We start from the raw sequence: 72,089 nt of genomic DNA, 5'->3' as shown, positions 1-72,089 counted from the left end.
TTGACCGCATGTTGTAGCATTTTTTTGTCTTGACAAATCATCCCTTTATGCAATTGAGTATTGTCAACGTCCACAGGGCTACAATTGGGTTATGTTCTCGAATGCTATCCAGTACATTCATATCCAAATCGTTGAATGTATCTGAAAGTAATTCATGTTCACAACCATCGAAATCAAACTCTTCAAATTCATCATCAGTTTCAGTTCTGAAGTCTCTATACAGATTGTTAGCTGCCATATCTTCATTATCACATGGCGATGCAACTAACTCCAGATCAGGATCAATACATTCAGTTGGATCTTCAAACTAGCTAAATGATGTATTCAAGTTTATATCCACCTCTATCCTATTTACATTTACATACAAATGCACTAAATTCGGCAGTGGCATTGCGATTGAGAACATCAAGTTCATAGCTTGTGTATTCGAAATAGGGAATGACATAAACCTTATTGATCCTGATGGTTTTAGGTTAGGATGTCTATATATTATTTTTATCTGATTTGTTCCCATATCTACACTAAGTGATATCCCTAACCATTTCAATGAATTGTTCAAATACAATTCCATTGTTCTAAAACTTCCACTTGGTGGTTGGTCATAGTCAACTCCATCAATACCATAAATCATATTACCATTTGTAAACAATAAAAATCCCAAGGCAATCTTGCCCGTCATTTTCTAAAAAAAAAAAAAACCTCAACTTTTTGTATTATACTTTTTATAAGAAGTATATTAAAAAATATTAAACTTTTTTTTTTAAAATCACAATAATTTAGTATTATATTCTTTATAAGAAGTATATTAAAAAATCACAATAATTTTGTATTATACTTTTTATAAGAAGTATATTAAAAAATCACAATAATTTGTATTATACTTTTTATAAGAAGATATATTAAAAAAAATCATAATACAATTTTGTATTAAACTAAAAATATTAAAATTTAATTATAAACATCAACTTTATTAACATAACAATAAATTAAACTTTTATAACTATTATTTAAACATAACAACAAATTAAAAATTTCAAATTACAATGAGGTAAACTTTTTTAAAACTATTTTTTTTTCAAATTTAATACTAAATAAAAAATTAAATTAAATTAAATTTTCAAACTATTTTAAACTATAATTTTCAAAGTTAATACTAAGAAATCAAATATCATAAGAAATATATTTAAAAAAAGTCACAATATATTTTGTATTAAACTAAAAATACTAAAGCGTTTAAACTATAACATCAACTTTTTTAAACATAACAATAAACTAAACATTTTAACACTATAAACATCAAAATTAATACTAAAGAAATCAAATATCATAAGAATAAACTAAACTTTTAAACTATACTAAACTTGTTAACTCTATCACAATAATTTTGTATATAAACTATAAATATCAACTTTTTAAACATAACAATAAACTAAACTTTTAAACTATACTAAAACTTGTTAACTATCACAATAATTATTGTTATTAAACTATAAATATCAACTTTTTAAACAATAACAATAACTAAACTTTTTAAACTATACTAAACTTGTTAACTAAAAAACAATACTAAAATATAGAATATCATTAAAAAAACGACAAATAAATAAAATTACTTATTGATCTTCAATTAAAAAATAATATTAGAAAATTAACATTATCATGGTAGACCTCAATATAAGGAATAAAAATGATATATTTGGCATAAAAAAATATTAAAAACAAAAAACTACTAATAAATAAAAGTTAAAGTTCAACTCACAAATTCGATGGTAGTTCTTTTTTTCCTTCAAAGTGACAACGTTTACCATTTTTTCCAGTTATTTGTTATCTGGCAACAATTACAAAAAATTAAAAAAAATAGAATCTATAAGAAAATAATAATATAAGAACAAAAATAAAATTTATAATTATTCTTAAAAAATAAAAATTTAGTAGAGTAACGAACCAGTATAGTTCGTGATCAAGGGAGAAGTGTGGGAACAATTTGTATCAAATGAAATAGAAGAAGAGAAATGGAAATGGAAAGCATTGAGTTATAAAATGGGAGGAGAGGGATTAATAGAAGAAGAGAAATGGAAATGGAAAGCAGTGAGTTAAAAAATGGGAGGAGAGGGATTTAGTATCCGTGAGGAGGAAGAAGGTAGAGATTTCGAAAATGAGATAGCAAAGGCAAAGACGAAAATGTGATCTGAGAATGGTCGAGGCTTGTTTAAAAACACATAGGTCGAGTGTTGAACACTCGACCAACGGGAGTTGAAATTAAAAGCAATGGTTGGGGAGGCACGGTAGCATGGCAGACTTATTAAAGCTGCCCAGATTCGGTCAGCAGTGCAGGTTGGCAGCGGCAGATGGGATGGGACGACTCAGCTTGTCGAGGGTGAACTTTCAACTTATGTAGGTTGAATATTTAACACTCGACAAGTCTCCAAGCAAAGCGTCGTCGAATTCTCAACCCTCGACATCTAGCCTCGAACAGACAAAACTACCCCAAATCTCTAATTAGTTTTAAAACAACCATATTTTTCTAAAAAGTTTTCAAATCTACTATATTCAAATAAAAGATCCGATTTCTGCATATAAACTTTTTCCAATTAGTGATAGAGAATTCAGTATAAGTGTAATGCAAGTAACCAATAATGATATAAAAACTTGGGCACATTTATTGCTGATTTTTAGTGTTTGATGGTGTGATTTTTTATTTTTTTTTTCTTTTAGCTTGTGTTGGGTCATTTCACAGGTCAGATAAACCATTTATTACTTTGTTTTTTTCGGGAAAAATCTCGTTCCAGTCCGAGTAAGACTGATGCTTTCTCATTATTAAATTTACTTGAATCTCATTTCATTGTTCGTAACCATTTCTAAATTTTTGTAGGATGGCGGTGGATGGTATGTCAAAAGAATAAAAATAAACTACTAAATTGATGAAAGGACTTTTTAATGAGCCATGGACTATTCATCTAAATATATAGGCCTAATTGGGCCACGTGTCAACAGAAGATAGAAGAACAAATAACGGAAAAATATTATAAAGAATAACAACCTACACTTAGGAAAAAAAACAAAATAAAATTACAGAAGATAATAAGTCTATTATCCCCCCGCAAGCAAACAAGGGGAGGGAACCACCGTGGCTTGATCTTTAGGCAATTAAATCGTGGAGAAGGAAAAGCTTTTGTCATAATGCCTGTAAGTTGATCCTCTGAAGGTACAAACCGAATACAAAGTTGATTGTGAGCAACCTTCTCTCTTATAAAATTATGATCTAGTTCAATATGTTTGGTGTGACTATGAAAGATCGGATTTGCAGCCATGTAAGTACACTTAAGTTGTCATAAAGCAACAAAGGAGGAGCACAACCACGAAGTGCCAATTTCAGATAAGATTGACTAAATCCACATTAACTCAGCAGCTGCATTGGACATACCACGGTACTCAGATTTGGCACTAGAACGGGACACCACTCTCTATTTAGAGGCACTCCAAGAGATTAGGCTGGAACCGAGGAAGACACAAAAATCACTAATGCTCCATCGATCATCAGGACAGTTGGTCCAATCAGAATCTGTATAACAAGTAAGGGCAAAGGATGTGCATCTAGAGGTCGATATACCATGACTAATGGTGCCTTTTAAATACCTTAAGAGTCTTTTAGCAGCCTGAAAATGAGTAGAGGTTGAAGCATGGAGAAACTGCCACAGTTTGTTGATCGAAAAACAAATGTAAGGTCGAGTGAAAGTACAATATTGTAGAGCTCCCACCAAGTTTCTATAATATGAGGGATTAGCCAAGGGTTTACCATCTTTAATGGACAGTTGAGTATCGTGAGCGATAGGAGAAGGACAAAGCTTCCAGTCTTTGAGATGAAATCGTGTGAAAAGTTCTCCAATATATTTTGCTTGACTTAAGTGTAATACATCCTTGTCACGAGTAATCTGAATCCCAAGAAAAAAGGACAGTGGACCAAGATCTTTAAGGGCAAAGTGCTGATTCAAAGCTTGAATAAAATGATGTATAGCAAAAAGACTACTTCTTGTAACAATAAGGTCATCAATGTAGATGAGTAAGATGATTAAATGAGATGTAGTTCGACAAATGAACCTTGAAGAGTCCGGCTTAGCACCCACAAAACCCCACTGCATAAGACATGAGCTGAGTTTGGAAAACCAAACTCTTGGACTTTGCTTGAGGCCATTGATAACTTGTAGAAATACAAGTTATTTATACTGTTTTATTTAGATATTGTGGCTAAAAGGAAAAAAATTTGCGTCGATAGTATAGAAATTGGCTAAGAAATGCGAGAATTATAAATTGTCGTCAATACACCCACTAACATCATTGCGATGGTAGAATAGAATGTTTCAGTTCTGTTTTGTAGGAAATCAGTCACCGCATGCGTTCATGACACAAAGATGAAATGAACAACGCATTTACGTTGCATTGCGCTCATCAATCAAGAACGAAGAGATGATCGACACAATGACAGCGCATGCGACAATTGGTCAAGAGCTTAGCGATCAATGCAATTTCAACCGCATGTGGTAATAAAAAACAACACCGCATGCGGTGATAGATCGAAGATGTAATGAGCAATGCATTTGCAGAGGATTCTGACGCGTGTACAGCTTTCAGTTGTACATTTCTGACGGGATTGATTACGTAACAGAAGGAATTTTCATTCCGCCATTTCAGAAACTACCTTAACCATACAGTGGAGACCACAATGCAAAGAGTCAAGCTTCGCCTATAAATAGCTTCTGCAAATTCACTGAAAGATATACATGAATACATAGAAATGTGTATATACTGATTCTGAGAGAGAGATTGGTCTGAAGCGACTGTCCAGAGTAGATCCGGGAAGAACCACGAGATAAGGCCAAGAGGTGAGTCTCCGGGCAAAGAATCTTTCCGATCCCCGTAGCTGAAGCTCTGTGCGAAGGTCACTTCTACCGGGAAAGCAAGCCTGAGAGGAAAGCTTTCCTCTCCACCACTTTTACACGCCAACAAGCACAATCTCCAATCAGATTTGTGTCAAGTCGTTGACACTCTTTTTGTATTTGTTTCTAATCTCTATTTCATCACTTGTATTCATCTTCTTTACTCTTTCATTCACACCATGTATCGAACGTTTAATCTTAGTATTAAATGTTATGATCATTACCATTATCATCTCTATGTCTATTTCCGTTCATCCATAATCTATTTTCTCCATGATGTTTTCCTAAGTTTAGCTAAAGCATGCTCGATGACATCTTCACCTGTGAGAGCAGAAGTGAAGATGTGATTCCGCCTATCGAGAGAAAGTTGGAAGAATGCGTTAACTAAAGTGCGAAGTACTTCTAGAGATGGAAGTAACCTTGCATTCATCACGTTCATCCCTGTTTCACCATAGAGATATGGGAACACGGCCGATCACCAAGAGGTGTACGCCAAGGGAAAGCGGAACCTTAGTTGCATCTTTAATGCAATTAACAAACTTGCGATGTTTTAACTAATTATTCTTTCTCTTTTCGATTCATCCATAAAGACTTGCCATCGCATACCACGATCCTTTGTATAACTTCACAGTCAGTCTCGACCTCAGCATCATGTATCATGTATCTTGTATCTTATATCATATTAGTTTAGGATTTTACTTATTAACGCAATTTTTTTTTATCAATGCAATTTTATTTCATTGCACTTTATATTCCTGTATAAACCAAATTCTTTATTCATTGTAAAAACTGGTCGCATGTATCACAAAAGTAATGCATTAACGAAAACAATCCTTGTGTTCGACCTCGGATTATTCTGAGAAACTTGCGTTGGAATTGTACTTGGTTTCAGTGCAAAGAAACTTGTGACACACATTACTCTATCGCTTACTACAAGCATATCATTAACAACGCAAATATTTAGATGTAGTATCGCATAAAGTCTCTTTAACGCATATACTTGTTCATTCATTCATATTCATATTTGTCCACATGTTTAAAGAAAAAGATTAAAGATATAAAAATACCGTGACAAGTTTATGGCGCCGTTGCCGAGCATTGGTAATGATTAGTGTTGAGTACTTTTGTGGTATTTTGTAGGACAGATCTCTTTGTACTGTCTGTTTAACGCGAAGAACAGGCTGACAGTTTATGAGTACTAGAACCGATCCAGAATTTGAAGCTGACTCAGAGATCGAGCGTACTTTTCGCGCAAGGGCACACCAGAACAGAGCAAGGCGTAGAAGAGTCAATATGCCAGAAAATAACAATAATAACGAGGCATCCGAAGTAAATCAAGGGATAAATTGGCCAGCGTAAGATCCCGTTTTTCTTGTTGTTGACCGCAATATGCCAATGAGAAACTATGCGGTGCCCAATCTCTATGACTTCTCGCCTGGAATTTACGTCTAATAGTTGAGGAGAATGCACGTTTCGGGATTAAACCGGTCATGCTCCAAATGATACAAAATACGGGGCAATTCAGAGGTCTACAAGTTGAGGACCCGCATGCCCATCTGACCAGTTTTGTCGAGATGTGCAGTACCTTCTCCATCCCTGGCGTAACCCCAGAAGGTATCAGACTTTACCTCTTCCTATACACCTTGAAGAATGAGGCTAAGAGCTGGGCTCATTCATTGGAGCCAAATGAAATAACTTCCTGGGACCAGTTGGTGGAACAGTTTATGAAGAAGTTCTTCCCTTCAGCAGTCAACGCAAGAAGACGAAAGGATGTGCTGAACTTTGAGCAAATGGAAAATGAGACCCTAAGCACCGCCTGGGTGCGATTCAGAAGATTGGTGAAGAATTATCTGCATATCGGGATACCTAATTGCGTTCTAATGGAAAAGTTTTACAATGGCCTGAACAGATCAACGCAAGCTGTTGCTGATGCCTCCGTAGCAGGAGGATTTATGGATAAAACATATACAGAAGCCAAGGTCATCCTTGACTGCATCTCGCGGAATATGGATGACTGGGTAGATAACGAGTACGGGGGAAGAGGCTCCGAGAGAAGAAGAAACAATAATGTCATTGTACCTGCGGATACAATGACGACTTTGGGCGTACAAATGGCCGCGATAACCTCTCTTCTACAATCGATGACGCTTAATCAAGGTGCCCTCTCCCAAGGATCAGTGCAACCCAATGCGCCGGTACAAGTGGCTGCAATAAGTTGCGTCCAATGTGGAAGGGGCTATGCGGTAGAAATGTGCCCATCAAACTCGTAACAAGTGTGTGCTATCCAGAACAATCCGTACAACAACACTTATAATCCCGGTTGAAATAATCACCCTAACTTCGGCTGGGGAAGAAATCACAACCAAGATGGGCCGAGTAACCATCAGAACAGCAACTCCGGGAATCGAGGATACCCTCCACCTTTTCACCAAAACCAGAATCAGGGTCATCAGAGACAACCAAAAAACCAACCATCCTCCTCAAACACCTCTGGAAATTGATTGGAGTCCCCACTTAAGCAATATATTGAGAAAAACGATGCTGTTATGCAGTTGTAGGCGTCTTCAATCAGAAACTTGGAGATCCAAGTTGGGCAATTGGCAGCCGAACTACGCAATAGAACACCTGGAATGCTGCCAAGTAATTTCGAAGCCCTAGGATCTCATGGGAAGGAGCAATGTCCTTGACGAAATTGTGCAAGCAAGCTTGACCACCTGCAGAGGTGTGGATTGCGTTCATCATGGAAAAATTGTCTTTCGGTCCATATCTTTAAATTCTATGTTTAAGTGCTTTCTTAATTACCTTCTTTATTGCTTCCTGAAACTTGCTTTTATTGCTTTATGAAATTACTCATTTAATTCACTTGCGTTAATTTTCATGCTCTGTTTAATTTCCTTACTTTTTTTTGTGTTAAATGCGTTATTCTTAAATTTTGGTGAATGATTGTGTAAGAAAAAATGATTACCGCAAAGTATTTGTGACTTGCGTTGATGAAAATAATAATAATAATAAAAAAAATAATCAATATCCGGTATGCATTGTGATGATGGGTACATCTTGTGCTGACAAGATACACTTTGCGTTCATCCTACTCAAATGCATTGCGCTGAGGGGTGTGTTGCGCTCGTATGTGTTTTTCGTCCGTCCTTAGCAAAAATGCACTATGTTGAGGTAGTGTTGCGCCATTAGAAATACAGTGCACCCGTCCTCCAGAAATGTATTGAGTTAAGGGGTGTGTTGCATTGATACATGCGTTGTTGCCTGTCCTCGGCAAAGATGCATTTGCGTTAATGGATGCATTGCGTTAATTCTTAACCTTGCACCCATCCGAATAAAACATAAAAGGCCAATTCTTTTTGCAAATAGAGTAGTCCAATCGTTTAGGCTTCCCAGGAAATGATGATTTAACAAATGAAAGGACGTACTTCTCTACTGATTCATAAATGTGGGGAGCACGGCGGCAAGTTTTTTGAGTACCTCGAGGCCTGCCACCGCAGAATTTACGTTGGGCCTATCAAGACCCAACCTATAAATTCCCACTTCCTTCGTCTGAGAGAGCCTATTTGAGTCTTTTGCAGATAGAAACCTTAGCAGAGCTTTAGCATACCCAGACTTTCAAACTTTCTTCCTTAAACCCTAAGAGTTTCCCAGTTTTTTCACTTAACCATGGCAGACCAGTCTTCCTATCCATCTTCTTTACCCTCATCACCCTCACAAGCCCAAATCACTACAAGAGAGGCGACAATCCTTGCAGCAAATCGTCGTCTCGCCGCCTAGCCACAACCCATCCCTCGAGTCGCCGAAAAACTTCGGTGAAAGCCTTTAACAGTCAGACCATTCCAGATTAGAAGGGGGCAGAGCTCGGAGAGTGCCCCACTCCCAACATTGTCTTTTGAAAGTGAAAAGAAGAGAAGGGATGATAGAGAGGTGTTTGGGAGCATACTCAGTAACATGGAGAAGGAAGGAGGATTGCTAGAAGCTGGGGTTGTGAACCAGCCACTACCTTCGTAGGAGGATATGAAGGAAGCATCGAGAAGGAGCGCTCTGGCAATCTCGAATACTAAGGAAACTGCTCACGCAGAATCCTATGAGGGACCCTCCAGAGTTGCTTTGGAGGAAGTAGTGGTGGAGAAGCAGCCAGAAATGGCTGAGGAGAAGAAGAAGAAGAAGAAGATCAAGGAGAAGAGGGCTGAAGAAGATGAGGAAACCCATCCAATCTAGAAGAAAGAGAAGAACGAGTGAGAAGAGGGAACACAGACGGGAGGAGAAGCGCCTGAAGAAGGAGGAAGAGAGGAGAAAGATGGCTAAGAGCCCAAAAATCGATGGAGAATCCACCTCCGCAAGGGTGGATAAGGAGGAGTCAGCGCAACTGAGAGAATCAGCACAACTTGAGGAGGAAATAACGCAAGTAAGAATGGTTACGACTGATGATGGAGAAGATTCGGACATCACCCCCTTATACGGCGTCGCAAGGAGAATGCGCCGCAAGGGTCAACAATCGACCCACAAATTTCGCAAAGTGCATTAGAGGAAAAGAAGAGGAGAAGAAGAGAGGAGGAAGAGAAGCAAGAGAAGATGTTGTGGGCACAACAGATCATCGCAAAAGGCGATTTTAAAAGGAACTTACATGATGAAGAAGTGTGCCGCAACAACGCACGACAGAAGAGGAAAGAATAAGGCTCGAGGAAGAACACATTTTGCTGGCCTCAGAGCAATTTAAAAGAGAATTTGAAAGAGAGTTGAGAGAAGAGGAAGAAGAAGAAAGGAAGAAGAAGGAAGAGAAGGAGAAGAGGCGCCGAGCAAATGTTCAGCGCATAATAAAGAAGAAGGGCAAAGAAATTACGGAGTGGGAGAAGGAAGAACAATGCAAGGAAAGGGAAAGGAAACAAAAACAAAAATTCCGCCTTGCGTTGACAAAAAAGAAGGGCAAAGTAGTAGCAGAAAGTAGTGAGTCTGCGTTGGCCAAAGGACGTCCATCAAAGAAGAAAGAAAATGACGATATGCTGATGGAGATGGGATTCTTCCTTGCGCAAATGCCACTACCGGACTTGATCACGAGTGTTGTATTGGAACATGGATGAGAAACAAGTTTCCAGTGCCCATCCATCGTCATCCCAACGGTAGTGCGAGACTTCTACAATGGACGACTTCATGGCATTAAAGATGCATGGAAAATGCGCTGAAGATATCAACGCAACATGGAACTCAGTGGTCGGTCTCCTTAAAAGGCATCAGAACCCTTGCGTCCAAGACACTGCTTCCAGAGGCGCGGTTTTGGGTATATTTGGTGAAACGACGACTCATCCCAACTTCTCATGACAAAACAGACTCGAGGGATAGAGTCATGGCCGCATATTGCATCGCACGTGGCATTCCAATCAATGTGGGTTAGTTGATCGCAAGACAGCTTCGAGGTTTGGTGGGGCATATAAGAGGTCAATATTTCTTCCCTTGGACAGTTTCAAGCTTATGCCTATCATTGGGTGTAGGTATTGAGGAAGAACCAATGNATATAAGAGGTCAATATTTCTTCCCTTGGACAGTTTCAAGCTTATGCCTATCATTGGGTGTAGGTATTGAGGAAGAACCAATGCCAGAAGTTCATGGCCCCATAAACATCAAGATTTTAAGAATGCTTCTAAAAAATTCCCCCCATTGCCCCGAACTCCCATTGAAGAGGCCCACAAAAATGACAAAGGAAAGGAAAAAGTCCAAGAATCATCACCGCAAGATCAAGAAACCTTTGACCCTTTACCTTTGGTGATTTTCCCTCCAAGCCTTCCTGTAGAACCTCCTTCCCCACTTCCCGAACATTTTACCAACCTTCTCCTTGCTCCTGATTCACCAAACGCATATCTAGTGGCTCCATCATCCCCTTCATCATCACCACAATTTTCCCTTCCACCGTCGCATGTTGATGACCCACGCGATTTGGATGAAGGCACTTCTGCCCAACCCCAAAACGATGATGGCGAAGCATCGCAGGCACAACCCACCATTGCCTCCTTAGCTGCTAACCTTGCTGATATGCGTTCTCTTCTCTTCCATCAAAATGACTTTTTCTGCCAGCGCATAACAGAGGTATACGAGCGACAAGTAGAATTACAATGCAGTGTTGCTACGACAAGGCAGGTGTTAATCAATACTCAATGCAACATCTATACGATACACCTGAACCAAAGGTAAGTGGCGGAGCGCAACCATGAATACTTCAACTTTTTGACAACATATCTACATGGTCCCATGGTTCCTCCGCATCTCCAGCAACATCTGCACTTCGAAGAAGCTCCTCGTGTACCTTATCAAAATCCTCCACCTGAACCTCCTCCTCAATAACTCTACAATTTTTTTATTGCTATCATTCTTTTATTTTTATTTCATTCATTATTATTTCTATGTATAGAAGCTAATTCTTTGATTCTTTGTACATGCTCCAATTTTGTATTGCGTTATTTGTAATTCTTTGTATACTTAGTTAATTTTTTATACAACTAAGTAGTAATTCTTTCCGTATGTGTTAGCCTCTTATTTATCATCCTTTGTCATTTATTGCGATGTTCTTTATCTTTTCTTTTGCGTTATTCATTGCGCTGCCATGATGACCAATATGCATACCATTAGTAACACTTCCCACACTTTGTATTTTCTGACTAACACTTAATAATTCGTAGCAATAGCACTGCTTTACCTTTTATCCTTCAAAATTTTGCTCAAACCTTCTTTTCAAAATTTTGACTAAGTGTTTATTTATTTTGTCCAAAAAAATGCAATGAAGACCTTGCGCATTTCTAAATTTGGGGGTGGGGAAGGTCTGAGCAGATGCGATCAAGTGGATGCAGCGTAAAGGAAATCCAAAAACAATACGCAAATCAGACCAGATGCGATGCGATCAAGTGGATGTAACCATGATCAATAGTCTCTAATAAATGATGCAAATTAGACCACCGCATACGGACGCACCAAGTTGTTTTTACAAGAAGAGGTAAACATTCTTTTTAAAACAAGAAGGAAATTTTTTAATAGAGATTTTTTGTATAAAAGAATAAAGTAGGGCATGTTTATGAATTATCAAGGATAGAAGAAATTGCGTTGTTAAGTAATGTTGCCTAGGTGGAGCATTCGGAGCAACCAATCGACGCAAAAAGTTAGGATAGAAATTGAACAATATTGCCTTAGTTGAAGATATGCTTGAGGACAAGCATATATCTAAATTTGGGGGTGTGATAACTTGTAGAAATACAAGTTATTTATATTGTTTGATTTAGATATTGCGGCTAAAAGGAAGAAAATTTGCATCGATAGTATAGAAATTAGCTAAGAAATGCAAGAATTATAAATTGTCGTCAATACACCCACTAACATCATTGCGATGGTAGAATAGAATGTTTCAATTATGTTTTGCAGGAAATCAGTCACCGCATGCGTTCATGGCTCAAAGATGAAATGAATAACGCATCTACGTCGCATTGCGCCCATCAATCAAGAACGAAGAGATGATCAACGCAATGACGGTGCATGCGACAATCGATCAAGAGCTTAGCGATCAACGCAATTTCAACTGCATGCGGTGATAAAAAAAACAACACCGCATGCGGCGATAGATCGAAGATGTAAAGAGCAATGCATTTGCGGAGGATTCTGACGCGTGTACAACTTTCAGTTGTGCATTTCTGACGTGATTGATTACGTAACAGAAGGAATTTTCATTCCCCCATTTCAGGAACTACCTTAACCATACAGTGAGGACCATAATGCAAAGAGTCAAGCTTCACCTATAAATAGTTTCTGCAAATTCACTGAAAGATATACTTGAATACATAGAAACGTGTATATACTGATTCTGAGAGAGAGACTAGTCTGAAGCGACTGTCCAGAGTAGAAGTAGATCCGGGAAGAACCACGAGACAAGGCTGAGAGGTGAGTCTCCAGGAAAAGAATCCTTCCGATCCCCATAGCTGAAGCTCTGTGCGAAGGTCAAATCTACCGGGAAAGCAAGCATGAGAAGAAAACTTTCCTCTCCACCACTTCTATACGTCGGCAAGCACGGTCTCCGTTCAGATTTGTGTCAAGATGTTGACACTCTTTCTGTATTTTTTTCTAATCTCTATTTCATCACTTGTATTCATCTTCTTTACTCTTTCATTCACACCATGTATCGAACGCTTAATCTTAGTATTAAATGTTATGATCATTACTATTATCATCTCTATGTCTATTTCCATTCATCCATAATCTATTTTCTCCATGATGTTTTCCTAATTCCCTGGGTAATTAGCAAGAATTAAGCAAGTAAATTAATTTGTGTTAAGGAAATAATTAAGTTTAGCTAAAGCATGCTCGATGGCATCTTCACCTGTGAGAGCAGAAGTGAAGATGTGATTCCGCCTATCGAGAGAAGGTTAGAAGAATGCGTTAACTAAAGCGAGAAGTACTTCCAGAGATGCTGAGGTCGAGACTGACTGTGAAGTTATACAAAGGATCGTAGTATGCGATGACAAGTCTTTATGAATGAATCAGAAAGAGAAAGAGTAATTAGTAAAAACATCGCAAGTTTGTTAATTGCGTTAAAGATGCAACTAAGGTTCCGCTTTCCCTTGGCGTATACAAGATACAAGATACATGATATATGATGCTGAGGTCGAGACTGACTGTGAAGTTATACAAAGGATCGTAGTATGCGATGACAAGTCTTTATGAATGAATCAGAAAGAGAAAGAGTAATTAGTAAAAACATCGCAAGTTTGTTAATTGCGTTAAAGATGCAACTAAGGGTTGTGGGCTTGACAACCGGCTGCATGTTTTAAAATAATCAACTCCATAGTCTTGGTTAAACCCTTGAGCAACTAACCTTGCCTTGTATCTTTCAATTTCACCACTTTGCTTAAGTTTCAAACGAAAACCCATTTGCACCATTACCTTTCGATCAGAAGGAGATGGAATAAGAGTCTAAGTTTTGGTGCACAGGAGAGCCTCATATTCTTTAACCATGGCCTTTTTCCATTGGGGATGCAAGAGAACATCTTTATAAGAGTGTGGTTTAGTTGTATCTAAATCAGAGACCATTGTCTTAAATACCCATGCCTTAGGTTTAAAAATGCCATCTTTGGACCTGGTGATCATGGGATGAGTATTCTGGACTGGGGGAGCAGAGGAGGAAGGGATAAATTTAGGGAATAAGGTGGACAGAGGAGAAGTGGATGGGAGAGAGGAAGGCATTAAGGGCGAGGACGAAGGTTGAGAGGGAGGTGAAGAAGTGAAAGCTATTGGAAGAAAGGAAGACATTGGAGCCGAGGATAAAGATTGAGAAGAAGAATATGGAGAGGAGGAAGTGGTTGGTATAATGGGTAAAGTATGAGGTGAAGAAGAAGAAGGAATCGTGTTAGAGGTGGAAATAGGAGGCAACGTATTGGGTTCAACAATGTTAGCAGGATTATGGGAAGAGTTTATCTCAATAGGAGGCAAGACAAGAAGCGAAATGGGAATAGGAATAACCAGAGGATGAAAAGAAGAATTATGAGTGACAAATACAACAGAGGAAGTGGAGGAAGAAGCAAAAGGAAAGGTAGATTCATTGAAAATAACATGTCTGGAAATATATATACGACCACTTGAAAGATCTAAGCATAAATAGCTTTGTAAGATAAGGCGTACCCAAGAAAGATACATTTACGAGACCGAAATTGAAGGTTTTTTTTTTTTTTTTTATCATTGCAGGGACGTAAAAAAGGGAAACAAGTACATTCAAAAGATTTCAAGAGTTTATAGTCTGAAATTTTATTGAACAAGACAGTATAAAGACTATTGTTGGTAAGAAGGGGTGTGGGGGTTCTATTAATTAGATTTTAGGGACATGGGAATGGGCTAATAAAGAAAGTCCAACTTCAACAACATGTCTATTTTTCGTTCAATAGTCCCATTTTGCTAGGGAGTATAAGGGCAAAAAATTCTATGAAGTATACCAGATTGTTTTAAGACAGAAGACAAGACATAGAATTCACCACCACAATCGGTTTGAATGGATTTAATCTTAGTACAGAATTGTGTTTCAACCATGGCTTTGACTTGGATGAAGGTAGGGAGAACTTCACTCTTAGTTTTAAGAGAATACAATCATGTGAATCTAGAAAAAGCACCAATAAACAAAACAAAGTAACGAACATTGTTTATTGCTAATTCAGGGGAAGATCCCCAAACATCTGAGTAGACAAGTTCAAAAGAAGAGTGAATTATAGAAGAAGAAGTATCAAAAGGTCGATGGTGGCTCTTGGCCATTTGAGAAGATTCACAAAAATGACTAAAGTTTTTATCAGAATATTTGAGATTACACTGAGATAAAACCATTTTGACTATATTAAAAGCAAGGTAGCCAAGGCGATGATGCCACAGAGACAAATCATGGACTGTAGAGGGAAGAGCCATGGGAGAATTAGAAAGATGAACACCATATGACTATTTGGAAGGCAGGCGCAACTTGTAAAGACCACCATCAAGCTTGCCTTGGAGTAAAGTTCTCTTAGATAGGCGAGCAATACTAATGAGATTATGAGACAAAGAAGGAGCATGAAGGACAGGATGCAAAAAGATAGACTGATTTGATATAACAGAAGATAAAGTAGTATTGCCAACCTGAGATATAGAAAGGGACATACCATTGCCAATAACAACCTGTTCAGCACCATAGTAAGGAGAGGTTTGCTGCATATTATTTATGTCAGGAGTCATATGATGAGTAGCTCCAGAGTCAAGAAACCAACCTTCATCGGGATGTGGAAGTTGAGGAAGGGATTGACTATCGGGCTGAGAAATTGGACATTGATTAGAATACAAAGAAGACGAGTGATTTGGAGAATTGGGTTGAGTGAAATGAGCTTGGGGGTAGGTGTGGAGGCACGGAAGGAGGGGTTATGAAGTTGATAGTAGGTAAGGGTTGTGTGACCAATTTTTGAACAAATTTGACATTGAGGTTTAGGTTGACGATTAAACTAGGGGTATTGAGAATGAGAAGGGGGGAAATGACGAGGGGGAGGGGGCCCAAAAATACCAGAACCAGTAGGAGTAGCATTATAAAAGGGCATAACACCATAGTAGAAGAAGAAGACGACTTACCAGCCAGTGGCCATTTTGGGTGACGAGAGTTGTTTGAGAGAGACATGTTTGCAATATTTGCCTGAATCAAATTTATCTGATCAACGGAAGATTGCTTTTCCAACCGCGCCTCATAAGGCAACAGAAGACTACGAACATCTGCAATAGATGGTTATGAATAGAAGTAACAAAAGGATTATACTCAGTATCCAATGCTTCAAGGATATAACCCAGATGATCACGATAGGAGCGGGTTCTTCAATGGCCAAGAATTTATCTACCACATCTTTTATTTGAAAGAGATATTGCGAGACAGAGAGTCCATCTTTCTTAATTTTTTGTAGTTGAGATCGCAAACCCATAATCCTAGTAGTAGAGAAGGACTCATACACGGTACGAAGGGACTCCCATATTTCAAAAGCAGTGTTGAAACCAACTATTTCTCCCAGCTTATCCTCATTGAGAGAAGAATAAAACCAACTTATTATAGTTCTATTACATTTCTGCCAAAAGGTAAAATAAGGGTTTGTTTGGGTCTGCTGAGGATCTAAGTATTTAGGAGGTGAAGGGAAGGTGCCATCAATGAAGCTTTCAAGGCCATGACCGATAATAAGATTGAGGAGTTGACTTTTCCAGAGAAGGTAATTATTGTCTAAAAGTTTAATGGTAAGAGATTGGGTAACATTTAAAAAGGCGATGGAGTGTGTTGAGGCTGATTAATGAACGGAAAATGAGTGGGCATTGACATGTGCATAAGAGCAGCTGGCTGTGTGGGTACCCCATTGAAGAAGGGTGGTGGTGGATAGGGTAAGCTAGATTGATTGGAGAAAAATGGGGATTGTTGTGAAAAGGGAATATGAGGAGTGGGATTTTAGACAAGTATGCGATGTGTACCTGGAAATTGAAAGGGTACAGTAGTTAGAACACTTTGAGGAGGCGGAGCATTTGTATTTTCTGGAAGTGGAATAAAAGGCGTTGTTGATATAGACGTTGTAGGAACTTCAATTTGATATTCTTCAGATGTGCTAGTACTTGACGCCATTACCAAATGAGGAAGAAGAAAGGAGCCTAGGGCTTTGATACCATGAAAAGAATAAAAATAAACTACTAAATTGATTAAAGGACTCTATAATGAGCCATGGACTATTCATTTGAATATATAGGCCTAATTGGGCCACGTGTCAATGGAATATAGGAGAAGAAATAACAGAAAAATATTTTGAAGAGTAACAACCTACACTCAACAGAAAAAACAAAATAAAATTACAGAAGATAATAAGTCTATTAGTATGTTATGTTAGGATATTGACGACCGTTTTGGATTGTTGGAATCCTTGACCGAGATTCAGAAAATTGATTGTGAAGGTGCTTCTTTGCAAGGCTATGGATGGGTAGTTAGTTTGTAGTTTTTGCATTATTTCGGGTGAATAGTGTCGGTTATTGACTGAATGTTGAAAAGACCAAATCATTACTTATTGGTTACTTCGACTTCATTTCAGTGGCTTGCTCTTGATATAGACCAAATGAGGCTTTTTGTTGAAACCACTTGAAATCAGGTATGCTTGATATGAAGTACTTGCAATATTCTTTTGCAATATTTAGTTTTCAGTATCTATTCCATGGTGTTCTTCAATGGAGTAATTTTCTAGAATAACAACTTGTTCCTGTTTCTTGCTTCCCCTTCCTTCAACATTAGGAGGTTTGTTTTATGGTAGACAATGAATGATCACGTTCATTGTTGTTGAGTGTTTTCTATCCCTCAGGACCTTGAGTTCGTTCTATCATTCCATACCATGAATATGTTGGACTGTCACATTTTTATATATATGTATGTATATATATTCGTGGGTGTCCAGGCCAACTTACGCACATCTCGACTAATCTCACGGAAAACCCTACAACATTTGGGTGTCAAGAAAACTCGTAGGATATTAAACCCCATGTAGGTGGCTAAGATTGAACCTATGACCTCTTAGCCCTTTATCAAGGGGATTGTTGGGAATATCCTAAACTCACAGTTCGTAATGTTGTTAACATATTCTATTTATCAATAAAAATGTTGTTGAGTTTTATTCAATAAATTACTATTGATATTGCATCCTTTTATGAAAATCCAATAAACGAATCCATGGCTATAACATGAATACTTTAACTTTATGTGGTGACATAAAAATGGAACAAGTTTTAGTATATAGCAAAAATGGTCTATAAGTAAACGGATGAGATTAGGTACCTTATCCTAGTGGCACTATTAGATGTGACTCATTTTGTATACTGATACAAATGATGTGATCCAAAAATCATTCATGTAGAGATATGTGAGTGGAAGCATTCTATTCAATGAGTTTGCATAAGGCCAGACCTCGAAATAGTCATTTTTCTTTATAACAACCGTTTACTGTTAAAACTGACTATGTCAAACTCAATGACTTAGAGTAACTCGATCTTAATCCTGAGCTAACTATAAACTCCTGTTTATTCGGGATTATCCTTTGATTTGCATAGGTGAGAGTAGTCCAACACTGCTCAATAAGCTCCCATTTTAGGGATAAGACCGGATAGATAGTCGGGGACATAGGTTTGCAATATGGAATTTACTCTTACTCGATTTAGGGTTAGCATATGGGTTGTTCTCTTAAGTGCTAATGCCTTGTCTTGAACGATGGGGCCCCGCCCTCTCATGAAAGAGAGGGTTATGATTTATAAGTTGGACTATAAATCAACTGTTCAATGGAGGATTAGTGGGAGCCTAAGGAGAAAGATGTATTTACAGGGGTAAAACGGTAATCTTTGACCCAGCTGTATGAATGATTGACTTACCGATTATGGTTAAAATGGATAGAAATATATCTATAGTGAGGAGAGTTCAACTATCGAGCTATAGTGGAATGTCTTGGTAGTTAACGAATAGTGATTAATTCGGTTTAAAGAGTATAACCAATTAATTACAAATCGTTGGAACTCATGATCTGTAGGTCCATAAGGTCCCTCTACTAGCTCATAATTTAGATTAGTAAACTGGGTAATCTTGGTGAGATTTGAAATTAGGGTTTAGAATTTGAAATGTTCAAATTCAATTAGAGTTTCTATTTATTGTATTCGATACAATTGAAATGTTTAATTTTATCGAAATTAAATGAAATTGGAGAATCGATTAATGTTTAAAATATGATTTAAATATTAATTGTAAAAATTAATTTCATTATAATGAAATTGGTCTTTTATTAATTTCATATTAGATATTAAATTAACAAAATTAATTAATTAGTTTTATTTAAAATTTAATTAATTGAATTAATTTATATATATAACTAATAAATCAAATAAAATTGTTTTATTTGGAAATTAGTTTTAGAAATCATTTTTGAAAACTAAATTTGAAAATTCAAAGTGGAGATTTCCAAAATCTCCATTATGGTGCAAGGCACCTTATTCATCTAATTTCATTTTCTCCATGAAGTAGGAGTTGGCCTTTATACAAGCTTTGAATTTGCATGATGAAAGCTCTATAAATTAAAGTGCTAGGCTGAATATGATTTTAAGCTTTCAAGAACTCTGCAGAAACCAAAACCCTATTCATATCTTCATAATATTCAGCTCAATTTAGTGTATCCACCACATAATCCTTGCAAGAGAATAGTAGAGAAGATCTTCGTAGTGGTCTACTTGTAGATTGAAGCACTTTTACGTGGAATTCAACTGGTGTTGAAGAGAATTCATTAAAGGTATTGTGTTCAACAAACCCTCTTCTATAATAGTTACTTTGAAGCATGTTTTAAACTCAAATTAAGTATAATTAGAGTATTTATTGATTCTGATTTTCTCTGCCGCAAGTTAATATACTCTATCAATTTGGTATCAGAGTATGATTTAAGCACTCAATTGTTGTTAATTTAAGTTTGGTGGTGTTCTTCATAAACTGTATAAAAATGATGAACGGATATAGTTTTTCAGTGTTTTGGCATTTGAATCTTTTCAATTATGTTGTTACTCTTGTAATTGGCTCTTGTTTGATGAGCCTAAATGTGTGTTTTAGTGTCTGTAATTCGTTTGGATTCATTAAAGTTGCAATTAGGATGTAATTGAAGAAAGAAGTGAAGAAGGTCGAAGTAGCAAGAATTGGAAAATCAAATTTCTGCTAGATACTCGATGCTCGATGGAATACTCGACGACATACTCGATGGTATTTCATGAAATACTCGATGCACGATGCCAATACTCAATGGTACTTAATGTGTTTACTCGATGATATTTCATGAAATACTCGATGCACGATGCTGATACTCGATGGGTTTTGCTCGATTCAAGGTGGTTTGAGCGGTCCATGAGGTTTTTGAAGCCGGTTTCGTTGTTTAATGTAATAGTTAGGCCTTTGTTTGCTTGGTAATGCCAAAACCAAAAACCATATCAGTTTTGTGTTTAATTATTTATGCATCTGATGTATGTTATAATTAAATAAATCTTGTATATGCATAAAGTATGCCATGTAAAATTAAAAAAACCCACCATAGGAAGTATGTTACATGCATTAAAGTATGTCATAAAATTGTTATAATGTATAATATGCACCTAGGGTTTCAATTGTTTTAATATAAAGGTTATGTTAAAAGTTGAATGTCTTTGATGTATGTTATGGATGTTTAGCATGTTTATTTTTGTAAGTTGTTATAAAATTGAATTAGACATTAAAATCCATAACAAAGATTAAAAAAAAAAATGCTCACTTAGGTTAACAACTTGTTTTAATAGTTAAAATAGGTCGTTATCTTATAAAATTTTGTTACAAACTCAATCAGTTCACAATCCTATCTAAGGCTAGGGGTATTTAAGTTGACCGTTTACGTAACACCTCTTACTTGGGGATTATGATTGAAATAACGAGAATTGATAACCAGTTTTATGAGCTTGTGTAAGTGGTGTGAGGTTTAAAATTAGTTTTAACCTAGACATCGTAGGTTTAAATCCAAATGTAAACGTTATACTTGGATAATAAACACATAAACTTAGGTTGTTTAAAATTAGCCGTAACAAACCTGAGTTAAAGAATACCCAATCATTTAGAACACTTCAGTGGGAGATTAACAATATATATGATATATCATTTTTAGCTTTCACGTCCTTAAGAGTTTACACCGTGAGATCTATGCTCGGCTTTGTGTCGATTTTACCTTGATTGCTCTATTCGGAAAGTGTTTTCATGGGTCAATAACAAGGTGAATGAGGGAAGTAGTTCATAGTAAGTGGGTGAAGAAAATGTGTCAACGTATCCTACAATCTCCTCCATTAGTTTGAACCGTGAGATTTCTATGTTGCGACTACTGTCGTTTTTAGGCAGCACTAGCTGGTTGTTAACAACGGCGATCCCTTCGAAGGGTTGTAACATACGATTTAGAACAACTCAAGCTTTAGAAATGAATAGGGTCTTATAGTTCCGTCTTGCACATTGTCTTCCAATTCGGGGGCATGTTCATACCGTTCTATAATATCTGAAAATGGCGGGTCACACTTACAAAATTACTAAGTGTTAGTAAGTTCTTGACCGAAAAACGGTAGCTAAATAACTGTCGGAATATGAGTTATTCTGGAGACAGTATTTAGTCAAGAATGTCTTGCTTTAGTGAAGGAATATTTGACTGCCTCAAGTAACATTTATTCTAGCTCACTATAGTATCGTTGCAAATAAATAAAGATCTATGGGTACTTTATTAGTTTTTACTAAAATTGGATTTAGATGCACTTTATTAAATAGAATTTGTTTAATTTTTTCAGCATGTCAAACTCAATAATACAACTTTTAGCTTATGACAAATTTAACGGAGAGGGCTATTCCAACTAGAATTCAAATTTAAACACAATATTAGTAGTTGATGCTTTGAGATTTGTGTTGACGAAGGAATGTACTCCTATTCCAAGTTCAATAGCAAATTGAAACGTTCGGGATGCTTATGATAGGTGGGTAAGGGCGAATGAAAAGGTTAGGGCCTATATCTTAGCGAGCATATTCAATGTGCTCAACAAGAAACATGAACCCACATGCCCACGACCCATGAAATTATGGCTTCATTACAAGATATGTTTGGGCAACCGTCATCTTCTATTCGAAATGAGGCTATAAAGTATGTTTATAATTCGCGAATGAAAGATGGAACCAATGTCAGGGAACATGTTCTAGACATGATGGTACATTTTAATGTCGTTAAAGCTCACGAGGCTACCATAGACGAAACTAGTCAAGTTAGTATGATATTAGAGTCTCTTTCGAAGAGCTACCTAAACTTCTGTACTAATGCCGTAATGAATAAAATAAGTTACAATTTGACTACTTTATTAAACGAACTACAGCAGACTTACCAGTCAATGATGAAATTGAAAGAGAGTGAAGCAAATGTAGTTTCACGACAAAAGAAATTTTTGAAGGGTTCTTCGTCAGGAACGAAACCCGCTGACAGAAAGAAGTCCCTTCTTCATTTAAAGACAAAAGTGTACAGACGAAGAAAAAGGGAAAAGGGAATAAATAACTCACTGGAAAGAAGAACAAGGCTCCCAAAGGAAAATGTTTCCATTATGGAGAAGACATGCACTGAAAATGGAACTGCCGAAGTATTTAGTTGAGAAGAAAGCAAAAAAGGCAAATCAAGGTAAATCAAATTTACTTGTAATTGAAACATGTTTAGTGGAAAATTCTCACTTAACTTGGATATTAGATTCAGGAGTCGCTAACCATGTTTGCACTTTTCTATAAGAAACTAGTTCTTGGAAACAACTCTCGGAGTACAAAATGACTTTCAAGGTGGGAACATGGGAAGTCATTTCAGCAGTAGTGGGAGATGTCAAGTTGTTTTTTTGGAGATTCTTTTGTCGTGTTAAGAAATGTATATTATGTACCAAAGATGAAAAGAAACTTAATTTCCATTTCATGTCTACTTGAAAATATGTGTAAAGTATCTTTTGAAGTTAATGAACTGTTCGTTTTCTTCAAGAGGTGTTCATATTTGTTCTACTGGACTTGAAAATAATTTGTATGTGTTAAAATCAACTGAAGAAAAAGTCATTTTAAATATAGAGATGTTTACAATGGCAGAATCTCAAAACAAAAAATGGAAAATTTCTTCTAACGCCTATCTTTGGTATCTCAGACTTGGTCACATAAATCTTAATAGAATTGAGAGATTAATTAAAAACGGTCATCTAATCAGTTAGAAGACAGTTTTTTACCTCCTTGTGAGTCATGTCTTAAAGGAAAAAAGACTAAAAGATCTTTTACTGGAAAAAGTCTTCGTGCCAAAGAACCCTCGAACTTATACGTTCAAACCTTTGAGGTCCAATGAATGTAAGAGCACGAGGTGGATATGAATATTTTGTCAGTTTTATTGATGACTATTCTAGATATGGCTATATTTACTTAATAGTCACAAGTTTGAAACTTTTGAAAAGTTCAGGGAATTCAAGATCGAAACAGAAAACTTATTAGGTAAAAGAATTAAAACACTTCGATCAAATCGAGGTGGTGAGTATATAAATTTACAATTCCAGAACTATTTGGTAGATCATGGAATTCAATCCCAACTCAAAGCACCTGGAACATCACAATAAAACGGTGTTGCAGAAAGGAGAAACCGAACCTTGTTAGACATGGTTCGATCAATGATGAGTTTTGCTCAGTTACCTCAATCATTTTGGGGGTATGTAGTACAGACTACGATATATATTCTGACATGGTTCCCTAAAAAAATGTTTCTGTGTTTCCCTCAAAAAGTATTTCTGTGGAAAGGACGTAAAGGTAGTTTATATTACTTTCAGGTTTGGGGATGTCTGACACACATGTTAGTACAAAACCCTAAGAAATTGGAACAACATTCAAAGTTATGCCTCTTTGTTGGATACCCAAAAGAAACAAAAAGAGGATTGTTCTATGGTCCCCAAGAAGAAAAAGTATTTGTTTCGAAAAACGCTACATTCTTGGAAGAAGATCATATTAGAAGTCATCGACCTCACAGTAAACTAATATTGAAATAAATGACCAAAGATACTACAGATAAATCAACAAAAATTATTGATAAAGCTGGTCTATCAACAACGGTTGTTGCCCCATCACATTCTTCTCAGAGTTGAGAATATCTCGATGTAGTGGGAGGATTGTTCATCAACCTGAACGCTACATGAGTTTAACAGAAACTCAAGATATCATACTTGATGATGGTCTAGAGGATCCATTGATCTTTAAACAGGCAATGAAAGATGTTGATAAGGAACAATGGATAAAAGCCATGGACGTAGAAATGGAGTCCATGTACTTCAATTCTGTCTGAGATATTGTAGATCAACCACATAAGGTTAAGCTTATAGGTTGTAAATAGATCTACAAGAGGAAAAGAGACCAAACTGGCAAGGTGCAAACCTATAAAGCCAGACTCATGGCAAAAGGTTTTTTGCCAAAAGGATGAGGTTGACTATGAAGAAACCTTCTCTCCTATTGCCATGATAAAATCAATAATAATACTCTTATCCATTGCCGCATATTATGACTATGAAATATGGCAAATGGATGCCAAGACAACTTTTTTGAATGACCATCTTGATGGAAGTATTTTTATGTCTCAACCAGAAGGGTTCATAAAACAGAGTCAAGAACAAAAGGTTTATAAGCTTAAGAGATTCATTTATGGGTTGAAGCATGCTTCTGGATCCTGGAATATAAGATTTGACACTACGATCAAATCTTATGGATTTGAACAGAATGTTGACGAACCTTGTGTATACAATAAAATAGTCAACAAAACTGTAGCATTCTTGATACTTTATGTTGATGATATATTGCTCATTGGGAATGACACAAATTACCTTGCTGACGTAAAGAGATGGTTAACATCACAATTCCAATGAAAAATTTAGGAAATGCTCAATATGTTCTTGGGATTCAGATTTTTCAAAATCGAAAGAATAAAACCTTAACATTATCTCAGACATTTTATATCTTATTTTATATTGACAAAATGTTGTCAAGATATAACATGCAAAATTCCAAAAAATGGTATGTTACCTTTTAGACATGGAATCCATCTGTCAAAGAAATAGTGTCCTAAGACACCTTAAGAAATTGAGGGAATGAAAAGAATTCCATATGCATCAACAGTTGGGAGTCTGATGTACGCTATGTTGTGTATACGCCCTAACATATGCTTTTTAGTTGGAATTGTCAACAGGTTCCAATCTAACCTAGGACACAATCATTGGACGGCTGTAAAAAAAACATCCTCAAATATCTCAAGAGAACGAGGAACTATACGTTTGTGTATGAATCTAAGGATTTGATCCTTACAAGATACACTGATTCTGATTTTCAGACTGACGTAAATTCTAGGAAATCTACTTCAGGATCAGTTTTCACTCTTAACAAAGGAGCTATAGTATGGAGAAACATTAAACAAAGTTGTATAGCTTACTCCACGATGGAAGCAGAATATGTAGCTGCATGCCAAGCAGCTAAAGAAGCAGTGTGGCTACGCAAGTTTCTGACAGATTTGGAAGTAGTTCCGAATATGCACCTACCCATTGCTCTATATTGTGACAATAGTGGTGCAGTTGCTAATTCCAATTAACCTATAAGTCATAAACGTGGAAAACATATCGAAAGAAAGTACCATCTTATCAGAGAGATTGTACACCAAGGAGACGTAATAGTCATGCAAATAGCCTCAAAAGATAACCTTGCTGATCCGTTTACAAAAGTCCTCTCTGCTAAAGTGTTCAAGGGTCACCTGGTTAGACTAGGACTACGAGCAACATAATCTAAGGCAAGTGGGAGAATGTCAAAGGGTATTTTAGATGCCCTAGTTTATTGTATTTTTCTCTCTTTATTTCTCAACATTGTAAACATTATATATTTATATGTTTATCTTACTAGAGCGTTAGTCCAATTGGGAGATTGTTGAGAATGTCCTAACTCACAGTTTCTAAATATTGTTAACATATTCTATTTATCAATAAAAATGTTATTGAGTTTTTTATTCAATAAATTACTATTGATATTGCATCCTTTTATGAAAATCCTATAAACGAATCCATGGCTATAACATGAATACTTTAACTTTATCTGGTGACATAAAAATTGTGTGGTAACATAAAAATGGATCAAGTTTTAGTATGTAGCCAAAATGGTCTATACGTATATGGATGCGATTGGGTACCTCATTCTGGTGACACTATTGGATGCGACTCATTTTGTATACTGATACAAATGATGTGAACCAAAAATCATTCATGTAGAGACATGTGAGTGAGGCATTCTGTGCAATGAGTTTGCATAATGCCAGACCTCGAAATAATCACTTTTCTTTATAACAACCATTTACTGTTAAAACTAACTATCTCAAACTCAATGACCTAGGGTAACTCGATCTTAATCCTGAGCTAACTATAAACTTCTGTTTATTCGGGATTATCCTTTGAACTATATAGGTGAGAGTAGTCCAATAACATTTCTCAATAAGCCTCCTATGTTGGGGATAAGATCGGATAGATAGCTGGATACATAGCTTTGCAATATGGAATTCACTCCTACCTGATTTAGGGTTAGCAGATGGGTTGTTCTCTTAAGTGCTGATGTCTTGTCTTGAACAACATGGTCCCGCCCTCTCATGGAAGAGAGGGTTATGATTTATATAAGTTGGACTATAAATCAATTGTTCAATGGACGATCAGTGGGAGCTTAAGTAGCAAGATGTATTTACAAAGGTAAAACGATAATCTTTGACCTAGCTGTAAATACGGACGACCTGCGAAAGATTGATTACCGATTATGGTTAAAATGGACAGAAATATATCTACAGTGATGAGAATGCAACTATCGAGCTATAGTAGAATGTCTTGATAGTTAACGAATAGTGATTAGTTCAGTTTAAAGAGTTTAACCAATCAATTACAAATCGTTGGAGCTCATGATTTGTAGGTCCATAAGGTCTCTCTATTAGCTCGTAATTTGGATTAGTAAACTGAGTAATCTTGATGAGATTTGAAATTAGGGTTTAGAATTTGAAATGTTCAAATTCAATTAGGGTTTCTATTTATTGTATTCGATACAATTGAAATGTTTAATTTTATCAAAATTAAACGAAATTGGAGAATCGATTAATGTTTAAAATAGATTTAAACATTAATTGTATAAAATTAATTTCATTATAATGGAATTGGTCTTTTATTATTTTAATATCATATATTAAATTAACAAAATTAATTAAAAGATTTAATTAATTAGTTTTATTTAAAAATTAACTAACTGAATAATTTTTACACACACATATATATAACTAATAAATCAAATAAATTTGTTTTATTTGGAAATTAGTTTTAGAAATCATTTTTGAAAACTAAATTTGAAAGCAAAACCAAATTTGAAAATTCAAAGTGGATATTTCCAAAATTTCCACTATGGTGCAAGGCATTTTATTCATCTAATTCCATTTTCTCCATGAAGTAGGAGCTGGCCTTTATGCAAGTTTTGAATTTGCATGATGAAAGCTCTATAAATTAAAGTGCTAGGCTGAATATGATTTTAAGCTTTCAAGAACTTCTTCAAGAACTCTGCAAAAACCAAAACCCTCTTCATATCTTCATAATATCCAGCTCAATTTAGTGTTTCCACCACACAATCCTTGCAAGAGAATAGTAGAGAAGATCTTCGTGGTGGTCTACTTGTAGATTGAAACACTTTTACGTGGAATTCAGTTGGTGTTGAAGAGGATTCATCAAAGGTATTGTGTTCAACAAACCCTCTTCTGTAATAATTACTTTGAAACATGTTTTAAACCCAAATTAAGTATAATTAGAGTGCTTATTAATTTTGATTTTCTCCGCTGCATGTTAATGTACACTATCAGGGATGCTTTTTTTATTTACCACTAGGCCAACCTATGATGATTTGGTCTGTCACACTCCTTGTATAATATCCATAGTAACCCTCATTAACAGAGCCTTTTCCCCAAAGCATTGTCCATATATAGTTCTCCATTTAACACAAATCAAGTCGCATCAAGACATGGTAGTGATTCCTGGTACAGCCTCTTCCATCTACTACCAAATGTTGTGATCACTCCCTTGGAAGAACGAAATTGATTTATTTGTTAGATAACATGGGGTTGCATCTATACAGGGGTGCACCTCCTGATCCGAGTTTTGCTTTGTTGGTATCTTGTTGTACTTTGAGCATTAGCCTCATTTCATTACCTTAATGAAGAGACTTGTTTCTTGTTTAAAAAAAACATGGGGTTGCATCTCAAAGTCAATTGATAATGAAAGCAGTAATCTATGTAACCTATAAACTTTATGAGGTCTCTTGATTTCCAATTTGAGATTCTCAATGTCCTTTCAAGTTAATGCCTGTTTGGGTACACCATTGGATTGGATCCCATTTTTCTTTTTCTTTTTCTTTTTCTTTTTCTTTTTAACCAAATGACCATTTAGATTTCATGTGCACTCATAATATTATATTAGATAACATAAGGTTTCATCTCAAAATCAATTGGCAATAAAAAGAGTAGTTCATGTATCCTATAAACTCGTGCGGTCCCTTAATTTTTCCAGTGCGAGATTCTTGGCATGATGTAAGGTGACTTCTTACCGTATGAATTTATTGAATGAAAGCTGGGAAAATTAAAAGGATATTGTCCTTTTAGAAACTATTTAGGAAAATATTGTCGTTTTCAAACTATTTGTAAAAATATTGTTGTTTTTTTTTTAAATAAGTCGAGGGTTGAAAATTCGACCTAAGGTTTGTGATGTTGGAGTGTTGTGAATGTTCTTTCTGACTAATTTTATTTGTGATGAACACCAGTCATTTATTAACTATTCTAATTCTTTTAATGCAGAGCATTTATCTGTCTATCCAGCAGAACATGTCATTTATGGAAACTATGTACACAAGATATGGGACGAGGATTTGGTCAAGCATATTATTGGTTTCTTTACACCCGAAAACATGAGGGTTGATATAGTATCAAAAGATTTCGGTCAGTTGGGAGGTATGTCAAGTTAGTTTTTTTACAAGGTACACCCATTTTGGTTTCAGAAGTAACTAAATAATAAGGAAAAACTGTGATGTGGCCACCTTGACACTACAATACAGATTATGCATCTGGTTGGGGTTTTATCTTTGAGGAAAATTATTGCAGTTTAGACGATGGCTGGAATAAAGTGAGTGTCAATGTTTCCATTGGTTTTCAACACTGAGGAATTACACTCATCTGTGCAATATTTTTGGTATAAATATAATTAATTTTTTATTTTTTCTAAAACAATGAAAATTTCTGCCAATTTATTAAGCTTATAAGTAACATATTCAATGTCCACTTGCTAAATTTCTCTCTCTTCCAGAGTTCAAAATTGAACCCTGGTTTGGATCGCATTATTATGTGGATGATATTGCTCCTTCTTTGATGGATCTGTGGAGGGACCCTCCTGAAATTGATGCTTCATTTCATCTGCCTTCAAAGAATGAATTCGTTCCATGTGATTTTTCAATTCGTGCTTGTAAAGTTTGTAATGATCTTCCGCTCAAATCTTCTCCAAGATGCATACTTGATGAACCATTGATGAAGTTGTGGTACAAGCTGGACAATTTCCTCGGGCGAATACATGGGGCGTACAGTAGTTTGAAAAATTGTCTCTTGACCGAGCTGTTTATTCACCTCCTTAAAGACAAGCTGAATGTGATTATATATCAAGTTAACCACTTACGTCGGTAAATTACTTGGCAATTTTGTATTACTCCATTTCTGGCTATTCCGTAAGAGAGGCCAAGGGATTGTTGTCCATTAATGGGCTTTAACTGTTTTGTTAAGAGTCTGCCTTTTTGTTTCTATTAAGACTTTATCTTTAATCACCATAGTGGATACTGTCAGAAATCAACACAGTAGTATTGTGAGTTGTAACTAAATAGAAAGATTACAGTTCCGGCATTTTGTATCCCATTTAATGTAACGAGCTTATGTTCGTCTTTTTCAGGCCAGAGTTGCAAATCTGGAAACTTCGGTGGCTATGTATGGGGACAAGCTGGAGCTGCAGCTGTCTGGTTTCAATGATAAGCTTCCTAATCTTCTGTCTAAACTTGTGGCCACTATCAGCACATTTATGCCTTCAGAAGATCGTTTTAAGGTGTATGCCATTTTATTTTTGGTTTTTCTGGGAGATTGGTCTTAATAATCGCTTCCTGGTATTCGGTATTGCCATGTTTACTGACATAGACTTTATAAAGGTAATCAAAGAAGATATGGAGAGGATTTTTAGAAACTCCAATATGAATCCTCTAAGCCACTCGTCATACTTGAGATTACAAGTTCTGTGTGAGAGATTCTATGATGTAGATGAGAAAAGTGATGTCCTAAATGGCCTGTCTTTTGTTGATTAGAAGTCGCATATCCCTGAGCTTTTATCCCAGCTATTAATACATGGACTACCAGACATCTTAAAATACTGCTGCATATTCTTGACAATTAATATAACTAACAATTTTTGTTTTCATTCCTTTTATTGTCCTTAGTTCCATATCTGGTAGTTGCCATGAGATTTAGTAAACAGAGGCGTTTGATAGGCAGGTTTGGAATCTTAAGCTTGAAAATGTTAAGTCTAAGGGACTAACTTGGGGGTTTAGATAGCTTGAGTTTGATAAAATTGTGTTTGTAGTGCATGTTTAAGTTTGGGAATGAGTTTCATATTTATAAATCTCCAGTTTATGAAATATTCTATTGTCTTTCATCGGTGATTAGATTTAATATTAGTTTAAGTTCTTCATCTTAATTTATTTATTTTTATTATTTTAAAATGGTTTTGTTTAAAATAAAATAACTAATACTGTATTTCATATATTTTTGTTATTTTAAATTGACCAATTAAATATGTAAAAAAACTGAATGATTTAAACAAAATTCATTTGGTAGATTTTTTAAATTGACTACGTGAAAATGAAATATATATTTAATTTGTATATAAGTAAGGTTAAATTGAATATCATACGTTTCTTTTGGTTTGAATAAATCTAATTTGTAAATTAAATACTTTTTGAATATCGCTAATCTAAAATTGAGTATTATTTAGTTTAATAAATATAGTTTAGTAGTAGGTAATTCAAATTAAACCCAATTTCAATTACTTTTCCATAAAATTTTAAAATAATATCTGTTTTTTTTTTCATTTTGAAATTGAGATTTGAGTAAAATTATAATTTTATTTTATTTATTTTTCTATAATTTAATATTTTAATTTCACTAAGTTTTAAAATAAAATTTCATAGATTTTGTAACTTTAACTAATTTGAAAATGATATTTTTTTTACTATAATATGCTAATTTAAAATTAAAAATTAATATGTTAATCTTAAAATCAATTATTGAAAATTTTTATATATATATATTATAAAATTACATTTTTAATTCTTAAAGTTTTGAGGAGCAAAAAATTCCTAAAATTTGAATTTGAATTTTTATTTGGCCTTCGAATTGGTAAAAACCAACATTATTTGTCCTCTAATTTTAAAAAGATGATTATGTGTCTTTGAACTAGTTAAATTGACTATAAATTAAATTAACCAAAAACATATCCTCATGTAGAGGAATTTTGTGCAAAGGAAACTAATAAAAAAGAATGAACATTATGACACTTTATTTTAAACAAATAAGGAAAGAGAGAGAATTGAAAAAATCCAAGAAAAAATTTAAAAGAGAGTATTTTTTTTAAAAAAATATTATTATAATTAAAATAAAATTTAAAATGTAACAAACCAAAAAAAAGGTAACCATGGGTTGAGGGGAAATATTGTTTACTTTTCAAACCCATGGGAAAGAGTGTAGAAAGTCATCTAGACCCTTGCTCAAAACAAGGATTGGGCCTATAATGTCTAACCTCTCTAAAATTAGCACCCCTTTAGGTTTGGCTAGTGTGTCCGAGTCCAACACGTGTTGAACACTTTGACATGTATTGAATACTTTACCACGTATTAGACATTAGTTAGAGCAATAGATTTGTTACACTTAGACGCAGGTCGAATGTGTGTAGACATGCATCAAACACTTGTTACTGTTAAGTATATTGTATACTAAATAAACACATGACAAAAATAATAAATTTTAAGAGTAATATACATCAAATTAATTTTTTAAGTATATTAATGCATAAACTCATTGACTTTGAATTTCCTTCTGGTATAAAATTGATATATATTTTAATTAATGTGTCTTTGCCATGTCTATGTCCTAGACTTTAAAAGTGCCACCATGTTTGGGTGGTATCATATCCGTGTGATCATGGCTCGTATCCATATCCGTGTGTTTTTCGTTATCATTTTATTTCTCTATAATGTTCTATATGGAGATACGTCTATTTTCTGAGGACGTCATGTTTATTTTTGACATTTTGAGCAGCTTTACATTGAGGGACTTTGCCATGGAAATTTCTTAGAAGAGGAAGCAATAAGCCTGTCTAACATATTTAAAGACAACTTCTCTGTACAACCACTTCCTTTTGGAATGAGGCATTATGATCGTGTAATATGCCTACCTCCGGGGGCTAATCTTGTTGGAGACGTTAGTGTAAAAAATAAATTGGAGAGAAATTCTGTGCTAGAGGTAATGACAAACGAAATCTATTTCCTTGTCCTCTGGAGTCTAACTCTGATTTACTATTGCCGATCATATCTGATGGCACAGGTCAACATGTTTCTTGACGCGCTTTTACTTTTTGTTTCATGGTGCAACTGTACTTTCAAATTGAGCTGGAGGTTGGAATGGAGTCAATCAGACAAAAGGCTCTGATTGATTTATTTGATGAAATTATTGATGAACCACTTTTCAATCAGCTAAGGTGATTTTTTTAAGGGAGATTCATTCACATAGAAAACTATACCTTCGTAAATTTCATTATTCAACTCAGTGTTTCAGTTTCCTCTTCTTATCCCTTTGCATCTAGTGAATCTGGGAGATAGCTTGTGCGAAATTTTTTTCTTTCCTTTCAGAAGAGCTCCTTTTCCTTTTTCAGATTAGGAATGGAGTGGGGGATCTCAAATGTGATTTTGTGACTGGTGGAGGTGCAACTCTTAGTCTTGAGCTACCTTTTTTTTCCCTTTCCTCTCTTCTTCTTCTTCTTTGCTTTTTGATAGAATCAACCGCTTGCATTGAGGGAAAAAAAAGAATTCAAGGGCACACAAAAACATAAGCATATAAAAGCAACTCTCTAAAGAAAGAGATTCCAACTAAGTAAGATATTGCCAAGAGAATAGTTGCAAAAAAGCTTCGAGACCGAATCCCAGTGCGAAACATGAAACATCGTTAAAGACCAAACCTTGCTAGGGTCCTTATCCAGATCTCTAAACACCCTATTGTTTCTCTCCTCTCAAATATCCCATAACACAGCATACATCCGAGCAAACTGCAACAAGCAGCCTTTCTCTCTAAAAAGCAGAGGGAGGAGGAACTCCTCGATCATTGCACAAATATCCCTTTGGCTAGCTATCTAAATGTTAAACTCCTGTAAAATGCAAATTCATACAAACCTCATAAACTGGCAGCCCCACAAGAGGTGATCTAGATTTTCCTCCGCCCTCCAATGGATAATATAACAAAAGGGATCCATTAACGAGCTCTTCCTAGCAAGTCTATCTAGAGTGTTCACACGACCAAGAAACACCTGCTAGGTAAAGAACTTGATTTTTTTTTTGTGTCATAATCCTCCACACCACATCAAAGACTGACTCACTAATAGGAGAGGGATCCAACAACAACCTAAAGAGAGATTTACAAGAAAAGCCCTTAATATGATTAGGCCTCCATACACGAACATCCCTACTCCCCTCCTTAAAATCGCACTCCAACAGAGAAAGAAGAGAGTCAACCTCCCTATTGAATAAATGATAATGGAACCCAGAAGTAAAGCCCACTGAGCTCCCCGACCAGACCAAAAAATCAGAGAACGGACAATTTTTAAAGGAAGACAAATGATAAAGATGTCTAAATGTAGAACAAAGAGGACTATCCCCAGCCCACTGATCTTCCTAGTCTTGAGCTACCTGCTTATCTGATCAGAACTGATTGTCTACTTCCTTTTTGTAAGAAATCCTGTAAAGAAACCGAACTCTCTTCATTAGAGTGAGTCTTGGCGTACAAGTACTTCCTGTCCTGGTATCTTGGGGGGTTTTGCTGAGTAGATAGCTTGGTAGGGAGCTAATTGTGTTTTGGTGTGATAAACAAATCTTTCGAACCAAATGTGCTTGTTAAAGAATAGGTTTTGCTCCATAAAGTTATTATATTTAATCTGTGAGGAGGGTGCATGTGTATCTCTTTATTTCACATGGATTTAATTATTATAAACTTGAAAGTACATGGATTAAATTGTTACTAACTAAAGTTTAGATACTAAATCCTTACGTTCAAGTATTTTTTTAACTTACTTCAATGCATGCAAAGCGAGTAGGCCATACATGTTATCTTTCAAAATCCTGAAATTTTGTTAGTGTATGAAATCAACATGTTCTTAACAAAAAATGTTGACTAGAAATTTGTTAGGAACCAGGATAGTATGGGCTACTTTTGTCCCACATTGGTTAGAATGGGATGACTAATGTGGTAGTTAAGTGGCTTGACTCTCCCACCTCAATAGTTGGTTTTTGGGGTGTGGTTCTCTAAGGCGCTTAAGTACCTAACTGTTTTTCTAATAGGGATTTGACCAGGTATCGTTTATGTTTTGATGCACGATAATTGAGAACTTCATAACTGGCTTGCAAGAATTACTGGTCAGTTCAAGCCCCTTTCTCATGCAGTCACTAATTGTGTTCTTTTATTGGCTTTTCATTAATAGTAGATAAATTTATCATTTGACCATTACTTGAGATTCTGTCTCGTCATTTTAATGGAGTTAGAGTTAGTGTAGTAGCTGTCCTCTCATTTTCACATAGTTTATATAGCAACCGTATCTGATGATATATTTGGTTTCATACTTTTTCAAAACTTAATCGATCTTATTGGTGGGATTTTTATCTTGTGAGAAAGAAAAGTTTTTGTGGTGAGCTGGAATTTTGTATCATCTCATAGCTTTGAGATGAGAGAAATGATAGAATCTTTGAGGAATGAATAGGTCCCAAGTGATGTTTGCCCTCTTTAAGATTTCATGCTTCACTTTAGGTTTTGGTGACAGTTATTTTTTAAATTATTCTTCAGGTCTTATTTTACTTAACCGGAGCCCCTTTTTTGTAGTTTAGCTCCCTTTTTGTGGCTTTATTTTCATATTTTGCAAACTCTCATATTTCTTTCTTTCTTTCGTTTTAATGAATGTTCGGTTTCTCTAAAAAAAAAAAAAAATAATAATAAAATTAGTTACTATATTTTGATGTTCTCGCACAAAAACTTAGAATTTCTTTGGCTTGAAAAGTCATTCTGACCATTTATTTCTACTCAAGAATCTGTATCTATTTGATATAAGATCATCATCATAGTGTAAGGTCCCTAGTTATAGAAATAATAGGATTATTAGTTATAGAAATAATAGGATTATTAGGAGAATAGTATTATGGTTATTAAGAGTGACATATTAGTAATTTGATAATAAATTTGTTAAGAATTTTAGTTATAAATAGGATGGGTGGGAGTAGGGGTATGAAGAATTTTATGTGGGATTTTCTAATTGGAGATTTGGGAGAGTCTAACCCTCTCAAAAGACTAGGGGTTATCTTGTTCATTTTCCAATAAAATAATTCTATATTGAATTGTTCTTGGCTTTATTCTTATTAGGAGGATCGTGGCACATAGTTTCATTATATAAAAGTAGAAGTAGAATAAAGAAATAAACCATATAGTAAAGTGAAATTACATTGATATGAATAAGATTCATCTCACATTTACGTTCTTCATTTCACAGCTTAACCAATTCCAGTTAATTTCTTAGACTAGACCTTCCCATTCCCTTTTGCAATCAGACTGTTAGAATTTCAATTTAATCATATTTAATCATACACATGTGATTTTCTTTTGGCAGCTTGATCTTGATAAAGCTTCTTTTAAGAATTATAAAGATGGACTAATCAACAAGCTATTAGAGAAGGATCCATCACACTCGTGTGAGACCAATAGATTTTGGAATCAGATTGTTGATGGGAGGTATTATTGTTCATTTTCTTTCTCAAGTTGGTCCAATAAATGCATCAAAATCTTTGAATGACAAGTATTTACCGTTACCAAAATGGAGTATCTGTTCAGGTACATGTTCGATATATCCCAGAAGGAAGCAGAGGAATTGAAGAACATTCAGAAGAATGACATTGTAGATTGGTACAAAACATACTTGCAAGAATCGTCCCCCAAATGTCGTAAACTAGCCATTCGAGTATGGGGTTGCGAGGTAAACATGATTGAGGCCGAGACCCCATTGAAATCTGAAGTATCCATTAAAGACGTCGAAGCTTTTAAGATGTCATCAACGTTTTACCCAAGACCCTGTTGAGCAGGCAAAACCACAAATGATGTTTTGATCTATTCATTTTAGAAATGGATTTACCAATACACATTCGGCCTTTTGAATTGTAAACATTGTTTATAGACATGGATATTAAATATCTGGGGTTTGAGATAATTAATGTATATGTTTGAATATGTAGAATAATTAATGTCGGTGAGTTTAATGTATGTGTTTCTTTTACCAATTACATATATATAAACCAAAATTAAAATAATTAACTATGAAATATTAAGAGAGTCTTGTTTAATAGTTTCAATTATTGTAAAATTATGTTTTTGCTATAAGATTGGTTGTAGATATTGCAAAATGAGTCAAATTAATTATAAATATTGCAAAGTCTTAAAATAGTTTATAAATATAGCAAAATTTTACTCTTGTTGGTGCAAAAAGTTCAAACCAATCCACCCTTGCTCGGACCAAAATTTTTTGACAAAATTGTTGGACTTTTTAGAAATTTTGAACATTCATAAAAGTTTCAAAATTGTATGTGTGTCGAAATTCTTAAGAATATTTTTACTGAAATTGGCACTTGATTGGTGTAGGTGATCTAAAATGGAAAATTGATCACCATACTATTTTAGGTCATCACTACATAGTTTCTTAATTTATGTCTAAACTTTCAAAGGAATTCTACTTCAAGTAGTTTTGAAACATTTATGAAAGCTCATGGGTAATATTGCTACTTTTTTAAATTATAAAGATATTTTTGAAATAAGAAGCAAAATATAGAAGTATTTTCTATAATTTAGTCTAAATAATTGGTTAGACAAGTAAAGTATTTAAGTCGCACTTGCTACTTATCTTAAAAAGTTTATTATTACACTTTTTAGCTTTTTAAGTTTAACTCAATACATATTTTAATTATTTGAATTAGGTTTAGATTACATTTTCTTTTCTACTTCAACATGTATCGTGGAAGATTTGAATTTTTGACCTTTTGATCAAATGTATGCATCTTGACCATTGAGCTATGAGATTTTTGTTGGAGTTTCAATAAATTGGGCTTTCTAGAGACTTTATTTACATACATGAATGTTTAACTCGTCGATTGTTTTAGTTCAACAAATAATGGGTGAAGATTTAAAACAGTGACTTTTGGGGAGATAAACTTTTTGGATGAGTAAAGTGTTTAAGTCATGAATTCGGGTTGAAAATTCCTATAACCCAAGCACCCTTTATTAAATTATGAACTCAACCCGAAAAAATTGAATTTATATTGGTTCAATTTCATTGAGTCTCAATTGAATTCACATCTCATAATTGTTATATAGAGTTATTTAGTTTTCAGGTAATTGCAACGTGTAGCACTTCTAAAGCTAATAATTAAGTGTATAACAACATTTTTAAAGAATTGCTAATATAACAAAATCTATTAGTGATATACTATATCGTCGATCAACTCCTATCAGCAATACAATACTACTAGACTTCGAGAACTTGATCTAAATTATGTTATAACGGTAAATTCTTTTGTATTGTGCTTAGACTTGATTGCTATATTTATAACTATCTCTTAGCTTTCAGCTATATTTTCAATTAATAGTGTTTAGAAAAAAAAAAGTTCATTACTTAAAATTATTGATTAACTAACCTAATCCGCACAATTTGGGTTTGGAGTTATAAATTTAATTTTAGTGAAAATGAAAATGGTCTTGAAGGGGAAGGAATCTTTGGCTGACAATAAATTTTCAACTCATTTAAAATTGTATAAATAGGTTTGTATGCGGAAATCTTTTGAGTTGTCGATTTTTTTTTTTAATTTAAAATTGACATGGAACATATTAAAAATTTTCATATTGAAAAAAAAAAAAAAAAAGAAAAGAAAAGACATTAGCTATAATTTTATATACGCTTGACGTTATATCTTTAATGAAAATATTATCACGTTCCATACTTCACAAGCAATAGCTAGTTCATGATTCCATTTACTAATCTCACATATAATTTTATTACCATTCACAGCTAGGAACTTGTATACATACTTTTAGAGCTATTCGGTTTGCTATAATACTAGTTGCATTACCCAATGATGCTCTAAAGTTCTGATACAGAATCATCTAAAAAAATCTCGATTAGAATGAAGATATGCTAAACATGAATGCCACCCGAACACTCGATAAAGAGACCAACTCTTGAGTGAAATAAACCCTGCAGCTTCGATCTTCTTTAACAAATAATCAGGTGGTAAATCAACAAAGTGTAAGATGATGTCAATTTCCCCTTCAAGTTTTGCTATTAAATGCTTAATGTAATCATATTAGAAAATGTGAAATGTAGAGAGAACAAGCACCAGTGGTCTAGTGGTAGAATAGTACCCTGCCACGGTACAGACCCGGGTTCGATTCCCGGCTAGGTGCAGCTTTAATTCAAGCCATGATGATCAATAACGCTGACGTGGTGGTTGGGTCCATCACAGCCGTCTGATTTCATCTGACGATGTGTAAAGCGTTGCTGAGCTTGTTTTTTTTTTTTTTTTTTTTTTGCTTTTTCCTTTAAAATTCATAAATAAATACTAAATAAACATTGAAGTCAAAAAAGATATTTACAATTTCTTTAATATTTAAATGTCTTTTTTATCACGTGCTATTTAAATGTCTCGTTCTCACTACAACTTTACAATCTCTACTTTTTAGATTTTTATTCCAAATGGTGCTTAAAAAATGTATTTTTAACTTGTGTATAACATATTAGGTTAGAGATATTTTTGTAATTTTAGAACGTATTTTTTTTTTAAGTGAGGAAATTTATTGATAAGAATGGTAGAATAAACATTTATATGAGTACGTACAATATAAATCGTGACATGTGTGTAATTCGTGAATATTAGACAAGTTTCATAATAAAATTGAAAGACTAGTGAATTTATCGAGTGAAAAATTAGTATAAAATTGAAGAAAAATGCTAGCGAGAACAAAACTCTAAGAAAACCCTAAAACGAGTAAATATCCAAAGTTTCATATTTGATTTCTAAAAATATTATATATAAAAAAAAAAGATTTGTGGTTTCCAAAATCAGACATAAAAAATTAACAGTGTCTTTAAATTAACTTTTTAAGTGTTTAATTTTGAAAATAATCATTTTAAAAGAAATCGAAATGTTTGAAAATCGGTCAAAATAGTTATTAAAGTATATTTTAACTAAATTTTATCAAAAAAGTTTAAATAAAAATGAAATTTTTGAAAAACATGTTTTCCTCTAGTCAATTCAGACATGCCTTAAATCAATTATAACCTACTTTCATCTCCCATTATAAGTATTAAGGTTCATTATTGTGTTAATTTTTGAACTGCTTCATCTTCATACACCTTCAAAACTTTTACTCAACTATATACAATACATCTCTTACTCTAAATCGATGATACTCGAATGACACTCACAAGGTATATACATGTATTTATTGCCATTTCCTTACCTCAAGTTACATCTTTTCTTTCTTTAGATGAACTTTGCATTATGGAGAATTGAGGCACAAATATAGTTTTTATTTCTCTTTGGACAAACAATACAACCTCATGATCATATCTTCAATTTAAAACAAAGTCAAGTAGATTTGAATTTTAAGGAGAACCCAATTCATTTAAAAAATAACATTATGTCGCGGTAATGACACCATTCGAATTTACATATAAAGTTTCAAAATTTGTCCTCATGACTATTCATTAATTTATAATTAATTTAATATAGTTTAAAGTTATATAACATGGTTTTATTAATTTGAATTTCTTTTTAAATTAATATAGCTTTATTATTTTATTCTTTATTTTTCTCAATAAAATAATATATATTAATTTAAGATTTTTGTAAATAAATATTAATTTAAATTTGAATTTGAATATCTTCCTAAAAAAACTACAATGTTCATACATATGTGGAAAAAAAAAAGTTAAGAAAAGTAAAAATGAGATGCCCTCAATATGAAAATCATGTGCATCCAAAACTCTCTAAGATTTCTCCCTAAGGCCATCCTAGGATACCCGAGAATCTATAGATGTCCGGGTATCTTATATTACCGTAAAACAAATACACTAATTCAAATGTTTATTTCATGGGAATTCAAATCGCTGTTATAGAGTTAGTTTAGAAATTATACTATAGTCTTAAAGTGACATGTTTAATTACAATAATAAGTACACATTTTTAGGTACGTTTAGGGTTGATTTTGGAAGGGATAAAAACGATTATAAAAAAAATCTTAACTGTGTTTGGTAAAACAGATTGAGATCAAATCTGTTAAAACTACTTTTAAAAGCACGTTCATTTTATACCTATTTTTAAAATCATTTTCTACCTGCTTTTCTAAAACTATATAAAGTGCTGGTACTTTATAACAAAATCTAAAATATAGAAAAATCTAAAAAATATTTACACTTTATAGCAAAAAAGTTTCGAAAGTGCTATAAAATGTAAATATTTTTAAATATTTTTTTATATTTAAAAAGACCCTATCATATACAATTTTTAATTAATTTTAAATTTTATATATCTGTTTCTTTTTCACCTAATCAAATCTATCTTATAATTTTCATAAATTGATTGCATCTATTTAAAAAGAAAGACTATAACATATTTCTTTTAAAAAATATATATTTTCCTTAACATTTAAAAATTAATCTAGAGAAAACAAAATATATCATTTTCAACAATTATTTACAATAATAATAATAATAATAATAATAATAATAATAGTTATATTCCAATTATTATAATTAAAACAAGATAATTTAGCATTTCTTTTACCAAACACTATAATCTATTTTTCATGTTTCAAGCTTAAATTTACCAATAATAATTTATTTTATTTCACAACTGATTTTTCTAGAAGCATGATTAGCAACAATTATTTTAAAAGCTATAACAATCCTAAATACAAAGCATTATGAAGTTTGTATTGAAGAATGTCCTTCATGGAGAGATCAAGCTCTAATTAAGGTTACCTTTTCGTACTTTCTTTCTGTTATATGATTCATTTGATGGCGAATGGGATTCTCGTATATAAGATCACGGCTGCATTTAGGAGCGATCCGCCCATACTAACCACATAGTAAAAAAAATTGTCACATAGGACTGTGAATCGACCACTAAATTGAATGGTAAAATATAGATGTAATTAAGATGCATGTACTGATGCAAGTATTTTTCTATTTTATGTAAGTTAAAGGGTTGAATAAACCAATGAATGTAGTCATAGTATTAACTTTTTATCGACATGTTGATATTTTCATAGATTTTTTTACATTTTTATGGGTTCAATATGAAACACAAAATTCTTAAAACATAAAAATACAAGCTACAAAATGCTGCTAACATACGTACAATATAAATAATAAACATTTTAACTTAATTAAAAAACGTAAAATATTTATTTATTAATTCACATATATTTTAACTTTTTTATTCCTACAATAATTTTTTCAAAAATATCCATCAACGTCAACATTTTATAAATATTTTCAACGAAATAAAAACTCTGGCATTTTTATTATATGAGTAATGGTAAATTTATTAACAGCCATATAGCACCAGTGGTCTAGTGGTAGAATAGTACCCTGCCACGGTACAGACCCGGGTTCGATTCCCGGCTGGTGCAATCTTTTTAATTCAAGCGATGAAGATATAAAAAATTGCGGGCTGAAAGTGATGGTTTTGGGGTCCATCACAGCCGTCCGATCTTATCTGACGATGTAAAGCGTCACTGAAGTCTGGTTTTTTATTCTTTTTGTTGTTTTTTCTTTAAAATTCATAATTAAATACTAAATAAATATTGAAGTCAAAAAAAGATATATACAACTTCTTTAATATTTAAATGTCTTTTTTATCACGTGCTATTTCCAAATTCCACGTAACTTCCTTCTTTTCCACCTTTAGACGGATTTTTTTCTTTTCTTTTCTTTTCTTCTTTTTGTAGTATTTTAAATTGGAACCAGCTGCTCTTATTTTATATATATACTCGCACTATTTGGTTGGATTATTACGAATTTAGTTTTTAAAATTTAATTTTGTTTCTATTTAGTTTCTTAAATTTCAAAATTTTAAATTTAGTCATCGAACAAATATACACATTTTTTTATTTCATGAATCCACTATATACATTTTTGTAGCATTTTAAATTGGAAGCAACTAGTCATATAAATATGTGCTAGTTGGTTGATTTATTACAAATTTAGTCTCTAAACTTTGAATTTTAAATCTATTTGATTCGTGAATTTTCAGATTTATGATTTAGTCCTTGAATTTTGATGATTTATGAGCCTACTAGATACAAAATTGAAATTTAGAATTTGATTAAACATAAATTTAATAGTTATATATAGATCCCCTAATAAATATTACATAATAAACTTCTAATCATAACTAGTAAGTAAGAGAATATTTAAAAGATACATTTTGGTTTTCACTGGACGTGCCAATTTGTTTGCACAAGATCTTCGGAGAAATTTGATTCATGGAATTTGAACTTTGTATTTATATTAATTTCAGTATAGTATAGTGAGTGCAATCTCTAATACATAATCATTTGATGCTTTCTCTCGAAAAAATAAACTTTAATCTTCAAGCTTGTTGATATTCCTGGATGATCGACCTTTAGGCTTATTGATCTTCTTGGAGTACCGGCCTTTGGACTTATTGATCTTGTTTGATAGCTTAGATCGGTCTCTAACTTATTGATCGTCTTGGAGGATTGACCATTGGGCTTGTTTATCTTGTTGAATAACTTGGATTGGTCTCTGGTTTGTTAATGAGCTTGGATCGGCCTCCAGCTTGTTGGATCGACATTTGGCTTGTTGATCAGCTTGGATTGGCCTCCAGCTTGTTGATGAGCTTGTGTGTTTTTTCTTAAGTTTGAGGAGATTGAATCTTCAGCTTGTAGGTTATGAAGATATAGTTAATTTGTTGAAGTCTTTTGATCTTCGAAGCTTCAAATAGTTTAGATCTCCACTTTTTCAAAATTTGAGTGCTTCAGTCCTTGAAACTTGAGAAGTTTCGGTCTTCAACACTTGAGAGCGTTGGTGTTCAAGACTTGGGAGCTTCAATATTTGAATCTTGGGAGTTTAAGTTTCAGATCTTTGCAGCTTAAATCTTCAGAACTTTACTCTGTCTTCAGATCTTCAAAGATTTAGTATGTCTTCTGATCTTCAAAGCTTTAGAGGAGTTGCGTTCTTCAGCTCATCTTTAAAGCCTCTAACTTTTGGATCTCGAGAGCTTTTGAATTTCAGTCTTTAGAGCTTTAGTCTTCTATTCTTCTCCCCTCCCTAAAATGAGGAGGGAAATACCTCTATTTATAGAGGTTTCTCATGGGCCTTATTTGGGCTCGTTTGCTTTTGGGCTCAGACTAAAGTTGGGCTTGGGCCTCTTTCCTTTGGCCCAAATTTATGTCATTGGCTTGAACTGGGTTAGATCTGAGAGTTTTAATTACCTGACCCAATCCATTTATAATTTTCACAATGGACTTGTGCTTTCATTGTGATGACATGACAACTTATGATTCATCGAAATTCATCGTATCTACTAGTTAGTTTGAGTTATTGAGGAAAAAGGACATATATGTTGTTTTTTTTTGTCATATTTAGGTTCGTTGAACCTTTCCATATCACTTGAAAGACTATTTGATATTATATTGATTATGAATTTGAGATTTCTTTCGCAAAAAAAAAAATAAAAAAAAGAATTGAGATAGTATAAATTTCAATATGATAATTAGATATGAAACTTAATCGGTATTAAAATGTCAATTTCAGAAAAACGAAAAACTTCAAAAGTTATTATTATTATCATTATTATGAAAAAGATCAAGCGACTCCTTTTTCAAAACTATGATGAGATGATCTAACAAGCTAGTACCATCGATAATTTTTAATAAATAAATACATAAAATTATAATAATTTAATATAACANATAATAATTTAATATAACAAATAGTGTTAAATTACAATTCTAATTCTTGTGCTTTTCTCCGGGAAAAAAAACTCTAATTTTTACAAACGTTTTGATCTTTAATATTAATTTTTCTTTAATGTCTATTTTTAAGGATATATAAAATAGTTTTTTTTCTAATTTTTTTGGATTTTTTTTAAGACTAAGAATTTAAATGTTCGATATTTTAATTTTATATATTTTACTAGTTGAACTTAGATCGATGTTAATTATATAATTCAAATGCGCTAACTCAAATAACTTCCTATTGAGTTTGAGTTACAATGTAATTCTAACCACTATTATCTTTAATTAAATAAATATTGGGATGAAAAAAAAAATCAAACATTCGTATTTTATAAAAAGTAGTGATAATTAATGGTTGGATTAATAACCATTATGTACTTAGTTTTTTTTTTTTTTTTTTTTTTTTTTTTTTTTTTATAAATAAAGTTTGAAAATTTTTGAAATTATATAGATAATGCAGAAAAACATATATTACATTAATTTTTTTTTGAAAAAATTATCAAAGGAAGGCGAGATGTTTTATCATCTAATATATGTTCAAATTGATAAATTTGAAACATAGGAAACATTGAGGCCCCATTTAGTAATTATTTGTTTTTTTTTTTTTTTTTGAAAATTAAACCTATTCCATCTACGTTTCTTAGAATGATTTGCATCTTTCTTAAGTACAATGGCTAAATTCTTTTTGAAAGCTATTTTTATTAGTTATCAAAATTTGGCTTGGTTTTTTAAACCATTGGTGAAAAGTGATAACAAAAGGAGAAACAACTTTTGAAAGCTACATTTTTTTAGTTCCCAAAATTTGGCTTTGATTTTTTAAATCATCGGTGAAAAGTAGATAACAAAATGAGAAATTTGGAGGTGGAAATAGTATTCAAAGATTTAATTTTAAAAAACAAAAACAAAAAAATAAAATAATTACCAAACGGCGGTTGAATAATTATTATTTGACTATAATACATTTTTTGTTTACTATATACATAAATGGAACCAAATTTAAACCCCACACCACAAAAGAAAGGATAAGATATTTTTAATTGGAAAAGAAAAACCCCTTCACACTACTATCGGTTGTCTTTTTAGTTCTTAATCTCAAATTAATTAATTAATTAATCAATATTTTGATGATAACAAACTTACTTTTATTTATTAACAATTTGAGTATTTTTAAGTATTTATTGCATAGAGCTCGAAACAACAATTCCAACACAATTTGAATCACTCAAATCAGAATTCAAACGAAGAAGATATGACCGACAAGCTTAATGGAAAGAACTCGAGCCGATGATGTGTTAATTTTTTATCATCAAAGTGGACCAATTGAAAGGTGTCACTTAGAGCAATAGAGGAGTGATACATGGTGAACTTTTGATCCTTGGATTGATTTTAAAAAGAAAATGAATTTAATGTTCTTTTATGTTTGTGTCTAACGCTAAGTTTAGACACGTGGTGGACATTTGTTTTTTGTTGGGTTTTAAAAGAAACGATTTAAAAATATTTATATTATTATATTAGTTTTTATTTGTCTAAAAGGTGGTTTAAACAAAATTTTCTCTCTATTTAAACCAATATTCTTCTCCAAATTTCATCAACAGTTTTACACCGTCTTTTCAATCCTTCATAACTCAAAGCCACTAGTATTATTCTCTCTCTAAGCTTCAATTTTCTTCTTTTCATCTAATTCTTGAGGGAGATATTTTATGTATTGTGGGGATTAATTTGTTGTGAGCTAAAATTGTCAATCCACTATTGTGGAGAGATTGTCAAGTGTGCTCTTTATTTTCCCAAATTATAGTAAGAGTTGTTTTTTATCCCAGAAAAAAGAGTCGTTGTAATGGTTTGATCCTCAACCATGGAAAGAATCAAGTTTGTTCTTGCGCCCTTAAAAAGAAGTTGTACGATTCGACTCTAAGTCATGGAAAGAGTCAAGTCCGCAGTGACATAACCAAGAGAAGCTTGGGAAGTGAATGTAGGTCGGTTGTGTCAAACCAATATAAAATTATCGGAGTCAACTTCTCTATCTCTCTCCTATTTAATTTTACAATTTAATTTATTAATATATTTCATTGCATAAAATTAATTGTTACAAATTGTTTTTGAATTTGTTTATGTCAATCTCTTGATTATTTTTTGTTGATATTACTTGTCTAAAACTATTGTTTAAATTACTTATTAGCAAAAAGTTTATGAATTTATTTAATTGATCCATTTTTCATTAGTTTTAAAGAAACCCTATTTCACCCCTCTAGGGTTGTACTCGCACCTTTTTCTCCAATTTCAAACTAGCTATAAAAAAAAATGAAGAAGTTTAACTACAATTAACACACCTAAACTTATTTTTTTTTATTTTTTTTTTTTTAACTAGAATGATTTGAAACTTTTTATAAAGTATGTTAATGAGTGATTCTGAAATGGATATCACTTTTATCATTTTTCAAAATCATTTTAACTTTTTTTAACAATTTAAAATTGATTTGAATGACCTAAAATTTATATATATAAATATAAAATTAAATATTAAATTAATTTTGGATGATTAAAAATATATTTAAAAAATGATTTTAAATCCGATAAAAGTAGTTTAAACAGTTAAAATTACCGGAAATAGAAATGATGAATGAATTTGTGAAGGTGGTGGAAGGCGGCTATGGTGATAGACAAAGAAACGGACAGAAAAGTCATAACCGGAAGCTTTTGTTTCAACTTCTATTTTTAATTTCAATTCAACTTGCGCCAAAATCCATTTTTTTCTTTTAATTATTAAATTTTAAAACAATTTTGGCAATAAAAAGTCAATTTGATTATCTATCACATTATGCACTTGTTTTTCCTTGTTAAATTAACCAAATTTTAAACCATATCTGAATTTCTTTCCACTTTATATTTAAAAGTCAATCAGCTACTCAAATTTTTTAAGTTCATTTTATTTTAATTTTTAAACTTTTAGATATTACATTTTATATAGCGTTTATTTTTTTTTATGATTTATAAACTTGCTTAACATCAAATTTAACGTTGATGCCAAAATTTAGTCATGATCCACTTAAGCCTATAATAAAGATATCGAGAGGAGACATCAAACTGACTTATAAAAGAGATATTTATATTCGTATGATGATGATATTATGTCTAATACCCTCTGATGTTTAAGTCAATATTTAAATTGACACTACTATAAAAATTGGATTACATGACGTTTTTTCAATGTCAAGTAAAGGATATACTTGATACTTATAAGAGTGTCGAATATTCTATTGTCAAATATAATGTGATAACTTGACTCCGAAAAAACGTCAAAACAAATGTTTCTTGATACAATTTTCATGCAAGAAAGATAATACACTTGACATTGGTGGTATGTCAAGTTTATTAATTTTTTACAATGATTACGTATCATATTTTATTTGTCAAGTATATATATATATATTTTTCAAATTAAATGTCCCAATTGATATTCTCATTTTCTGCCTTGTATTCCAACAATACAATCACATCAATTAAATAAACATTGTACATTTAAGATCTATCAACTCAATGTATTCACTAAAAATTGCTTTTGTATACAAAACTCAACTTTCAACATATACAAAAGTGACAAATTGTTTAATAAGTAACCTCTCAACAAAGTACATTATTTAATCTATACATTGAGCTTTGAAATGTAAAGATCGAGAACTAAAGGTTAGGCAAACCATGTTTAAGCAAGTCAACCTGCAAAATAGAATAAATGACGATAACATCAAATTTCAAAATATAGAAATAAGTGTTAAGATACAACAATGAAAAAAAGTCACGCACAAGGGAAAATATATATGATTGGCTTACTTTATGCAATGAAAAAATATTATACGCGAAACTTAAAAAATATCTACAAGTTAGGGATTTACTGGGATTTCATTCATTCTCTTTAGACCATATCTAGCCTCAGGAGGAACAGTTACCTTTCGTCGCAAAACGAAGGAAGATGGGAGAGATTTGAGAAAATATAATAAAGAGGAAGAAGATTACTGACAAATCAAGCATATGCTAAAATTTAAAATAGAAGAATGTAGATACCTTTTCCCCAACTTTCATAACTTTCAAGCGAAAGCAACTTGACACAGTTGTAATCCCTCTATAAAGACAATCAGAGTGCATCTTTAATAGAAAACTAATACAGGAATTAATGAGTAGAAGAGAATATTGGAAGTCAAATCTTATCTACAAGCCATAAAAAATTTCTTCAACATTTCTTTTACCAAAATAAACAATTAACTCCAAATAGATTACCCAAAGTGTGGCTTGATTTGAATGTCACTTCAAAACTATAACTAAGTAATCCTTTAAAATAATAAATTAATTATTTTTTATATTTTACTTGACACAAAAAACGTGTCAAGTAAGAGCTTTTTATACTTAACACGAAAAACATGTCAAGTAAGACCTTATATTACTTGACACGAAAAATGTGTCAAGTAATAGTTCGCGTGAAAACATCTGAACATTTCATCGATCTCCGCTTTTTTTTAACCATTTTACTTGATATTTTCTTTTCTAAAAGGTCATTACTTGACGTTTTTTTCCAAAGAAACGTCAAATAATTAAGAACTATAAGTGTCAAGTAATGTAGATTTTGTAGTAGTGTGACATAGTGTTAAATGAGTTTTAGTATTTATAGAGTTTTCTGTTGTCTAATCGTAGATCCATAACTCATATTACATAAGTGTGATTTTGCATATGACAACATGGATCTCGACTTAATTAAGATCAAGCTCAATCGGTGCACAAATAGGTTTTTTTGGACTTTGAGCATCAAGATGTTGGCTAAGTAAGTCTCTCTTTCGCAAGTGTACCTAGTCATGCATCGCTGGCATAACTTCAGAAGAATCTACATGGTAGAATTATCGACTTTGGCAAAGCTAATCTTTCTCTTTAGCACACACTTAATAGTTCACATGTGTAAGTACTACTTAAAGCTCGTATATCGTAAATCATAGATATTAAGTCTTGATATATATATATATATATATATATATATATATATATATATTTAATGAAGATTAACTATTAGGTTTAAAATATACAGTGTTTTAGAATTAAAATTATCTACAATATTTGAAATGTTAGATATTTAAAGAAAATTGGACATTATATTTGAAGTGGGAGAGATCAATAACAACAATGCCATAGGGACTTATTGAAGTTCCATTAAACTTTCACTAAAATCTTTGGTTGAAACTTCAAAATTTGTTGATGTCTTTTCAAATCTAAATTCATAGAGCACTAGGTTACTATATGGATTCATGTTGTGGATAATGATTTATCATATAAATATAAAAGTATGATATTGATAAAAATGTCTCATTTTTTTTTCCTTGAAAGATATATTTTAATATAAGATAATAATAATAATTGTTATGCATCGTGACTCAACCGACAAATTATTTAGAATTACAATATGATCCAAATATATGTGCCAATGTGCGCATATCATAGAAAAGTGGTTGTTGTTTTCAAAGCTCTATTTAAGAATATGGCAACTCAATTATTGAGAGAAAAGTAAAGGTTTTTTTTTTTTTTTTTTTTATAAGAAGCAATAGAATCTTCACAAATATTTCAGACAGTTCTTGTCATAAAAAGGTAAATTATGGCACTGTGTTTTAGTCTTAAAATGTTGAGTGGGAATGTTGCCAAAAAAAAAAACATTTTCCAAGAAATATAAAATTATGAATTGAATATGGGCTTCTTTAATTTAGTTCCAGTGATATTTTTTTTATTTTAAGAATTAATTGATATATATGATATAAAATTGAATTTTATGTCTAATAAAATCATAAAATTTATGTTTTTGATTTGTAAATTTTAAAAATATAAAATAGGTCAAAATCTTATTAATATAAAATTGAATATTTATGGACCTATTGGATATAAAATTGAAATTAATTTAGGTATGTATCATAATCATTTCGTTTTTAGTTTTGATTTTCGAAAATTAAATTTATTTCCTCTCACTTTTTATAATGGTTGGCATCTTTCCTAAATACAAAAGTTGACTGGTTAACTACATTTCAAAAACAAAAATAAGTTTTTAAAAGTTTTTTTTTTTAATTTTCAAAATTTGACTTGGTTTGGGAAAATATTGGTAAAAATTAGATAATAAAATAAGAAATTTAGAGATGGAATGAGTGTGTATAAGCTTAATTTTCATAAACTAAATCAAATAATTATCAAACGAGACTCGAAGGATCTATTAGATACTTACAAAGGAAAAAGTTTATGGACAAAACTTGTGATGTAATCAAATTGATAAGTCCCCATTTGGTAACTGAATGCCAGTTATTACAAGCCTTTTATTTAGAATTATGAGGGCTAATAAGTAGAAAACATGGTGATAATGTTTAGAAGAAAAATTGAGCTTTGCGTCAATTAGCACATAAATCCTCACTGACCCCAATATTATGTGTTACTCCATGCCAAAGTGTCTATTTTTGTAGCTATCGTAGAAATCAAACGCATGCATTTGAAATAAGCTATCGCAGACAAACGCATGCGCTGAAGCCAGGCGATCGCAAAGACAAACGCATGAGCTAAGCAATCGCAGATGGTAATCACATGCGTCCAACACATGGAAGTTGCGGTAATCACATGCATCCAATGCATGGAAGTTGTGGTAATCACATGCGTCCAACGCATAGGAATTGCGGTGACCAAATGAAGATTGCGGCCACGGAGTGATAGCCATAATAGAAGATCGCAAGATGGGTAGAACGCATTGATAACTTCAGTTAAATTAAGCTCGGACGCATACCTTGGGAGTATCAACAAGATAAGGTGATGTGACAATGCCCGTACCGCGACAAAAGTAGCAGTAAGCCATATCGTCATCATTATAACTGTCGGTGTCCAAACTCTATAAATAGTCCTTGGGACCTTCATTTTAAGACATCCGAATTTCTGCCTCAAGGTAGAGGTTTGTGATCACAGATGAGAGCTTGAAAGAGATTTTCAGTGAGAATTCTTCATCTCCACAACCCAAACCGAGTGACGATCAGAGCATTCGCCGGAGATAGAGCATGAGAGAGACATCTCCACCATTCAACCATTGTACCACTGGCAGCCTTGACGTAGAGTCCTTCCTTTCTCTTCTAATCTTTGTGTTGTATTACATTTTAGCTTAAGTTATTAAGATATTTTGTAATCAATGCAAATCTTAACTCCTTTATTGTCGTCTTCTTCATCATCTTCATCTCTATCATAGTTTATCTTCAGCGTTTATTTATCAAAGACAATCGCATGCTTAATCGTGTAGCCTAGAGATAGGACGCATGAAGCAACCCACTGAGAGGTGTGCATTGTGTGAGTATAGTGAGTTAATCCTCTTTGCTTGGTGAAAGGCTGTAGCAACGCCTGTCTATGGGATGTTGCATTGCTTGTCTATAAGTTAAATAGCCGCGTCTAACTGCCTGAGAAAATAAGAGATGAAACACACTAAAGCAAAGTTCGCATTGTTCCTAGAGATAGGCACAATCTTATGCTTGACGGAAACATGCACTATAAAGATATAGTCATGTGGCTGACCACCGAGAGGTGTGCGATGCGTTAGTGCAATGAGCTGGGATTACTCAGGCGATTTAAGATAATAAACATTACTATGTGTTAATGGTTGTTATGTCTCTACTTATTCTTATTGCAAGTCTTCTATTGCTCAATCTGTTTAGTTAGGAGTAGGAATAGTCTGTACATTCATTAAATTCTTTTTATTTTTCTTTTCATCGCCTCAAACGCATTGTTTCACAAGAATTATTGAGTGACAAGTCCCTGTGTTCGACCTCGGATTACCTGAGAAACTTGCATTTGGTTATATTTGGCGCGAGCGTAAGAAAACTTGTGATAGGAACGCGAGGTCATTGCATATTAGTTTAAGGCATCTTCATTTCGACGCATGACCTCAGACGCATGGGTGCAAACGCATAAATTCATGTACAACCCCCAAATATATATATATATATATATATAAAAAACAATCCGTTCCAAAAATATCAACAGTAACCATTTTTTTTATTTTTATTTTTATTTTTGAAAATCAAGCCTATGGACACTACTTACCAAATTTCTTCATTTGTTTTCTACTTTTCACCCATGGTTTAAAAACCAAATCAAAATTTGAAAACTAAAAAAACTTTCAAAAAGTTGTTTTGTTTATGTAATTTAACTAATAATTCAACTATCGTACTTATAAAAACAAAAAATCAAATGGTTATCAAACGGAGAAAGTTAGTTTAATGTCAATTTCCGCCAGAAAATAATAATAAAAAAAAAACTAAATACATCCATGAAACTAAGCTACATTTAAATTATCTCTAAAATTATTCAGTTTAAAAGAGAGAATACTTTATTTTTGAAGAAGAACAAAAAAGAGATGGAACTGAGAAATAAAAAAGTAAATTTTGTGGTGGCTATGAAATACTGATAGAAATAATGGATATTAATTGGATAGTTGACCCTTATTTTCTTCATCAATTTTTGCAAAATTCAGTGGCTGCCAGTCCCCAGTGGTACCTTGAATGGGGAATCTAATGATGATAATATACACCAACCCAATAAGATTCCTCTATATCTCTTGGACAAAATTTAACAAAATATAATTTTTTTTTTAAAAAAGAAAATAATTGATTTAAAAGTGTTCATTTTAAATTTGAATTCTCTTCATCTGAACTACTTTTGTCAAAGAAAGGGGGAAAAAAGCTCATCTCCTTTTGTGCAAGTATATGTCATTAAAACTTTTATGCATATTTTTTTATTTTCTATATTTATGTATTTGTTGATCAATTTAATATAAGCATGTCTTTTTCTTCTCTCACCTAAGTAGATTTGTAAACATGCATCGAGTTTAATATAAAGTTTGAGAGTGAAATTGGACTTTGATAAAAATATGAAAATATATAATGTGTTTTAAGTCAATTTGAACATAATTTGATCAAAGAAAGAGAACGTATATTTTTCCTAAAATATTAAGGCATAGTTTGACCAACATTAAAAGTTATTAGTAAAATGTCACACCCCTTCCCAGATTATCCTCTTAATTCGAGAACATATGTGAAGACAATAATTGTCAATCCTCGTATGACAGCTACTGTCCAACATACTCATGAAAACATATATCATTAACACCTATTAAGCCTGATTAGTAGTTTATAATTCTCTAGGACTTACCATATAATCTCAACAACAGCTTAAAACATATAATTTACTGTTAACCGAAAATATCAACATCAAAATACATGACGAATTCAGAAATCACACTTATATACAACACAAACTCCCCCCCTCCCCCCACGGCATGGACATAAAACTTATAATAGAGCATTATGAGCCACTTAAACTGCAATCTTCTTGAGGGTCTGAGAAGTGACTGGCTGGCAGAACTATTAGGCCTCAGGACATCGACCACTACTTGAGGAGGAAAACATTTTAAAAGAGTGAGTTGGAAATCCCAGTGAGTGACTATCTTAAATATAACATACTTTAAATCATAAATAACATAAACATGCTTATCAATAAAACATTTAATAAATCATACTTAGGGTTTTGAAAATGAAAATGAAATCGTGAAATACATCATGTGAAACCTTGAAATAAAGCTCATTAGTATCATTCTGAAAAACTCCACTACTCCACTGCCTGAATATGTGGGAGAGTCCTTTTGCTCAATCCCTAATAACCTTAGTTGAGAGAGAGCTCTTTTGCTTGATCTCATCAACGTCGATGACATAGTCATACTTGCACGTAAAGCTAAACTGAGTCCTGATCACCTTACCATACCTTCGGTGTCAAAGATCCTTAACATCATTGAAATCTAGGTACCTTACCATACCTTCGGTACCAACACTGGAGTAGGGTTTGTACAAGGCACAAACATTTGAACATATAGGAATATGTATAAAATATGCATTTGAAATGATCAAACTTCATGATTTCATAGCATTGCATAGTGCCTTGTAAAATATGGAGTATGCTTATAAAATTGCCTTAGTAAACTTTCCTCATTCGGTACAACAAAACATAGGCTTAATGTGAAACGCATGCTAAACTCATAAATAACTTCATCATTTAAAAACATGGATCATGCAATCAACATTCATTTCTAAGGCATGCGTTGGAGAAAATCAAGATATAAAAACTTCATATGAACTTTCTATGCGTTGGAATTTATTCATAAAAATCACAATAGAAAACTTTATTAAAAAATCAAGTTAAAATTTGGAATTTTGAAAACTAAAAAAATAGTTTAATTTTTTTTTTTTTAATTTATTAAGAATTCAAGATTCTAAAAAAAAGATGTAAATAATAAATGAAAAATAGACTTAATTTAAAAAAAAAAAAACGAAATGATTTGCAGGGCTAAATATTTTTAATTTCACCACTATAGTGTTGAACTCAAAAAAGAAGTGAAGATAATTTTTTTTTGTAATAGATGGATATATTACTAAAATCTAAGATTAAATATGCACAAATGTACTTTTTTTTTTTAGGAACACAAATGTACTTTTTTTTTTTCTGGAATATGAATGTACATATTAAGGAGTGTTTGGGATGAGTTAGTTATTATAGTTAGGTTATGATAGTTTGTGTTTGGAATGTAGATTATTTTAATTTGGATCATAATAGTATATGTTTGAGATGTAAACTATTTTAGTTTGAAAAAGAAATAGTAAATACTACAGCAAATTGGGGTTTTGAAATTGGAGATTTTGAAATAGTTTTTACTATAGCAAGAGGTGGTTATTATATTTTAATGACAACGCTTGACCCAAATGCCCCCGTCTTTGAAAAAATAACAATTCTAGCCTTTTCTATCTCTTCAATTATTTTATATTTGGCTTCAATTTTTCTCCCTTTTTTAATGGTATTTAGCACAAAGGATTGAGAATGAGACAAAAGTAATAATAAAAACAAAAAACAAAAGAAAAAAAAACTTTGAAAATGAAAATTGATAATTTCTTTGTTTCTTCGTTTATCATGGTGGATATTTTCAATTGAGTTTGACAAATAGAGCAAAAAGAGCCAATGAGAGGATAATCTAAATACATGAAAAAAATAATTATAATGTAATTAGGGTTGACATAAAAATATTTTATAGTATTTTTATTTTATTTTGTAGAAATTAAATCTTTTTCAAAAAAATATTGAACGACACCAAGTTAAGATGGTCACATTTATTTCAAAGAAATTGGGTGTGAAACATTCTTTAAACTTCAAAATGTCTATATTATTGTTGGAATATTATTATTATTATTATTTTCTTTTAAAAAAAGCATGTTTATTATATTTCGCTTTGAGAATAGTTTTTTTTAGTCAAAGTTTCTTTATAAGTTGTAAATTTGAACTTTTATATTCTTATTTGAATTATTGCAAAAAAAAATTAATTAAGTTAATTTGAACTTTCCACTTAAATTCGAGACAAATAAACTTTTATTTACACAATAATTTATATATCTAAATCTTTAATTTGTATATTTAGTATATATAGATATAGATATTCAACTTGCATAAATATTAAATTAATTGTTTATAAAAATAAAAATGTTAAATTAATCTAACAATTTGGAGAGTATTATATATTTATTCGAATAATATAAATTAAAAAATTCAACTTGCATTTAAAATATTAAATCAATTGTTTGATGATATAAAATAAAATGTTAATTTAATTTAATCGAGTTTATTAGGATGTGAAGAAAATCATAGTCTATCTAAAGTTTAAAATGTTGAAGTCTACGAGATGTGTATTTCATATTTTTGACAAAATTATAAAAATGAAAATTTTAAATTACTTTTCCAATCTCTTCTAAACAACTTAAATGTTTATTATTTACACCATATTCATATTAGTGATATTTTGTTTCTTATTTTTTCATATTTCATGGAATAATCTTTTACAATATAATGAAAATGTCAGTTCATTTCTCATATTGATATTGAACTTATGCATATGGAGCCAATAAGAGCTTAGCTCAATTAGCATCTATATATGTTGAGACCTAAGAGGTTCGTGGTTCAAATTCACCCACCCTTGTTTGTACTATAAAAACTTATGCATCTATAGGAATAACGATACAAATGTTGATATATCGAAAAAAACGTTTAATACCCACAAGTATATCTATCTAACTATTTTCAAATATATCTAAAACAAAATTACCTCTTTCAATGAACTTGTTATATGAAACATTTTTAGACAACTTAACAACTTAGGCAAGTCAATTAATTTCATAGTTCTAATATCATTCACCTTTTAATTAAATCCAATTAAGCTTTAAAATTATACATAGCAGAAAAAAGAAATTAATATTAAAATAAGACGAATAACTTAAATCACACACGTTTCTAAAATAATGCAAGAGAGTAAAGGGCATATTTATAGCCTGTAATTAGAACTCCAATTTATTAAATGTTATGTATTTAACGGTTTAATTAATGAACTAACTATAGGTCCAAAATAACAATAAAAAATAAAATTGAAATCAACAAGCCAACCAACCAAGATTTTATTATGATAATGTAGTATCTATAGATATAGACCACTCTACAATATTGACAAATGGGGTTCGTACCATGAATCGAGTCATTAAATTAAATGTAACTTAGAGAAAAATACATTTAATATCTATGAGAAATTTCTACAAATAAGTCCATATGTTGAACCTTTCATTTTTTTTAAAACTTATTGATCTCCTTATTTTCACTTACAATTTAGTCATCACCTACGTGTTATATATATATATAAAACTCTCTCTCCCCATGCACATGCATATTCTCTCTCCTGTGCATATATTCTCTTCCCTATGCTTCAAGACCATTTCTTCCTCTTCCCTCTCTTTTCTCTTTCTCCGTCCATCTCTTTTCTCCTTCCGGTGATGTGAGTTACAGGCAGGAGACGAATGACGTAGGATGATCCGAGGACAGGGCGAGCACGGGACGACAAGAACGACAATGGTGGACTCAAAGCGGATGAACGACAATGACGGATTCAGAACAAATGTACGACGACGACGGACTCGAAGTAAATGAACGACGATAGTGAACTCGGAGCAGATGAACAGCGGACCCAATTCAACTTTTAGTTTTATTTTTTCATATCTTTTATATGTACTGTGAAATATATATACTTTTTTTAGCTTCTGTAGGAAATTTGATATATTCTGTGGTATATGTATTCGTTTATTTGATATAAACGAGAATGTTTTTTTCTTTAGGCTTCATGTATTATTATTATATATATATATATATTGCGGTGTAAATGAAATTTATGAAGATTTATATACTATGGTATATTTCATATATTGGTTTTTATACTGTGATTTACGTCAAACATTGAGTCAATCTCTAATTATAAACTGCAATATATTTATATATTGGTTATAATATTTTCAAATATCTAATAAAATATTCTAAGATATATTTAAAATAACTTGTAATCCATAAAAAAAAGGTCAATAGGTTGATATGTGAAAACTAACGTAAATAGAAAATAAAATTTCATTAAATTCATTTTTTCCAAATTGGAAAATGAAAAAAATTACAATAAATATATTTTCTCTCTCCAATTGATAAATGAGAAAAATTATATTAAATGCATTTTTTCTCTCTATAATAAATACATTTTCTCTCCCAATCATTAAAGTAACTTCGAAAAATATATATATATAAATCGGATATAAATAAATGAAAAAGATTATAATTGTCCAAAATTAATCCTAAAAGATCTTTGAAAAAATTTAAATTTTAAGACATTTATGAAATATAGGATTTTCTGAGTACTTTAACTTTGAATTCTCTACTATAACGACTTTTCTTGAAGTTTTTGGCTATGTTGGTACGAACATGAAAAAATTATACAATTGTCATCGACATTTATGATATTTTCATTTCATAGGTTAGTATATGACAAATATCATTCTATCAAGATAGGTGCTTATCATCTTTCACAATTGATGGAAGATTTTTTTCTCATCTTAAAGAAAATTAAAGCTACATACTTTGGCATAAAGATAAGAGTGTAAATATATATATATATGAGAAAAATAAAATATTCAACACTTTTTATTTTTTTAAAAAAAAAAAAGAAAGAAAAGAAAATTATTCAAACACATTACTGTCTTATCTTAAGGAAAAGAAATACCATCTTATCTAAAAATGTGATTGGGTGGGGACACTTGGCAATTAAATTGTGGAGAAAAATACAAAAAATAAAAAAAAATAAAAAAAATAAAAATAAAAACAAAAAGGTAGATTTGATGGAAGGACCATCCTAGGTGGTTGATATTGGAGATATCCACTCATCAGTACTTGCAAAAGTGTTGGCTTATCTGGCATAAAACAAAAGTCAAATACTGATGACATGTTTATTTTTCAATTTGTTCGATTGTATCAATTTTAACCACAAATTTTAAATTTTATCAAACTATACTCAAACGAACATTCAACGTGAAAAATGCATAGTAAATCTTACCATTAGTTTGAAATTTCGTTTAAATAAATATTCAAATGTGCAATAAATTACAAATCATATGCTCTGTTATGGGACAACTGATTTAGATCCCATGACCCTTTTCCATTAAGCATGTCACATATGCATATCGTGAATAGGAAATGAAATGCTTTGTACGATGCGACAAATCGAACCAATACAATCCACTATTTGTGTTACATGAAAGAAGTAAATCACGGTAATTAGTCTATGAGCTTTTGAATTAAAACCAAGTGTATTTTTATTAAGTAATCATGTCGTATTTAATTTGTTGTTATTGGACATGTTTGGGTATGCAATCAGTTTGTTGATGTATATAAAAATTTTGAGGAAGTCTTAACAATATTTCACGTTGAGGAATAAATCACTATAAATTTTGAAGTATAAAGATTAAATTGTTACCTATCAAATTCAATAACTAAATTGTTACAAAATTGTTGCAAACTAAAATTTCAAGACTAAGACTCATTTGATAACCATTTTACTTTTTTTATTTTTGGTTTTTCAAAATTAAGTCTATTTATTTATTTTTTCAAATTTTTACCATGATTTCCAAATTCTAAAAACAAAAATATTTTTTTAAAAAACTAAAATAATTTTTTTAAAAAAATAAGAAATTTAACAATGGAATGAAGGTTTATAGACTTAATTATCCAACACTAAAATAAAAAACCAAATAATTATAAAATTGGACTTAAATTCTCACATTTATAAGAGAATTCAAGTACCAAACATGTTTTTCAACCTTTAAAATTTGTTTGTTCTGTTTTGATTAAATTACAATATTAGTTTGCAACGTTTATATTTGGTTTATGATTTTAAAAAAATCAATTTAAGCCACATTTTATACTAATTTAGTCTTTAGTTCTTTCTAAGACCTGTTTTCTCAAAATTTTATTAATATGATTTCACATTTCTTATAAATATATTTGATTTCTAAGTTAAAATTTAAATTAAAAGGATTCTGAAAATGTTTAGATAGCGAGAAAAAAAAGTAATATATAAACCAAGCTATTATTTTAGTTTCCAAACTTATACAAGCTTTTCTAAGTTTGTTTATATGGCTCAATTAAGCCATTGGTTTATACGGTAACAGAGTTCTATTTTCTCCTTTTATAATCGTATTAATTTATTATATTATGACAATTGAGTTATGATGTTTTTTTCACATTTTTTGATCAAATCAAATAAAAATATAGACTTAACAATGTCTTGTCACCTTTTAAAAACTAATAAAGATATCAATTGACAAAATACAATGTAAGTCGATGATAATTAACATGTACTACCTCATTTGTATTTTATCTTATAAAATTTTAAGCAAAAACTTGGGTCACATGAAGCAAAATGGCATAGATGATCCAAAATAAAAGATACAAATGGAAAATGGGTATCATTTTGAAAACCGAGGCATTTTACTTATGTCATCACTGTCTAAAATTCCCACTTTAACCCTAAATGCATCATTCTTATATTTTCTTTGTTTTGTGATTTTTTTTTCTTCTTTTTGCATTTTTATGAGTTTTACTATTATTTTTTATTTATTATTATTTTTGCATTTTTCTTTCTACATTTCTTCTTCTTCTTCTTTTTGTGCATTTCTTCTTCTTTTCCCCTTGATTTGCATCTTGTTTTTCCGTTTCTTTGACTCGAACATCAAACATAGAGTTTATAATATTAGAACAAGTGAACTTCTGAATCGAACATGGAGTATACGATATAGGGCCTAGAGTATCGAGGATCGAATAACATGTAGCTAGTATATAGCATGAAGCATATAACATAGAGCATAGAGTGTAATGCATCAATCATGAAGCATCAAGTATCGAGTATGAAAGATCGATGATCGAGTAGTATGTAGCTAGTATATAGCATAGATCACATCACATAAAGCATAGAGCGTAGAGTATCAAGTATTGAGAAAAAAAAAAAGAGCCATCCGTACAAAAAAACCAGTCATATAAACTGTACGGATATTTTTAGAGCTCATTCCACATATAAATTAAAGGGTTTTTTTTTTCAAAAAAAAAAAGAATAAATGAAAAGATGAATTTGCCATGTGATAGAAATTGGATGGACTGCATCTAATATTTTTTTAAAGGAAAATATCTACATGGTCCCTAGCTTACACTTTAAGTCATGTGATAGAGAATTGAATGTGTTGCTTCTAATTTATTATTATTATTATTATTTGGAGAAGGAATATCTATTTAGTCCTAATGTTTTTTTATAGCTTTTATTTGGACCATAAATTTCAAAATGTTACATTTCAGTCATTCATTAAAGAAGCATTTTTTTTTTTTAATAAAATACCTATTTGATCCCTATGTTTTAGATATAGTTTCTATTTGGTCTATAAATTTTAAAATATTACATTTTTAGCCTTTGATTTTTTTAGTTTAATTTCAATTTAGACCACATATTTCAGAATGCTCTTGAGATTGAGGTTTGTTTTAATTTAGTTCTCAGATTTTAAAATTTACAATTTTAACATTGATTTTTTTTTTTACTAAATACTCCAATTTTATCTTGAGTGGCAATGTCTATGGATTAATTTAAAAGAAATTATAAATAATTCAGTTCCACTATCTTTCATCATTATTAAAATTAAATTAAAAATTCTACTTTATAATTATTTTCAGCTAATTAATAAATATTGATACTAATGATGAAATTGAGTAATTAATGAAAATAGAGACTAAAAATATAAATGCTGAAATTTAGGGTGAAATTCAAATAAAACTCACGTCTCAAAATTAAAATTCTAATATTTTAGAATTTAGTGGCTAATGAAATCAAATTTGGATATAAGGGGTTGTTTGGTTTAGGTTTTATAGACATTTGAGAATAATATTTGGTTGTGCATGAGAATACTATCAAAATTTTATGAACAAAAATTGTGTTTGGGTTTAATTAGGTAATTAAACATGAAAATCTTAATATAATTATAATAGATTAATAATTTAAAGAATAAACGATATTAAATATATCAATTAAAAGTTAATTACAAATCCATAATAATTTTAATTATAAATATTTGAAGATTGAGTAATTTATAATTAAAATTAACCGATTAATGTATTTAATGAACGACATACTAATTATAATCTAATATTTAATCATTTTATTGTTAATTAAGTTCAATATTAGTAATTTTAATTTCAATTAAATAATATAAGAAAATATATTTATGGACAATATATTATATAAAAAGGGAAGAAAACGAGATAAAAATATGATATAGTAATAAAGAATACTAAAAAGTATTTTGTAAATATGATATGTTAATAATGAAGGGAGTAATAAAAATTAATTACAATAAATAATTAAATTTTTATAAATAGTTAGCGATGATTATATGTTCATAATGAATAATTAAATTAGAATTAATTTTAATAAATAATTACTTGATTATTAAAAAATGAAATAGTAAATTATTATTATTGAAAAATGAAGTTTAATACTAACTAATTTGAACTAATCTTAATTTATTAATTAAATATATTTAAGATAGTGTTGGCTAATAAATTAATAGTTTACCTAAAAAACAATTACATTCGGTTAATAATTTTTTTGTTGAAATTAAACATTATTAATTTATTAAAAGAAATAGTTATATTATTTCTCTTAAAATAATATTAATTAATTAATTAATTAACTATATTCTAAAGAAAATTATATATAAAATGAAAAATAGATGTGTGTCGTTTTGAGAGGGAATATAGAACCCTTATAGATGGAAATGAGATGATGTGAAAATAGCTTATGAAATGAGGATGTCAATTTTCATGTAGAACCTCCAACCAAACGATGTTAGGAGTGTTATTGAAATATTTTGGTGGGTCCCACACTTGCGTCTTGTTCACTAGCGGTGTCAGTTCCGTTCCGTTTCATCTCCGTCTTCATCTAATATCTCTGTCTCTATTTTCTGATGACTCTAAGAAAAAAGAATAAAACTCCGCATTTTGAATAATTCCCATAAAACCATTTTTTAATATAATTTCTTTTTTTCCCATTTCCGTTTCAAAATTCTCCATCTCTGTTTTTTCGTCTGCTCTGCTTCTTCTTCTTCTTCTTCTTCTTCTGCTTCTCGTTTCTCAACCGCAGATGCTTCCAAACAAACATGGCCACAGAATTCTCCAAGTTCCGTAGTGCTTTTCCCCAAATACAGAAACACCCAACAAGCAATTCCCAATTCACTCTTCTGGGTTCTCTTTAATTTCCCATTTTGACCTTCCTTTTCCCCCTTAATTTCATTTTCCCCACTTGCCAAACACAAAATCTGTTCCTGGGTTTTATACATAATTACAGAACTGGAATCTTTCCAGCTAAATGGTTTTGAACATCGGAAACTTCGAACGGTCCAGCACGGCGGTGGGGATGGGATGTATTATGCTTAGAATTGACTATTCAAGGCTTTTTTGGGTTTTATTCCGCCACTTTTCTTACGAGAATCACGACGGAAAGCCGGGCATTTAGTTCCTCCTTCCGCCGCCACCGCCGCCGTCGATTTGATACTTTATATTATATCGTTTCCCCCTTTTTACTTTTCTCGTTTTTCCCCTGTTTTTACTCTCTCTGTTAAACCCTTGATTTGTTCATCGATCATGTTCAAGAATACTCGAGCTGGGAATCCCAGCAGCAACCTCCGTGATTGCAACTCGGAATTTGGGTACGTTGAGACCGATCCGACATGTCGTTACGGCCGTGTAAGTACTTTAATCCATCTTTTTCTCTACCCCATTCCCTCTGATTAACTTGTTTTTAATTAATACTTTGTATTACGTAGTAGTTGTTGTTAGTTTATTTGTTTAATCGTGGTTTTGATTGAATGAGAAAAGTCTCTGTGAGAATCTGAATATCTAATTCATATGGGGTTGTTTATTATATGTGCAACTTGCTTGTACTGGCTTTTTTGGTTTTCTTTTCTGCATGGAACTTGGATTGTGGTTTGTAAAGTAATTGGGTTTGTTTAATCCTTTTTTGATGATTAGTTTATAGTTTCTGTGTTGGGAATATTTTAAGGCCTTTGATGATTGATTAAGCTCTTTTGAATCTAAGTGCTTTCTTTTTATGTAATTTTTTAAATTGTTACAGAAAGCTTTAGTGGTTCTGCTTTAAGTAAGAACAACTTCTGGCTTTTTATTGAAAGTGATGACACAAGAACTTCAAAAATGACCCCTCCCCTGTTCTGGTTTTGTAAGGAAAAAATATCAGTGATGGGGTTTGGCCCGTTTGATAACCATTTGGTTTTCGAAAAGTGTATTTGTTTCCTAAAGAAAGTTGAATTCCTAGCCAAATTCCAAATTTCAAATACATGTTTTTAGAAAACTATTTTTTTAGTTGATTTTGGAAACATCCCTAAAAGGTAGATAAGAAAACAAAGGAACCTACTAGAAGTAGTGTTTATAAGCTTTTAACTTTCAAAATTCAGATAGTTTATAAATGGGCCCTTGATTTTTCTAATTATATCTGAAGGGAATTAATCTTGATGTACCAAACATGATCTAAATAAGATGTAACAAGTTGAATGAACTTTTGGAGCAAGAATGGCACAACTGTTGGTTTAGCTTTCTTGCTAATATTTGCATAGACATGTATTATAGTTTGAAGAAGTTTTGGGAAAAGGGGCCATGAAGACAGTGTACAAAGCCATTGATGAGTTTCTTGGAATAGAGGTGGCGTGGAGTCAGGTGAAACTCAATGAGGTTCTCCGATCGCCTGAGGATTTGCAGCGGCTGTATTCGGAGGTTCATCTACTTAGCACACTTAAGCATGAATCGATCATGAGATTCTACACCTCTTGGATCGACGTTGATCGCAAAACCTTCAACTTCATTACTGAACTGTTTACTTCTGGAACGCTCAGAGAGTATGTTTTGATCCACATCCTTTACAATGGAAGTTTTGTTTAATCTGATGGTCAAGAACAACCTTCTTTCTTCTGCAGATATGGAAAGAAATACAGACGAATTGATATCAGAGCCATTAAGAACTGGGCACGCCAGATACTACAGGGACTCGTTTACTTGCACGAACACGACCCTCCGATAATACACAGAGATTTGAAGTGCGATAATATCTTTGTGAATGGCCATCTTGGGCAAGTCAAGATTGGTGACTTGGGGCTTGCAGCTATACTTCATGGTTCCAGATCTGCTCATAGTGTTATAGGTTTGGCTCCATCATTATTCCATTACCAAAGTCTGATGAATTCAAATATTTCTGATTGAAATTAATCTAGAGCTTTTGTGTTCTTTTGGTTTTTTCCAGGCACACCGGAGTTTATGGCGCCGGAATTATACGAGGAGAATTACAATGAGCTAGTTGATGTCTACTCGTTTGGCATGTGTGTCCTAGAGATGCTTACTTCTGAGTACCCATATAGCGAGTGTTCTAATCCTGCACAGATTTACAAGAAAGTCACGTCGGTAAGGGAACATGGGTTGATAGTCAGAAGTCAATATAGGTTTTGTAAGGGATCAAGTATCTAATACCTACACTACACTTTCTTTGTGCAGGGGAAGCTGCCAGCAGCATTGTACAAGATTCAAGATGTGGATGCGCAGAGATTTGTTAAGAAATGCTTGGTACCGGTTTCAATGAGGGCATCTGCAAAGGAACTCTTGGCTGATCCTTTTCTTAAAATTGATGGAGATAGATCTTCGTCAAAGGAGAGGACTCAAAGCCAGAAGCCATTTCTAAATACCAAAGAAATGGAGAAATTGCACTTGGGTGAAGGTTTAAGTAGGACCAACATGACGATCACGGGGAAGCTGAACCCCGAAGACAATACCCTCTTTCTCAGAGTTCAGATTGCTGATAAAGATGGTAACTTCTCGCATTTTTCCTGCTCGTGTGTACTGACGTTTTACAGTCAAAACCTGATGCATCTGCTTCATAACTGACCTGTCTGCAGGCTCTCTTAGGAACATATACTTTCCTTTCGACATAGTTAATGACACAGCATTAGATGTGGCAATGGAGATGGTGAAAGAGTTGGAGATCTCTGATTGGGAACCATTCGAAATAGCGGACATGATTGAAGGAGAGATATCGGCTCTGGTTCCGAACTGGAATAGAAGTGAGTTATCCAACCATAGCCTCAACTTCAGCTATGCAGAAGAAGATGATAATGCATCTCATCATACTTTCCGCTCGGTCTCCTCGTCGTCCCAAGCAACAACATTGGGTCTCATCACCTCCCCTAGAACAAACCAAAACATATCAAATGGTTTTAGTTGGTTCCCAGGTACGGCCTGAGTTTCCATTTTACTCGTTCTGATGCCATGAAAACTGAATATCTATCTTTTATATTACGAACAATTTATGAACAATTCGCTCAGCATCAAACTCGTAAAGTTTGCTTCACTTGATTGACATGATGCCACAACCACTATTTGCAGATGATGCGCTTGATGATAGCAGTTCACAGTGCTCATCGGCATCGGGAAAATACTCCAACTTGAATTACATCAGCAGCGATGAGTACGAGACCAGTATGAGTTCGGTCCAGATAGATCAACATAACAACATCAATAAGATTCACAATTCATCAAGATTTTGCCCTGTTGAGAACCGCAAAAACAAGGATTTCTTGGCTGGACTTCTATACAAGCAGAGCCAATGTGCGATAGCAGGGTCGTTTCAAGGAGTTGCCTCTTGTCGCAAAGACAAGAGGGGAACGGATGGTCATAAATTAACAAGGAACAGATCACTAGTAGATGTACATAGCCAATTGCTGCATCGTTCGTTGGTCGAGGAAGTGAATAGAAGACGGTTATTCAAGACAGTTGGAGCGGTCGAAAGCATCGGGTTTCAAGCACCTTGCGAGGTTTCTTCCAGCAAAAGGGTCTCGAGTAGGCAACCAATCGGGAACCGAAGTAGCGACGTAGCGAGAACGAGAAGAAACGACGATATTAGGTGGCAAGATGTTGGAAGGAGAACATGAAATGTTCTCCTTCAAGGTGGACTGTAGAAATGTGGGAGCTAAAGAGCTGATTGTAAATAGTTGAAGCTTTGTGGTCAGAATTTTACACAGGAGGATGAAGTTATAAAGATGGCTGAGTTATCTGGGTGAAAATGAGATGAAAAATGATATTGTTTTGTATGTGTAGTGTGTGCTTGTTTTTTCAAAATGAAAGTGCCTCTCTCCTTTCAGAAACAATCTTACATTTGTTTGCAATAGAGAATTTTCCATAAAGTTTTAGGCTTTTTGGTATAATTATCTCTTCATTTAAACGTAAGGGTTTGAATCTTCATCCTACGTGTTATTCCTATACGTTGAACTTAATGTTTAACAAGTAAATGCATCTACTTAAGTTAAATTATGAGTATAAATTAAACCATCAACCAATGAAATGGTAATAAATATTTTATTTATTGAATTATGTTCAAATTCAAACAATAGATATGTTTGTGGTTTTGCCCTGCCCAATCTATAGGAAGCTCTACATTGGCCCATGAGACGCAAATCACAAGATAAATATTGAAATAAATAATTAGAAAAATAAGTTGTTCTAAAGTCATAAATTTTCAAATATTTGAAAATTTTCATATTTAGATAAAAGGCATATATTCTTACCATTATGCCCTATTTATATTTATCATCCCATAATTAATACTCGATTCTTCTCTTTATTTGTTTCTAAACTACATTTTATTATTATATGTTTTTTAAACAAATTTTCTAATTTGAAGCATTTTCCACCATTTTCATCTGTTGATTGTGATATTTTTACAATTTTAACATATATAGATTTTTGTTAGGGGAATTTTAAAAAATATAAAAATAAGGGAAACTATTTATACAAAATAAAAAAAAATTTAATCTTCTTTGATAAAGGCTGATAGAAGTCTATTAGTGTCTATTAACGATAGAAATTGATAGAAATCTATTACTGATCTATCAACGTCTATTACTATTTTTTTTATTTCTATAAATAGTTTGACATTTTTTTTATCTGTGAAAATTTTTCTTTTTATTAAATGACTAAAATAATTCAACATATATATACTACGTTTATATATATTATTCTATCTTCTTTGTAGGTAGGTTTTCCTTTATTTATTAATTTTTTCTTCTTGAGTTGATTATTTATTATTATTCTTTAATGTTGAGTTAAAATTATTTTTAGGAGTTGGAATAAAGAGACATTAGGTAAATAAGACAAAAATGTTACGTAAGAACTCAGCCTAATTGCCTTTTGCCACTACAATCCAACCCAAAAAACAATGCATGCTCTCTAATTTTAGGGTAGTAGTTAAAATTAATAATAATAATAATAATAATAATAATAATAATAATAAATATATGTAAATGAAAGAGTTAACAATAATAATATTAAAAATAACCAATCATGTTCAATTATTAATTAAGACATGAATGCAACCCTGCCAAATAAGAAAAAACAAATTTCCATCATTCCAAAGAGAGAATAAATATAAATTAAAGAACTAAAAAAAGTTGTTTCAAATGAAAGAAAAATTACCCAACTTATTTATAAATATAGCAAAATATCACTGTCTATCCGCCAACGATGTTTTGTTATACTTGAAAATATTTTCAACAATTTTACAAAAAATTATCATAGTATATTGTTGATAGACAATGACATTTTGTTATACTTGAAAATATTTTATCAAATATTACCCCTTAAAAAAATGAAGAAATATAGATAAGGTAAATATATACAAAAATAGTTCCTAATCCAAACATTATTAATTAAGACATGAATGCAACCCTGCCAAATATGAAAAAACAAATTTCCAAGTAATTAAAAAAGGATTGTTTTCAAATAAAAAAAAATGAATAAACTTATTTATAAATATAACAAAATGTCACTGTTTATTAGTGATAGATTGCGATAAACTATGATAGTATAGTCTATCATGGTCTATCACAGTCTATCATGGTCTATCACAGTTTAACAAAATGTCACTGTTTATTAGTGATAGACTGCGATAAACTGTGATAGTCTATCATGGTCTATCACTCAGTGATAGAAGTCTATTGTGTTTTACATTAATAGATAGTGACATTTTGTTATATGTGAAAATATTTTCAGCAACCTTATCATTTAAAATAATTACCCTTTTTAAAAAATATGAAGTAATATAGATAAGGTAAAATATATACACAAATAGTTTCTAATCCAAACATTATTTTGAATTGGTCCTTTAAATCTTTTGAAATTTTCAATTAGGTAATTTGTTTGTACTTTTTTTTAAAAAAAATTATTACTATTAACTTACCAAAATTCAAACCCACACGTCAACGAATTTATTTATTTTTTTCTTATTAAGAGATATGTTTGGAGGGTACACCAAGCGTTCAAGTATATTAATAAAATATTGGTTCAATGAGATAAACCTTTTTATGAACCAATATTACAAAAATAAAAGAAGAAGAAGACAATGATGAATGAGACATGGGATAAATTAAATTAGAGCCATTATTTTGTAGATCTTTTTAAATAAAGAACAGCCAAAACAAGGTGTTTTGAAAATATTTAAGAAAAACAATTTTTTTTCTTTTCTTTATTAGAATGCGTCTAAATTGAAAAATTTGTCCATATAATTTAAATAAAGTTAAAATTTAGTCTATATGATTTATAATTAGGAATCATAATAAATAGCGACTATTTATGAGAATTTTATCAAATTATGTTAACTATTTATGAGGTTTTATCAAACCATAAAAATTAAATTCTAATTTTTCAAAGTATAGGATTAAATCTAAATTTGACCTTAATTTTTTTACTATTATTATTTTTTAAAAAATCTAGAATATTTCTCTGATTGGTCCCGACAACATGAATATAACTTAATTGGTACAAAATGTGTGTGTACGAGAACGAGTTAGAATCTTTCCTTTCATATATTGTTGGAACTCAAAATAATAATAGTAATAAATTTGCAATAAATTTATAAATAGTGCAAAGAATGGAGAGACAAAGAGAAGGTAAGGCATTTTCATGGGATGCCACTAATTTCCTTTGACTTCCAACGAACGTGAACCCCACAAAGGTTTCTTCTAATTTCTCCTTTACAAAGCCTCTTCCCTTGTTATATCTCTATCTCCTTCTGTTACAAAAATGACCTAACAATCCCAATTTCTTCAACCACACTCTTCCAACTAAAATCATTTTAGCTATGAAAGTGGAAGTTGGTCTAGTTTCCTTCAAATCCAAGCTTTCAAAGCCATGCTCAAAGCTCCTCCTTCTCTTCAAATTCCCAATGAAGAAGCCCTTCTCCATAAAATCACTTTGGCCACGACGCCCTCGACGTAGTTCCAGAGCCATATCCAAGCCTCGAAGGACTTGGTCCTGGCTCCGGTGGCTACGAAGAGTAGGGAAGATGAAAAGAGTGAAAGAGTTGAGATCAGGTGTCAGCGTGTGCTCGGATAATGAATCTCGAGAAAAACTACTATTTCCGTCCCCGATGACTTCGAGGGTACGTAAGGTCGCAGGGTCGTCGTGGGAGGAGATGGAGGAGGTGGAAGATGCTTGTAGGAGCTTTGAGAATTATCTTGTGGAAATGATAATTGAAGAAGGGAAAGTGAGGGATTTGATGGATGTGGAAGAGCTTTTGTATTGTTGGAGGAATTTGAAGTGTCCTGTTTTTGTTGATTTGGTGTGTAGATTCTATGGAGAGCTTTGTAAGGACTTGTTCTCTTCTCATAACGAAGCTTTTACTCCAAACTTTCAACCCAAGTAAAAGATAAAATAATGTGTAGTTTTTTTTTTTTTTTGTAATATCTTTGAGTTTTTAATTTTCATATTTCATTTCTTGTTTTAGTACATTTTTTAGATTCATTCAACTCTTTACACTTTGTCTCCTCCAAATTTAGAAAGATGTGGATGAATAAATAGCCATGTTTTTTTTTTTTCAATCAGAAGAAATGAAAAAAAAATAAAAAATACTAAGAATACTTTGTTTTTCCACACATCCTTGTGAGATAGTTTTTTTTCCTATGAGATTTTCTTTTTATCTCAATAAAGAGATCTTAGGTTAAATATTTGAATGTAAATTTAATTAGCAAATATATTAAGGTAAAAATTAATATGAATGTCAAAGTGAGTGGACAATAGTAATTGGTATGGTAATATTATTCATTCAAGTTGGTGGTTCAAATTCTAATATCCAACTTATCAAGTTTAGTCTGCTATATCAATTTATTTGTTGTGAAATCTTTGAACTAAAAATTAATCAAAACATATAGTTCAAGTATATATATATTGTGAAATTACACCTATATTGTGATAGTAATCTGTTTCAAAAAAAAAAAATCAATTCTATCTGTTGCCTGAAAAAAATAAGGTTAAAAAATATTTTTGGTCTCTGAAATTTCATGAAAGTAACAATTTAGTCCTAGAACTTTGGTTTGTGACGATTTAGTTCTTGTACTTTCAATTTTGTAATAATTTAGCTCATGAACTTAGTAGGTAATAATTTAATTCTTGTACTTTCAAATTCATAATAATTTAGTTCATGATATAAACAAATTTGTCAAAATTAGATGTCAATTTTTATTATTCTATGATGTATACTTTGTACTTTATAAAAGTATTGAGTGTCTAAATTAGTTTATCGGTTTATTTATGCCAGAAATCTCATTAAATCTTAACACTAATTTCTACAATAGGGACTAAATTGTTACAAATTTTAAATTACGACTACTAAAGTTCAGGGATTAAATCGTTACAAAATTAAAAGTTTTGAGACTAAATCGTTACAAATCAAAGTTCAAAAACTAAATTGTTACTTTTATTTTAGTTTAGAGACTAAAAGTGATTTTAAACCAAACAATAATTAATTAATTACATCAACTTCAACAAATCAATTAATTATGTTTCATTTTCCTTTTATTTTTTACATTTTTGTTCATAGTAAAGAACTTCGTTTTTTCTTTTTTTGAGAAAAAATATTTCCCCCCTAAATTTTGGATCTAGTTTCAATTTGATTCATAGATTTTAAAATGTTATATTTTTATTTTTATAATTTTTGAGTTTAATTTCAATTTAGTCCAAGGTTACAAATTGTTATATTCTTGAGATTTGAGTTTTATTTCAATTTTGTCTTTAGATTTCAAAATTTATACTTTTAGCCTTAATTTTTCATTGAATATTC

General features: G+C 32.0%; 3 protein-coding genes and 3 non-coding genes across 10 annotated transcripts; all 6 read left to right on the top strand.

Annotated features, from left to right (window-relative positions):
• The first annotated feature begins 28,977 nt into the window (after positions 1 to 28,977).
• On the top strand, positions 28,978 to 36,696 carry LOC120088582 (nardilysin-like). Of its 5 annotated transcripts, none has more exons than XR_005484970.1 (6): positions 28,978 to 29,035; positions 29,388 to 29,754; positions 30,018 to 30,167; positions 32,429 to 32,632; positions 36,030 to 36,151; positions 36,240 to 36,378. XR_005484970.1 is itself a non-coding variant. In XM_039045978.1 (5 exons), exons 2-5 carry the CDS (start codon positions 30,051 to 30,053, stop codon positions 36,492 to 36,494), a joined length of 687 nt encoding a protein of 228 aa, XP_038901906.1. In that variant the 5' UTR covers positions 29,789 to 29,933; positions 30,018 to 30,050; the 3' UTR covers positions 36,495 to 36,696. The 5 variants fall into 5 exon arrangements, 1 of the variants encoding a protein (XP_038901906.1); XR_005484969.1 differs by having other exon boundaries at positions 36,251 to 36,265; XR_005484971.1 differs by lacking the exons at positions 36,030 to 36,151; positions 36,240 to 36,378 and adding exons at positions 32,714 to 32,867; positions 33,042 to 33,066.
• Positions 36,697 to 38,795: 2,099 nt separating this feature from the next.
• On the top strand, positions 38,796 to 38,867 carry TRNAG-GCC. The gene has a single exon. It is a non-coding gene; the product is annotated as a tRNA-Gly (tRNA).
• A 10-nt stretch (positions 38,868 to 38,877) lies between these two features.
• On the top strand, positions 38,878 to 38,968 carry LOC120089584. Its single transcript, XR_005485259.1, has one exon. It is a non-coding gene; the product is annotated as a small nucleolar RNA snoR114 (small nucleolar RNA).
• Positions 38,969 to 42,026: 3,058 nt separating this feature from the next.
• On the top strand, positions 42,027 to 42,097 carry TRNAG-GCC. The gene has a single exon. It is a non-coding gene; the product is annotated as a tRNA-Gly (tRNA).
• A 20,822-nt stretch (positions 42,098 to 62,919) lies between these two features.
• LOC120088302 (probable serine/threonine-protein kinase WNK4) lies at positions 62,920 to 67,204 on the top strand. The gene is made up of 7 exons (XM_039045502.1): positions 62,920 to 63,667; positions 64,565 to 64,830; positions 64,909 to 65,132; positions 65,232 to 65,389; positions 65,480 to 65,789; positions 65,878 to 66,210; positions 66,365 to 67,204. Exons 1-7 carry the CDS (start codon positions 63,566 to 63,568, stop codon positions 66,907 to 66,909), a joined length of 1,938 nt encoding a protein of 645 aa, XP_038901430.1. The 5' UTR covers positions 62,920 to 63,565; the 3' UTR covers positions 66,910 to 67,204.
• Positions 67,205 to 69,955: 2,751 nt separating this feature from the next.
• Positions 69,956 to 70,849, top strand: LOC120088890 (transcription repressor OFP17). Its single transcript, XM_039046330.1, has one exon. It carries the CDS (start codon positions 70,113 to 70,115, stop codon positions 70,674 to 70,676), a length of 564 nt encoding a protein of 187 aa, XP_038902258.1. The 5' UTR covers positions 69,956 to 70,112; the 3' UTR covers positions 70,677 to 70,849.
• The last annotated feature ends 1,240 nt before the right edge of the window (positions 70,850 to 72,089 follow it).

The sequence above is a fragment of the Benincasa hispida genome, chromosome 10, assembly GCF_009727055.1.
Source record: "Benincasa hispida cultivar B227 chromosome 10, ASM972705v1, whole genome shotgun sequence".
Taxonomy (NCBI): domain Eukaryota; kingdom Viridiplantae; phylum Streptophyta; class Magnoliopsida; order Cucurbitales; family Cucurbitaceae; genus Benincasa; species Benincasa hispida.
This window is presented reverse-complemented; position numbering and strand designations above follow the sequence as displayed.

Bases quoted from the DNA above. Each gene is read 5' to 3' on its own strand.
- LOC120088582 (XM_039045978.1), top strand. From the start codon at position 30,051: ATGTATGGGGACAAGCTGGAGCTGCAGCTGTCTGGTTTCAATGATAAG. The intron at 32,633-36,029 runs GTAATGACAAAC...TTCTTTTGGCAG, and splicing joins AGAGAAATTCTGTGCTAGAG to CTTGATCTTGATAAAGCTTC. The intron at 36,152-36,250 runs GTATTATTGTTC...GTATCTGTTCAG, and splicing joins AATCAGATTGTTGATGGGAG to GTACATGTTCGATATATCCC.
- LOC120088302 (XM_039045502.1), top strand. From the start codon at position 63,566: ATGTTCAAGAATACTCGAGCTGGGAATCCCAGCAGCAACCTCCGTGAT. The intron at 65,133-65,231 runs GTTTGGCTCCAT...GGTTTTTTCCAG, and splicing joins ATCTGCTCATAGTGTTATAG to GCACACCGGAGTTTATGGCG. The intron at 65,390-65,479 runs GTAAGGGAACAT...TTCTTTGTGCAG, and splicing joins TTTACAAGAAAGTCACGTCG to GGGAAGCTGCCAGCAGCATT.
- LOC120088890 (XM_039046330.1), top strand. From the start codon at position 70,113: ATGAAAGTGGAAGTTGGTCTAGTTTCCTTCAAATCCAAGCTTTCAAAG.